This window comes from Bubalus bubalis, chromosome 19, assembly GCF_019923935.1.
Source record: "Bubalus bubalis isolate 160015118507 breed Murrah chromosome 19, NDDB_SH_1, whole genome shotgun sequence".
In the NCBI taxonomy this organism is placed as follows: Eukaryota; Metazoa; Chordata; class Mammalia; order Artiodactyla; family Bovidae; genus Bubalus; species Bubalus bubalis.
This window is the reverse complement of record NC_059175.1, coordinates 49382726-49454814: the sequence shown is the minus strand read 5'-3', so window position 1 is coordinate 49454814 and position 72089 is coordinate 49382726.

The following is a 72089-nucleotide window of genomic DNA, read 5'->3' as shown; positions in this document are numbered from 1 at the left end:
GGACAGAGGAGACTGGCAGGCTACAGTCTGTGGGGTCGCAAAGAGTTGGACAGGACTGAGTGATTAAGCACAGCATAGCACAGCTGATTCTGAATACACATTTAAGCTAGAGACATGATGTGACATACATCAAATGCTATTTCACTAGTAAAAGCCATCAATGATTTGAGATAACACCATAAAGCTCTAGATCACGTATACAAATGTAATTCTTTTAACGCAATTGGTATTATTTTTAGATCAAATTTAAATCCTACCTTATACTTGATTGCTAGTGATTTTGGAAGAAATAATGTACCTATCGACTGCAGAGAATAGTAGCTTACCAAGAATTCATGTACCCCTATTCTACCCTCTGCTCTCCAGAGGTATCTTTCCACCTTACTGCAAAGACCATGATGAGAGGACTATGTTCTAATGTGGTGGCTTTAGGTGGTTCTATGTGATGATCACAGTTGTACAACCAGAAATGAGTTTACAGAATTATTAACTTTACAGCATTTTTATAGAATTGCATGTTCAGTTCAGTTCAGTCACTCAGTCATGTCTGACTCTTTGTGACCCCATGGACTGCAGCACACCAGGCTTCCCTGTCCATCACCAACTCCTGGAGTGGCCAAAGTATTGGAGCTTCAGCTTTAGCATCAGTCTTTTCAGTGAATATTCAGGGTTGATTTTATTTAGGGTTGACTGGTTTGATCTCCTTGCTGTCCAAGGGACTCTCAAGAGTCTTCTCCAGCACCATAGTTTGAAGGCATAAATTCTTTAGCGCTCTGCCTTCTTTATTGTCCAGCTTTCACATCTGTCCATAATTACTGGCAAAACCATAGTTTTGACTATATGGACCTCATCAGTAGAGACTCTCTAACTACTAAATCACCATTTAAGGTCTTACCTAGTTAGGTGAGGCAACCTAGAGTAATTTTGCTTTTGATAAAGTGAATACAAGTAGTAGAGACCTTAAAAAAAATCCCCTCTCCACATGACAAGCCTTGTACATAATCAAAAGTATGTATTATATAAGGAGTATATCTTATTCAGAACAGATGCTGTGACAAAATACTATAATCTTGGTGACTTATAAGTAACAGACTTTTATTTCTCAGGTCTGGAGACTGCAAGTTTAATAGCAGTGCACCAGTGTGGTCAGTTCTGGTGAAAAGTCTATTCTGGGTTACAGACTGCCTATTTCTTATCGTATATTCACATGTCAGAGAGCAGAAAGATGAAGGAAATCCTCTTCTGACTCTTTTGAGGGCACAAATCCCACTCATTAGGGCTTCACACTCATGACCTCATCTAATGCTAAATATCTCCCAAAGGCACCACCTCTTATATCATCACATTAAGGGGTAGGATTTTCATATAAGAATTTGGGGAGACACAGATATTCAGTTTATGTTGCAGAGTTCATTCCAATAGCGTGGAGTCTAATCTTGGGGGCCACCTTACCATTCTGACTCCCACAGTCAATCTTCTCAACTCAATGTTTTATTCCCTCCCACTTTCAGAATATTTTATTCTCATAAAAGACTTCCAAGACTCTCATTGAATTAGATTATCAAAAAAAAAAAAAAAAGATTATCATCTAAAAGTGCAGAAATATCATTATCTACGTCATCTAAGGACAGGTGCACATTTTCTCCATTTTGGATAAATCTGAAGGCCCCATAACACTCCCAACATAATTAGTGGGTCAGGTGGGGCTATAACTGCTATTGTAGATATTTGGTTCAAACCAAAAAAGAGTGGAAGGTGAAAAGGTGTCACTGGACCCTAAGAGTCCTGAAATCCAGCAAGGTAAATGGTGTATTTTCCTTGATTAGGTTTCAAGGTCTGAAAATAACCCTCTATGACACTCGACTCTATGTCTGGGATCCTGGTTCTGTCCTCTGAGTCACTGTTCCTTTTTCATGAAAAATATTATGTGTTTGCAGCTGAATGGTTCTCTCATGTTCCTTCCTGCCAAAAAAAAAAAAAAAAAAAAATTGTGAGACTGACATCTTGATTTTGTTATCTGCTGTATCCTTTTCCTTCCAAGCTGACAGTAGTTCTCTTGAAACAGTTTTCTCAAGAACTGTCTGAACCTTGATGGATTTCAAGGGGATTAAATTCATTAGACAAAGGCCACAGCTACAGACATTTTTGAGATAGTATTTTCTGTATATTTGGCTCCTGCTGAGATGGCTGAGAGACAGTGTCCTTCCTAGGGGCCTTCTGGTTTATTTGAGAGGTTTTGAGAGGCACACTTAATCCCTTCAATAGATTCCTTGGGTTGCTTTTTATTCTGACCTTTTGATCTTTGTAAAGTTTTGTGTATGTGTGTGTGTTTTTCTTTGTCTTTGTGGAGTTTTAGCAAAAGGCTGTGTAGTCACATACTTAGCCTATTCTTTGCCATGCTTTCCTTAGCCAGTTCCAGATTTTAAGATCTTTTGCCTTTGTGAAAGGCTGAGACTTTTCAAAATCATCCCATCCTTGTTACTTATGTTTAATTGTTCTTCCCTCCATTATCGCTCTTTCCTCACATATTTCTGTAAGCTGCAACCGCTTCACCACTTGACTTGGCAGTCTCCTTTGGTCTATCCAAGTTAATGCCTTACACATTCTCTGTCCATGTAACTACAGGCCAGAATTTTGCTAAGTTTTCTGTTACTACATAACAATGGTCCTACATTCTCCACTGCCTCTATAACATGCTCCTGGATTCCTTCTGAGTCTTTAGCACCCTCAGTATGCAGGTTTCTACTAACACTATGTCAAACTGATTTTCGCTTTCTCCATCATGCATGCTCATGTTCTGTCAGAGCCCATTACCCAGTTTGAAAGCATCTCCCACGTTTAAGGTGTTACAGAACCATACTACTACTTATACTAGCATTAATGATATTTTCTATTTTTGTGTAACAAATTAAACCAGGTATCTTCCTAATAAAATATCTATTTTTTATCTCACAGTTTTATGTGTAAGAGGCAAGGCATATTTAGAGGAGGGCAGCAATCAAAGTTGACCAGGTTATATTTCCATTTGGATCTAAGGATCCTTTTTCAAGTTTAATCAGATTGTGGGCCAAATTTAGTTTCTTGCCATGTGTTTGAGGCCCTTAACTCTGAGAAGGTAACTTTTTCTGTTAAAAAAAAAAAAATTTGAGGACAAAATTGCCTTTCTAATAATTCTGTCTGTTTGACAGGGCTTAGCCAGCTAGATGAGACCTGTTTAGATTCTTCCTTTTTACGAATTCAGCATCAAGTTATCAGGGACCTTGCTAACATCTTTAAAATGTCTCTCATACTTTGCTACATAAGATAGCATAATCATGGGAATATTGTAGATTGTATTCAAAGTACCCATGATCACAGGTCTCATCACACTCAAGGGAAAGTGATTATACAGAGGGTGAAAATCTTGGGGGCCATTTTGGAATTCTGCCCACTACATCAGCTAAACCATTCTATGTCCTCTCAGAGTTCCCAGAACCCTTAACATATGTGACCCATGGGGACTATTTGGATATATTATGACTCTGCTTTTTTGTGTGATAACTTTCCATGTGTCCTTCAGTTCAGTTCAGTCACTCAGTCGTGTCCGACTCTTTGCGACCCCATGAACTGCAGCACTCCAGTCCTCCCTGTCCATCACCAACTCCTGGAGTTCACTCAGACTCATGTCCATCGAGTCAGTGATACCATCCAGCCATCTCATCCTCTGTCGTCCCCTTCTCCTCCTGTCCCCTATCCCTCCCAGCATCAGAGTCTTTTCCAATGAGTCAACACTTTGCATGAGGTGGCCAAAGTACTGTAATTTCAGATTTAGTATCATTCCTTCCAAAGAAATCCTAGGACTGATCTCCTTCAGAATGGACTGGTTCGATCTCCTTGCAGTCGAAGGGACTCTCAAGAGTCTTCTGCAACACCACAGTTCAAAAGCATCAATTCTTCAGTGCTCAGCCTTCTTCACAGTCAACTCTCACATCCATACATGACCACTGGAAAAACCATAGCCTTGACTAGACGGAGCTTTGTTGGCAAAGTAATGTCTCTGCTTTTTAATATGCTATCTAGATTGGTCATAACTTTTCTTCCAAGGAGTAAGCATCTTTTAATTTCATGACTGCAATCACTATCTGCAATGATTTTGGAGCCCAAAAAATAATGTCTGACGTGGTTTCCACTGTTTCCCCATGTATTTGCCATGAAGTGATGGGACCAGATGCCATGATCTTCGTTTTCTGAATGTTGAGCTTTAAGCCAACTTTTTCACTCTCCACTTTCACTTTCATCAAGAGGTTTTTTTAGTTCCTCTTCACTTTCTGCCATAAAGGTGGTGTCATGTGCATATCTGAAGTTATTGCAAGTTAATTAATACTCTTGATTCTCAGGTTCTTAATCTATCAGTTGAAGATAATGCAGACCCTCAACTCTAGAGAATAAGAAATGCTGTAGCTTCTTTGTAATTATAGGATGTTTTAAAACTCATGATGATGGCTCCAATAAAAATGCTCCCATATCTTCAGTAAAACAATGCTGATAATGTTAACTGTTCATAATAGACCCAAAATGGAAATGAGGCAAATGTCTAACAACAAAAGAGTAGACGAATACAATGTGGTATATTCACATTCAATGTCATGGTGTGATGGGATGAGAATAAATGAGCTAGAACTAAACTGAAAAATATAGAAGGATTTATTGCAGGAAAAACCAAGCATTTGTGTGTAAAAACAGTAGTATTACATTAGTGTAAAGTTCAAAAACAAGCTAAGCTAATTTAGAGTGTTCAAAATCAGTCTAACACAAGAGAGGAGTAATAATGTTTGGGAGGGAAATTCACTGGTGTGGTTAGATGTTCTATTTCTTGATTTGTGAATTTTTAATATGAATTATCTCAGGTAGTGAAAACTGATTAGACTGTATATTTTTAGATTATTTTTTTCTGCTCTATGTAATTTATATTTCAACAAAAAGTCCAAGAATGTATAAAATAAATGATAACCACAGTAATTTATGTGGAGGTAAAACATCCTCAAATGTATTTAAAAAATAGTATCATTCCTGTGAAGAAAAGGTTTGTGATAACATGTTCTCTGTATGTGCAATGCTGTGACTATTAAATAATTTTAGAAATGAAATCAGATTACAGAGAATTTAGAATTACCCATCAACTCCTACATATTGGAACATAAGCACATTTTCTGAGATAAATTTTTTACTTTTATTTGCCACAGATCTGGTAGAAGAGGTAGTTCTCCCTCAGGAATTTTGTGTTGTCACTTTGATTTTAATACAGAGTTTTGGGTTTATTACGGTAGAACTTCTATATGCTCTATAGCATATCAGTATATTTTAGTGGGTTTAGCATAGTTTTCTGTATATATAATTTTAAGTTACAAAATGTAAATAATTATGTAAAATTTATAACTTTACAGTTTATTTTAAAACACTGTATTTACACAGAACACAATAAATTATGGCATATCATATTTAAATGAAAAATTATCATCCTAATATATCTGTGAATGCCATCAACTTATGTTGAGTCAGTAGATATCATGAACATGAATACACAATTTGAATATTAATTGCAATGTATGGGCTTCCGATGTGGTGTCTATGGTAAAGAACCCACTTGCTAATGCAGGAGATATAAAAGACATGCGTTCAATCACTGGGTCAAGAAGATTCCCATGGTGGAGAACATGGCAAACCCCTCGAGTATTCTTGCCTGGGTAATCCCATGGACAGAAGAGCCTGGTAGTCCATGGAGTCAAAAAGAGCTGGACACATCTGAATTGATTTAACATGCACAACTTAGAATGACATCAATTTTGACATGAAATCTATATGGCACATTTAATTCTGAGAAATATAAATTGGCATAACATTTTCCTTATTTTGTGTATTATCAACTACTGGTGATATATTTCATAATTTCTATGATAGTTTTCTGTATTAAGATTAATAAATGTTAGATAGTTTAAACCTCTGAAGTCAGAGGTCTTTAATAGTTAACATATTCTCATTCTGTTCTTGTTGGTTCTGTCTTAGACATTGTGTCTTTTCATTTTATATGTGCCCCCTGGATGATTCAGTGTGGCTTCCCTGATAGCTCAGTTGGTAAAGAATCTGCCTGCAATGCAGGAGACCATGGTTGGATTCCAGGGTCGAGAAGATCCGCCAAAGAATGGACAGGCTACCCACTCCAGTATTCTTGGTCTTCCCTTGTGGTTCAACTGGTAAAGAATCTGCCTGCAATACGGGAGACCTGGGTTCAGTCCCTAGGTGGGAAGATCCCCTGGAAAAGAGAAGTCTATCCACTCCAGTATTCTGGCCTAGAGAATTCCATGGACTGTATAGTCCATGGGTCACGAAGAGTTGGATATGACTGAGCGACTTTCACTTTACTTTGGTGATTCAATTCATTGCTGTGTTCTACAAAATTTGTATCTATTCTTCTGGAAATTTATTATTATTTTTTAAATTTTAGAGCACTACAGTGCTAATGACCTACAATAGACTACCTGGATGCTCACAGGTACTTAGATGCAGCATATACGGAACTAACTAGCTCTAGCTGTGCCACACACTTTTACTGCTTCTATTTTTTTTTTTTTTTTGAATCTTTAATGATGTACATAACCTTTGTGTATTTGTAACAGATTTAATTACTGCATTAACTTAATTCAACACACTTAATACTGATTCAACATATTGTATTGGTATTTTCTTTATCAGTTGAGTTCAGTTCAGTTGCTCAGTTGTGTCCAGCTCTTTGTGACCCCACGGACTGCAGCACTCCTGGCCTCCCAGTCCATCACCAATTCCTGGAGTTTACTCAGACTCATGTCTGTTAAGTCGGTGATGCCATCCAACCATCTCATTCTCTGTCATCCCCTTCTCCCACTTTCAATCTTTCCCAGCAGTGGGGTCCTTTCAAATGAGTCAGCTCTTCACATCAGGTGGCCAAAGTATTGGAGTTTCAGCTTCAGCATCAGTCCTTCCAATGAATATTCAGGACAAATTTCCTTTAGGATGGACTGGTTGGATCTCCTTGCAGTCAAAGGGATTCTCAAGAGTCTTCTCCAACATAGTTCAAAAGCATCTTTTTTGGCTCTCAGCTTTCTTTATAGTCCAACTCTCACATCAATACATGACTACTAGAAAAAACCTAGCCTTGTCTAGACAGACCTTTGTTTGCAAAGTCATGTCTCTGCTTTTTAATATGCTATCTAGGTTGGTCATAGCTTTCCTTCTGAGGAGTAAGTGTCTTTTAATTTCATGGCTGTAATCACCATCTGCAGTGATTTTGGAGCCCAAAAATATAAAATCTGTCACTGTTTCCATTGCTTGCTCATCTATTTGCCATGAAGTGATGGGACTGGATGCCATGATCTTAGTTTTCTGAATGTTGAGCATTAAGCCAACTTTTTCACTCTCTACTTTCACTTTCATCAAAGGGCACTTTAGTTTTTCTTCACTTTCTGCCATAAGGGTGGTGTCATCTGCATATCTGAGGTTATTGATGTTTCTCCCGGAAATCTTGATTCCAGCTTGTGCTTCTTCCATCCCAGCGTTTCTCATGATGTACTCTGCATATAAGTTAAATAAACAGGGTGACAATATACAGCCTTGATGTACTCCTTTTCCTATTTGGAACCAGTCTGTTGTTCCATGTCCAGTTCTAACTTTTGCTTCATGACCTGCATATAGGTTTCTCAAGAGGCAGGTCAGGTGGTCTGGTATTTCCATCTCTTTCAGAATTTTCCACAGTTTATTGTGATCCACACAGTCAAAAGCTTAGGCATAGTCAATAAAGCAGAAATATATGTTTTTCTGGAACTCTCTTGCTTTTTCCATGATCCAGCAGATGTTGGCAATTTGATCTCTGGTTCCTCTGCCTTTTCTAAAACCAGCTTGAACATCTGGAAGTTCACGGTTCACATATTGGTGAAGCCTGGCTTGGAGAATTTTGAGCATTGCTTTACTAGCGTGTGAGATGAATGCCATTTTCTTTATAAAAGTTCTCTAATTCACCCAATTTTCACTATTCTGGTGATCATTTCTCTATCTGATGCCAGCATCTAACTCATGTATTGAAGCCACACTCAATTTATTCTCCTGAATGTTATTTTTTTATATTTTCAAATATGTTACCAGTGTATTTCAAAGATGCTTTTAAAAATGATTTGATCCCCGCCCCCCCCACACACACACTCTTTAGAGTTTTCCATATCTCTCAAATTTACTTATAATAAAATGGAAACTCTTTTTCAAGGGACACGGATACCATACTCCACTTGGCTCCTGAGTAGCAACAATCCTCACTTCTTACCCCTTCTTCTTTATAGAAACATTCCTCAAACTATAGGAGATTTCCATTTCTGTAAGTGTTCCATGCTCTTTCTTTTTCTCTGGGTCTTTATAAACAGTATATATCTTAGTAAATATTAGTGCCTGCCTAATTCCTACTCAGTTTTAAAATCTCAGGTTAGAAACTGGTGCATCACTAATTTCTAAGTGCTGTATCATAAAACTCTAAAATTTCATTCAGAGCACCATAGAATTATTCTGTTGCACTTTTCACCCTCTGTCAAGGGGAACTGTTGTATGGTTTAAATATTTAGACTGAGTGAATAAATGAATAAGCAAATGGTACTTTACAGACATACCCAGGTATAATTTAGACTTTCTTCCTTGCATAATATTGGGAAAAAGAAATTTAAGTATATATTTAAAAATATGTCCCCATGGAATGCAGCACACCAGGCTACCCTGTCCATCACCAACTCCTGGAACTTGCTCAAACTCATGTCCATAGAGTTGTTGATGCCATCCAACCATCTCATTCTCTGGCATCCCCTCCTCCTCCTGCCCTCATCTTTCCCAGCATCAGGGTCTTTTCCAGTGAGTCAGTTCTTTGCATCAGGTGGCCAAATTATTGGAGTTTCAGCATCCGTCATTCCAATGAATATTTAGGACTGATTTCCTTTAGGATAGGCTGGTTTTATCTCCTTGCAGTCCATGGAACTCTCAAGAATCTTCTCCAACACCACACTTCAAAAGCATTGATTCTTTGGTGCTCAACTTTCTTTATGGTCCCACTCTCACATCCTTACATGACTACTGGAAAAGCTGTAGCTTTGACTAGACAGACCTTTGTTGGTAAAGCAATGTCTCTGCTTTTTTAATGTGCTATCTATGTTGGTCATAACTTTTTTTTCAAGGAGCAAGCATCTTTTAATTTCATGGCTACAGTCACTGTCTGCAGTGATTTTGGAATCCAAGAAAATAGTTTCCATTGTTTCCCCATCTTGATGAGAATAACAAACTCAGAAAATGATTTAAGAACATTTAGCAGTTCCTGATGAGCTGTTGTTTCACTTTAGAAATTAACAAGATTTCTGAAGATCTATAAATATGGGTCTTCTTAAGTTTCTTCTTGAATGGGTTCCTTTTCAGTGTTATCAGAATAAGTTCTGATAACCTAGCCAAGTTGACACATAAACTAATCAGCATGAGGTTACTGTGAAAATTACATATAAAAAGTATGCAAAAATCCTTTGAAAATTATAATAATTATAGTGAAGGATAGAGAAGCCTAGGGCTTCCCTGGTAGCTCAGATGGTAAAGAATCCAGCTGCAATGCAGGAAACCCGGTTTCGATTGCTGTATTGGGAAAATCCACTGGAGAAGGGAACATCTACTACCCACTCCAGTAGTCTGGCTTAGAGAATTTCAGGGACTGTATAGTCCATGGGGTCACAAAGGTCTGGATATAATTGAGTGGCTTTCACTTTCACAGAGAAGCCTGGCACGCTCCAATTCATGAGGTTGCAAAGAGTCAGACATGAGTTAGTGACTGAACAACAGGTTTGTTGCACCTTTCCTTAAAAGGAAGCTATTACAATTTTTTAAGTTAATCATTTTTACAAAGATATTTTTACAAACTATAACTATTTAAAATAGCAGTTGGAGGCAAGACTAGTATTTTGATGTTCAGTTATAAGACTTCATGTGCAGCATTTAGGCTAAGTCATGAAATTTGGGCTTGCCAGGTGGGGGAGACATTTTTAAATGTAAAGTTAAAGGGTACAGATAATACTTGGTTAAGAACAAATTTTTAGTAGTTTTATTAAAGTTTTAGGAAAACTACATTTATGCATATATTTTGTAGTATTTGCTCCACAGTTTTTGTACATAAGTGACCATCTCCCCAAAGGAACTGTGTGTTCAAAAATGCAGGCATCAGGGGCTGCCTTTTTTGTTTTTAGAGATTAGCTAGGACTGTGAAGAAAACTATCAGTACATATTTGTTGAATTAAAAATACTGAGCTAATTATCCTTCAATTAGAAAATAAATAAATTTTAAAAAAGAATTAGGGAACATATGTCCCCTAACTCTCACACACACAATATTTGGCATTGCCTCATATTTATAATGTGATTATTTTAAACTATATTTGAAACACATACAAGCTTTATTATGCATCTAATCTGTATTGTGTTATGCTACAAGAGAGATAATCAAAAATTACCAAGATTGCACTTAAATAGGGCACATATGTTCACAATATACTTTTTAAGATCTAATTACATTTCTAGAACACACTCTTTCTGAGGTCTTTGTTGGGCTCCACAAACTCCGTCTGAGTCTAGCATTAAAATTTCTCTTTAACTGTGTTAACATCACTCCTAATTTATTCTCCAGAGCTGAAGAGGTCCCTTACCACTTGTCTGTTTTAGTGTTTAATTGCTTCACAGACTCCCAAATTGAATTCTGTAGCAATTTACTTTGCTCTCCTGGTGAAAGAGTGAGATTTTCAGCATGATTTACACAAAAATGAAAATCTTGACATAAAGAGAACACTATGCTAATAAGTAAAAAAGCAGGGATTCCTGAAATCCTCTATCCTTTTACCTGATTGGAGGCTAATAGTGAATTTGTTAATCTTACAGAATTTTATCAGTAGTTTTGCAGTTTTATTCCAAGGAGTTAATGACTGAAAGTCTCTAGGCCACCCCAATTCAGCATTTCCAAGACTATACTCTCTTACCTGAGATACATTGCTGCTACTGCTAAGTCACTTAAGTCATGTCCAACTCTGTGTGACCCCATAGACGTCAGCCCACCAGGCTCCGCGGTCGCTGGGATTCTCCAGGCAAGAACACTGGAGTGGGTTGCCATTTCCTTCTCCAATGCATGAAAGTGAAAAGGGAAAGTGAAGTCGCTTAGTTGTGTCTGACCCTCAGCGACCCCATGGACTGCAGCCTACCAGGCTCCTCCGTCCATGGGATTTTCCAGGCAGGAGTACTGGAGTGGGGTGCCATTGAGATACATTATGAGTGATTAAATCTGTATCATAAAGTTCCTCTTTATAATCCTCTAAACCCAAACTTGTTTTCACAGTTTTTTTTTTTTTCCCAAGATATTTAAACTAACCAATAAACATGCATTGCACTATGTTTAACTTCTGTTTAATAGTGTAACTTCTGAAGTTTGGGGTATCTTTATGTTATCAAATTAATGAGTTGACAAAAGTTGCAAAATAAAATGGTATTAATTTTGTATATAATAAAAGCCTCTGAATTCTAATTGCAAGGGCTCTCAAGTAATACTTGTTACACTGAGAAGATACTCAATTGAAGAATTTAAACTCATATTTAATATCCTTTATTGCTTCATAGTCTGAAACAGTCCTAAAATTTCACAGAACAAAGACACTCTAAGTTGGTTCCTGATTATCATGACTAATTAGAAGTGCACTTAATGTTACTAACCTAGAGCTGTATTTGCCAATCAGTTTTCAAGAATAACTTCTAACACTAAGATGGGCTTTCTTTTACCCTCTGGCAAGCGAGACCTGCCATCTACTGGGCAAGAGCCAACTAACTTAAAGTTTGGTTAGAGTGAGAGAAGTCTAACTGAATGATCTTCTAAATAAAACTTTCACATAAAAAATGCTGGTGCAATTTTAATCAGTAAAGCTCCACATGGAAAGAGAACATTGACTAATTTGTATGTATTGTGCAGATAATTTTGTAAATCAACACCTTATCACTGAATCTTTGTCCTTTCTAATTCAGCTCATTTTAATTCAGAATACAAAATTTTATATTTCAGAAACTTTAGGATAATGAACTCAATATAAAAAAAAAATGACTTGCAATTCTGTTAATTCTCTATGCCAGTTAAAAGTAAAGCCATAAGAAAAATGTTCTATTGTTTGCACTGTCCTATACTATAGTTGTGGAAAAGGCGATGGCACCCCACTCCAGTACTCTTGCCTGGAAAATCCCATGGATGAAGGAGCCTGGTAGCCTGCAGTCCATGGGGTCGCTAAGAGTCGGACACGACTGAGCGACTTCACTTTCCCTTTTCACTTTCATGCATTGGAGAAGGAAATGGCAACCCACTCCAGTGTTCTTGCCTGGAGAATCCCAGGGACGGGGCAGCCTGGTGGGCTGCCATCTATGGGGTCGCACAGAGTCGGACACGACTGAAGCGACTTAGCAGCATACTATAGTTGATGGCCACATGTGGCTGTGGGCATTTGGAATGTTCCTAGTCTGACTGGAAGTGAATTTTTAATTTTATTTAATTTTAAGTAAATTAAAATTCAGTAGGCTTATGTAGATTATGACCATTGTATCTATAGAATGACAGAGCTCTGTAGTATTTATTTATGGTAAATTATATAAAATAACGTTTCATGGTTTCTTTCACAGTGACCTTCAAAATTTGAAGTTATCTGTAAGGACTTAGGTCTTGCCAGGTGGTTCAGTGGGTAAAGAATCTGCCTGCAATGCAGAAAATATGGGTTTAACCCATGGGTCAGGAAGATCCTCTGGAGGAGAACATAGCAACCTACTATAGTATACTTTACAGGAAAATTCCATGGATAGGACAATCACAAAGTGTCCATAGGGTCACAAAGAGTCCTAAACGACTGAAAAACTAAGCATGCGTGTAAGGATTTAAGTTACTTATTTATGTTAAAAAAAAAAAGTTAAGGAAAAAGAAGCAAAAGCTATATTAATGTCAGAAACACATCATTATTGGAATTTGTATTGAGATATTTAAAAATATTCCCGATGTTGTTCTGTGTATTATGTAATGCATAAAATTTAAAGTTCAGTTCACTTCAGTTGCTGAGTCACGTCTGACTCTTTCTGACCCGATGGACTGCAGCACACCTGGCTTCCTTGTTCATAACCAATTGCCAAAGCTTGCTCAAACTCATGTCCACTGAGTGGGTGATGCCATCCAACCATCTCATCCTCTGTCGTTCCCTTCTTCTCCTGCCTTCAATCTTTCCCAGCATAAGGATCTTTTCCAATGAGTCAGTTCTTTGCATCAGGTGGACAAAGTATTGGCACTTCAGTTTCAGCATCAGTCCTTCCAATGAATATTCAGGACTGATTTCCTTTTGGATAGACCGGTTGAATCTCCTTGCTGTCCAAGGGACTCTCAAGAGTCTTCTCCAACACCACGATTCAAAATCATCAATTCTTTGGCACTCAGCCTTCTTTATGGTCCCACTCTCACTTTATGGTCCATCCTTCATATACCAGAGTTTGCTCAGACTCATGTCCATTGAGTTGGTGATGCCATCTAAGAACAAAAATAATAATTGACACTATTGAATTCTTCACAGAATATTTTTTAAAAATAACAATAGAGAACCTAATATATCGAAGTCTATAAATGAAAGGTAAATTACTACAGAAGTAATATCAAATATTTATATTAATTCTTGGAAAATTAGAAGGCAGAATTTAAGATATGTATCAAAAGTATTGGTTCCAACCTGGGAAAGGTGTATGACAAGACTGTATATTTAAGACTGTCACCCTGCTTATTTAACTTATATGCAGAGTACATCATGCAAAGTGCTAGGCTGGATGAAGCAGAAACTGGAAACAAGATTGCTGGGACAAATATTAATAACATCAGATATGCAGATGACACCACCCTTATGGCATAAAGTCATGAGGAACTAAAGGGCTTCTTGATGAAAGTAAAAGAGGAAAGTGAAAAAGCTGGCTTAAAGCTCAACATTCAAAAAAAACCAAAGATCATGGCATCCATGATCTATTTGCCATCACTTCATGGCAAAAGATGGTGAAACAATGGAAAGAATGACAGAATTTCTAGGGTTCCATATTCACTGCAGATGGTGACTGCACCCATGAAATTAAAAGACACTTTCTCCTTCGAAGAAAAATTATAATAAAACTAGACAGCATATTGAAAAGCAGAGACATTGCTTTGCCGACAAAGGTCCATATAGTCAAAAGTGTGGTTTTTTCCAGTGGTCATGTATGGATGTGAGAATTGGACCATAAAAAAAGCTGAGCACCAAAGAATTGATGCTTTTGAACTGTGGTGTTGGAGAAGACTCTTGAGAGTCCTTTGGACTACACAGAGATCAAATCAGTCAGTCCTAAAGAAAATCAGTCCTGAATATTCATTGGAAGGACTAATGCTGAAACTGAAGCTCCAATACTTTGGCCACCTGATGTGAAAAACTGACTCATTAGAAAAGACCCTGATGCTGGGAAAGATTGAAGGCAGGAGGAGAAGGGAACGACAGAGGATGAGATGGTTGGATGGCATCACTGATTCGATGGACATGAGTTTAAACAAACTCCGGAGTCCAAGGTGATGGACAAGAAGGCCTGATGTGCTGCAGTCCTTTGGTCCCAAATAATCAGATATGGCTGAGTGACAAAAAAAACTGAACTGATGAAAATTATTCAAATTTTTATACAGAAATTCACACACACACAAATCACCTTGGTCACAGAAGTTTCTTTAAAGATCCATACCTTATGCTCTCATTATTATAAAGTTATAAATGTATAAAAAGAGAGTCTTAGGATCTCTAAGAGGAAGTGTAAGATCCTGCTTACAAATATATTTGCAAAAAAAGAAAAACATAATGGAGAGTACTTTTAATATGAAAATTAATTCATCAATCATTATTAAATCATCTTCACATAAATATTTTCCAATAACATAAAAGAGCCAATTATGAGAAATTATATCAACAAAATTTTCCATATTAAGAGAAAACTCTCAATCATGAAATATTTTCAAAACCTGTGTCTGTGTATGTTTTCTATACCCTTGATTTGCATGTGAAAACTTGAAAAATAATTTTAGGCCTGTGATAATTGCATTTTCCTTCAGAAGAGAAGGAAAATCCAGTGACGTTTTTTATTATAATAATGGTGCATTGCTAAGTAATTAGCTTTGGGGTTGGTAACTTTTTTAACTTAATTACATATACATTGTTTTGAAGGCTAAGTTAAATTTCTTTGTAGTCTCATTAGAAGATTATAAGGTAGAAACATGTTCTTAAAAACTATGTATAACAGAATCAGTTTGGTGTTCACACAAGACATGAAAGAAGCTAGTGTCTGAATTTCAGCACCTGGACCCTACTTTAATCTGAAAAAAACTGACTTAAAATGTTGGGCACCCATTTCTGATTTATATGTTTATTATTTATGGTTGCATTTATATAATATAGATAGCATCACCAACTCAAAGGACATGAATTTGAGCAAACTCCCCAGAGAGAGTGGAGGACCAAGGTGCCTGGCCTGCTACAGTCCATGAGATTGCAAAGAGTCAGACTCAACTTAGTGACTGAACAACAACGCAACGACAACACCGTATCTATATAAATCAAGGACGTTCTTGTAAAATAGATAAATTAGCATTGAAACATGTATAATATCATATATGAAATGAGTTGCCAGTCCAGGTTCGATGCACAATACTGGATGCTTGGGGCTGGTGCACTGGGACGACCCAGAGGGATGGTACAGGGAGGGAGGAGGGAAGAGGTTTCAGGATGCGGAACACGTGTATGCCTGTGGCGGATTCATGTTGATATATGGCAAAACCAATACAATATTGTAAAGTTAAAAAATAAAATAAAAATAAATAAATAAAATACATTGTAAATATTCAAAAAATTTTGTTTTAAATATATAAAAACATAAGACATAATACCTGATATACTACTAAAAATTTTCTTAGATTCGAAAGTCAGTTAATTTGTCTCTGATTTGCCTAAGATCTTAAAAAATGGAAAATCCTGTCTGTACCTCTTCCCTAATTCCCACAGTGTGATTTGTGGAGCATTTTTGTCAGTATTTCCAGTTATGCTGAGGAGCAGATTGCTTGAATCAAGATAAGACATACTTTTTTTGATTCTCAGAGACTCAGGCCCCCAAATCTCCATTTTTCTTATAGCTTCTAATTGATACTTAACTACATTGAACATATATAAAACTAGAATTCATGAAATTATTACTGTTAGGAATGTAACCTTTGCAAAGTATTCAGCGTGTCCCTTTTCACATGTTTATCTTGCTTCATAAACACTCATTATTTAGGGATGGTAACTCAAAGAATGGGATTTTTTTTTTCTTTTCTTTAAAAATGAGGGTATGATTCTGAGAAAAGGTAAATTCTGAAGTATATTTTATCCCATAACATCTGTAAATAAATTTGTTTATTATTTGACATTAATAAAAGCAATATAAGATAAGCCTTATAGAAATAAACTTCAGTGATTTTCTTTTCCTGAAAAAGATAAGTTAAAGAAAATTATAAATTTAGAGATAATGTTTTTCAGCAAGTTAGTGTTGACTGTGACATAGAGAAAATATACCAAATAATTCAGTTAACATTTTTAAAAGGTAGGATAAAATGCATTAAAGTAGTATACCTAGAGTTTTGCAATATAAAATAACAAAATGATAAGTATTTTATGTAACATTTAAAATTGTATTTAATTACCTTTTAAGAATCCCTTGAAATTAAAAAGAAAGGTGTCTGGAAAGTGTTAAGCTACATTACACAGATCATTTGAATGGGTATTGTCTCCAGTTTTATGGAGTTTCATGAAACAACTGGGATGCTTTTTTACATGTATGATACTAGTCATGGAGAAGGAAATGGCAATCCGCTCCTGGAAAATCCCATGGACAGAGGAGCCTGGTGGGCTACATACAGTGCACGGGGTCACAAGAGTCAGACATGACTTAGCGAATAAACCACCATCACCACCATACTAGTCATCCAGAGTTTTATACTCACTATCCTGGAAAATGCCCCTGGCTTTCTTACTAATGAAACAAAGCTACATTTTACACTTTTATTTTACATAATTTGAAAAACATGAGAAAAAAATCATTTTTGGAACTGTTTTGATACGAACAGGTTAAGATGAAAAGTTTATAAATTTCACTGTTATACATATGCACAAGTGATGCAATAAATAACCAAAGAAAAGGAAGCACTTATAATGTGATTACAACAAACATAATACAGAGAAGACTAGATTTATGTTTTATCTACAGGTATGGGTTTCTGTCAACAAAATCACTGCAAAGGAAATTATATTTCTCTGTTGATATTTTTATTACAGTACAAATGTGTCATTAATAGCTGTGTTACCTTGTTCTAAGTAGTTAACTTCTAAGAATTTAATTTTCCTCAGTTGTGTTATTGAGTGGATTATTTTTAAAAAGTCCTATAATATTCCTTAGAGCCTACATATATGTGGATACAATAAACATAAGAAAAAATGTAGAACTTAAAAAATTCATCATTGCACCAAAATTGTTAAAAATGCAAACAAATAAAAAACTCTAGCTTATATTAAAATTTTAGGCTTTAGTTAAAATTAAAAGGGCTACTTAGGTGACCTAGAATTCTTTGAAGGATAGGAGAGCAAAGCTAAAAATGAACTTGAAGAAATAATGACTGAAATGTTTCCACATTTGGCAAGTGACAAACGAATTTGGCAAAATTCAAGAAGCTGAGAAAATCCAAACAGGATAAATCCAAAGAAAATCATAAGAAGAAACATCAGAGCCCAAGTTGGAGAAACAAGACAAAAAAAAAAAAACTTAAAAACTTTGAGAGAGAAATAGCCTTTTATGTGTAGAGAAAAATAACTCAAATAACAATGCATCTATCATTAGAAAATTCAGACCAGAAGGAAGTGGCAAGCATTTTTCAAATGCTGAAAATGAAGAACTTCTACCCCATAATTCTATAGCTAGTAAAATAATCTTTAGGAATAAAAGGGAAAATGGAGACGTTCTCAGATGAAGGAAACAAAGAAAAGTTGTCACTAGTTTTAAAAGAAAATAAGTCTTATTAGAATATTAGAAAAATATAGTAAAATGAGTAAAATTTGTAAACAAATGTTTATTTTTGAGTCTTCTAAATTATGTTTGATGATCAGAGTAAAAATTATAATAATGTCTAAAGTAATTCTCTATGTTTATATAGAAAATATTTGAGACAAGTTTACCATAAGTGAGAACAGGTGAAGGGACTTCAATTGAGGTAAATTCTTATATTTTATTTAAATTAGTAAAATCTGTTACCAGTATAATATGATAAATTATTCATAAACAGTGCAATACTTAGAGCAGCTTCTTTTTTTTTTTAGAATATTAGATGATATTTTTTCCTTTTTCCTTTTTTTATTTTAATTTTTTAACTTTACAATATTGTATTGGTTTTACAGCTTCTTAAAACCCTATTCAAAAATATAGGTGTTTCAAAATGGAATTATTAACAATGCTTATGTAAGCCACAGGAAGACAGGAGAGTGACAACAGAAGAGTAAAAACAGGAAAACAGAAAAAAAGCCAAGCATGATCTAATAAATGGTGAAATAGCCCACATTCATGGAATGGGAGACTCAACATAGTAAAAAAAACTGTGTTTTATTTCCAAGTGGTTTAACAATTTTAATGTATGAGGAAGTAGAAAAATTTGATCCTCATACATTGTTGGTGAGAATGTAAAATTAGACTGTCACCCTGAAAGGCATTTTTGTAGTTTCTTAAAAAAAAAAAAAAAAAAAAGAAACTAAACTAAATATACACTTAACATATAGTCTAGTATTTGGATTTCTGAAACTTTGCCATGTAGAAATGAAAAAAAAAATGCTTACAGAAAAATTGTAAACTATATTAATTGTTAGTAGCCACTTTATATATAATAGCCAAAACCTAAAAACAACCAAAATTCTCTATAGTATGAATAATTGAACACGATACAGATGACACCACTCTTAAGGCAGAAAGTGAAGAGGCACTAAAAAGCCTCTTGATGAAAGTGAAAGAGGAGAGTGAAAAAGTTGGCTTCAAGCTCAACATTCAGAAAACTAAGATCATGGCATCTGGTCCCATCACTTCATGGCAAATAGATGGGGAAACAGTGTCAGACTTTATTTTTCTGGGCTCCAAAATCACTGCAGATGGTGATGCAGCCATGAAATTAAAAGACGCTTACTCCTTGGAAGGAAAATTATGACCAACCTAGATAGCATATTGAAAAGCAGAGACATTACTTTGCCAACAAAGATCTGTCTAGTCAAGGCTATGGTTTTTCCAGTGGTCATGTATGGATGTGAGAGTTGGACTGTGAAGAAAGCTGAGCACTGAAGAATTGACGCTTTTGAACTCTGGTGTTGGAGAAGACTCTTGAGAGTGAGTCCCTTGGACTGCACGGAGATCCAACCAGTCCATTCTGAAGGAGATCAGCCCTGGGTTTTCTTTCAAAGGAATGATGCTAAAGCTGAAACTCCAGCACTTTGGCCATCTCATGCAAAGATCTGACTCATTGGAAAAGACTCTGATGCTAGGAGGGATTGGGGGAAGGAGGAGAAGGGGACAACAGAGGATGAGATGGCTGGATGGCATCACCGACTCGATGGACATGAGTTTGACTGAACTCTGGGAGTTGGTGATGGACATGGAGGCCTGGCGTGCTGCAATTCACGGGGTTGCAAAGAGTCGGACATGACTGAGCCACTGAATTGAATTGAACTGAATATTCCATTGTGTATATGTACCACAGCTTTCTTGTCCATTTGTCTGCTGATGGACATCTAGATTGCTTCCATGTCCTGGCTATGAAAACGTTGCTGCAATAAACACTGTGGTAAACATCTCTCTCGATTCTTGTTTCCTCAGTTTGTATGCCCAGCAGTTGGATTTCTGGGTTGTTTGGCAGTTCTATTTCCAGTTTTTTAAGGAATCTCCACACTTTTCTCTGTAGTGGCTGTACTAGGTTGCACTCCCACCAACAGTGTAAGAGGGTTCCCTTTTCTCCAAAGCCTCTCCAACATTTATTCTTTGTAGACTTTCTTCTTCTTTTTTTTTTTTTTTTTTTGCAGTTTTTTAAAAATATAAATTTATTTATTTTAATTGGAGGCTAATTACTTTACAATATTGTATTGGATTTGCCATATATCAACATGAATCCACCATGGGTGTACACGTGTTCCCCATCCTGAACCCCCTTCCACCTCCCTCCGCATACCATCCCTCTGGGTCATCCCAGTGCACCAGCCCGGAGCATCCTATACCATGCATCGACACCTGGACTGGTGATTCACATATGATATTATACATGTTTCAATGACATTCTCTCAAATCATCCCACGCTCACCCTCTCCCACAGACTCTCAAAGACTGTTCTATACATCTGTGTCTCTTTTGCTGTCTCACATACAGGGTTATTGTTATCATCTTTCTAGATTCCAGTATACTGTATTGGTGTGTTTCTTCCTGGCTTACTTCAATCTGTATAATAGGCTCCAGTTTCATCCACCTCATTAGAACTGATTCAAATGTATTCCTTTTAATGGCTGAGTAATACTCCATTGTGTATATGTACCACGGCTTTCTTATCCATTCATCTGCTGATGGACATCTAGGTTGCTTCCATGTCCTGGCTATTATAAACAGTGCTGCGATGAACACTGGGGTACACGTGTCTCTTTCAATTCTGGTTTCCTCAGTGTGTATGCCCAGCAGTGGGATTGCTGGGTCATAAGGCAGTTCTATTTCCACTTTTTTAAGGAATCTCCACACTGTTCTCCATTGTGGCTGTACTAGTTTGCATTCCCACCAACAGTGTATGAGGGTTCCCTTTTCTCCACACCCTCTCCAGAATTTATTGCCTGTAGACTTTTGGATCACAGCCGTTCTGACTGGCGTGCAGTGGTACCTCATTGTGGTTTTGATTTGCATTTCTCTGATAACGAGTGATGTTGAGCATTTTTTCACGTGTTTGTTAGCCATCTGTATGTCTTCTTTGGAGAAATGTCTGCTTAGTTTTTTGGCCCATTTTTTGATTGGGTGGTTTATGTTTCTGGAATTGAGCTGCAGGAATTGCTTGTATATTTTTGAGATTAATTATTTGTCAGTTGCTTAATTTGCTATTATTTTCTCCCATTCTGAATGCTGTCTTTTCTCCTTGCTTAGATTTTCCTTTGTTGTGCAGAAGCTTTTAATTTTAATTAGGTCCCATTTGTTTATTTTTGCTTTTATTTCCAGTATTCTGGGAAGTGGGTCATTAGAGGATCCTGCTGTGATGTATGTCAGAAAGTGTTTTGCCTATGTTCTCCTCTAGGAGTTTTATAGTTTCTGGTCTTACATTTAGATCTTTAATCCATTTTGAGTTTATTTTTGTGTATGGTGTTAGAAATTGTTCTAGTTTCATTCTTTTACAAGTGCTTGACCAGTATTCCCAGCACCACTTGTTAAAGAGATTGTCTTTTCTCCATTGTATATTTTTGCCTCCTTTGTCAAAGATAAGGTGTCCATAGGTCTGTGAATTTATCTCCAGGCTTTCTATTTTGTTCCATTGATCTATATTTCTGTCTTTATGCCAGTACCATACTGTCTTGATGACTGTGGCTTTGTAGTAGAGCCTGAAGTCAGGCAGGTTGATTCTTCCAGTTCCATTCTTCTTTCTCAAGGTTGCTTTTGCTATTTGAGGATTTTTTTGTATTTCCATACAAATTGTGAAATTATTTGTTCTAGTTCTGTGAAAAATACCATTGGTAGCTTGATAGGGATTGCATTGAATCTATAGATTGCTTTGTGTAGTATACTCATTTTCACTATATTGATTCTTCTGATCCATGAATACGGTATATTTCTCCATCTATTAGTGTGCTCTTTGTAGACTTTTTGATAGCAGCCGTTCTGACCGGCGTGAGATGGTAGCTCATTGTGGTTTTGATTTGCATTTCTTTGATAATGAGTGATGTTGAGCATCTTTTCATGTGTTTGTTAGCCATCTGTATGTCGTCTTTGGAGAAATGTCTGTTTAGATCTTTGGCCCAATTTTTGATTGGGTAGTTTATTCTTCTGGTAGTGAGATGCATGAGCTACTTGTATATTTTTGAGATTAATTCTTTGTCAGTTGCTTCATTTGCTATTATTTTCTCCCATTCTGAATGCTGTCTTTTCACCTTGCTTATAGTTTCCTTTGTTGTGCAAACACTTTTACATTTAATTAGATCCCATTTGTTTATTTTTTTGCTTTTATTTCCATTACTCTGGGAGGTGAGTCGTAGAGGATCCTGCTGTGATTTATGTTAGAGAGTCTTTTATGCAGCTCTCTTAAAAGGACAAAATTGTAGATATGAAATAGAGATTGGTGGTGACTAGGATTTAGGAATGGTGGAGGGTGGGATGGGCATGGTTTTAAAAGAGTAGAAAGGAGATTTGTGATAATTGAATAGGTATTGAATAGATATTTTGACTGTATAGATATTTTGACTGTAGTGAGGGTTCTACAATCTACACATAAGATAAAATGTGTACACACACATCAGTATTCAATTCCTATTTTGACATTTGTATTTTATCTAAGACCTTATGTAAATAGCTATGCAAAATGTAACCACTGGAAGAAATTGGATTGTATAAAAGTACTTTTTTTTGTTACATATGTAGCATACTGGGAACCTGTAATTATGTAAAAGTAAAAAAAAAAAATCATTTCTTTAGTACTGTTGTCACACGACTCTAAGCATTATGGAATATGGCAGATGGAATATGTTAATTTTTCAATAATCTTATTTCTGATGTAGAATGAGTGACTATAGCATAGTATTTGCTCAATAAATGATCAATTACATAAGTGAAATATTAAAACATGGTGTATTGAGCTACTATGTGGGAAAAACTGTATAGTAGATCAAAAAAGAATGAGTATACTGACAGAATGGAGATAAATGTGGACAAATATTTTCATGTGCTATGCTTAGTCGCTTAGTTGTGTCCGACTCTTGTGACCCAGTGGACTGTAGCCCACCAGGCTCCTCTGTCCATGGGTATTCTCCAGGCAAGAATACTGGTGTGGGTTGCCATATCCTTCTCCAGGGGATCTTTCCAACCCAGGGTCAAACCCAGGTTCCCATATTGCAGGCAGTTTCTTTACCATGAGTCACCAGGAAAACCCCTGGTAAAATTTTCATAGAAATTTGCAAAATAAAATTAGTCTTAAAAGATTAAGAGATCACAGTCTTTGCAAGTTATAGAGAAGGCATCTTAAGGAACTAAGTTTAAGTCAGATGACAATCTTGTGGGAAAGAAATGTATTATGAAAAATGAATTTGGATTTGGAGGATTTACAATGCTTTATTTCAGTAGAAAAAGTGAAGGAAGGGAAGAAGGAATGTAAGAAAGATGGAAGGAAGGAGGAAGAAAAGGATGATAGGGAGAAAGTAGAGGGGAAGGAGGGAGGAAGATAGGAAGGAAGAGACAGAAAAAGAGAGAGAAATGGAGAATGGTTTTTAACTGATAGAAAAGAAATCCAAGTTAATCAAATAAGAAAACTAATATAAAAATGGTACTTTAACAAGATATATATGGTGGGCTGCCATCCATGGGGTCGCTAAGAGTCGGGCATGACTGAGCGACTTCACTTTCACTATTCACTTTCATGCATTGGACAAGGAAATGGCAACCCACTCCAGTGTTCTTGCCTGGAGAATCCCAGGGACGGGGGAGCCTGGTGGGCTGCCGTCTATGGGGTCACACAGAGTCGGACATAACTGAAGCGTCTTAGCAGCAGCAGATAATTAGAAGGTTGTTAGAATAATCTGGGAGGGAGGTTGAGGTACCTGAACTGTAAAGGGAAAATGATGAAACTAACAGTTTTCCCAAACATGGTAATGAAAAAGATTCATAGCTAGAAGTTTTAAAGCACTTTGTGACCACCAGATACTTAGCATAAATTTTGGAATTACAAGAGAATATGTATTTCCTGAATCTAAAGCTTAATTCCATTTGCACAATTTATTTTAACTAAAATGTTTATGATATTCAATAGCAAAAAATCAAACAGTTCCATTAAATAATGGGTAGTGAAACTGAATGGGCATTTTTCTAAAGACAGACATGAGAATGGTTGACAGGTATATGAAAAGGTGTTCAGTATCACTAGTCCTCAGGGAAATACAAACCAAAACCAGATGAGCTATTCAGTTCAGTTCAGTTAAGTTGCTCAGTCATGTCCAACTCTTTGTGATGAACTATTACCTCACACCTATTGGGATATCTGTTCTCAAAAAACAAGAGATAACAAAGGTTGACAAGGAATTGGAGATAAGGGAACCATTGTGTACTGTTGGTGGGAATGTTTATTGGTGCAGCCAGTATGGAAAACAGTATGTCAGTCAGTCAGTCAGTTTAGTCACTCAGTCATGTCCGACTATTTGTGACCCCATAAATTGCAGCAAGCCAGGCCTCCCTGTCCATCACCAACTCCCGAAGTTCACTCAAACTCACGTCCATCGAGTCAGTGATGCCATCCAGCCATCTCATCCTCTGTCGTCCCCTTTTCCTCCTGCCCCCAATACCTCCCAGCATCAGACTCTTTTCCAATGAGTCAACTCTTCTCACGAGGTGGCCAAACTACTGGAGTTTCAGCTTTAATATCATTCCTTCCAAAGAAATCCCAGGGCTGATCTCCTTCAGAATCGACTGGTTGAATCTCCTCACAGTCCAAGGAACTCTCAAGAGTCTTCTGCAACACCACGGTTCAAAAGCATCAATTCTTCGGCGCTCAGCTTTCTTCACAGTCCAACTCTCACATCCATACATGATCACTGGAAAAACCAGAGCCTTGACTAGAAGGACCTTTGTTGGCAAAGTAATGTCTCTGCTTTTGAATATGCTATCTAGGTTGGTCAAAATTTCCTTCCAAGGAGTAAGCGTCTTTTATTTCATGGCTGCAGTCACCATCTGCAGTGACCCTGGAGCCTATAAAAATAAAGTCTGACACTGTTTCCACTGTTTCCCCATCTATTTCCCAGAAGTGATGGAACCAGATGCCATGATCTTCGTTTTCTGAATGTTGAGCTTTAAGCCAACTTTTTCACTCTCCTATTTCACTTTCATCAAGTGACTTTTTAGTTCCTCTTCACTTTCTGCCATAAGGGTGGTGTCATTTGCATATCTGATGTTATTGATATTTCTCCTGCCAATCTTGATTCTATCTTGTGCTTATTCCAGCCCCATGCAAAACAGTATGAATGTTCCTCAAAAAATTAAAAAACAGAAGTGCCATATTATCTATAAATTCTATTCTATATCCAAAAGAAATTAAAACAAAATATCAAAAAGATGTATGCATTCCCATGTTTATTGCTACACTGTTCCATATAGCCAAGATTTGGAAACAACCTAAGTCCCAGCCAATGGATGAATGGTTAAATAAGATATGATTATATACAGTAAAATATAGGAAATTCTTCCATTTGCAATGAAATAAATGGATCTCGAATATTATGCTAAATGATGAAGGTGAGAATATCGGGAGATTTGTTTAAAGGAAGAAACTTGCAAAGAGTAGATAAATAAGTCTTGGAGATCTAATACACTGCATAATGATTATAGGCTGCATTATAAATTTCAGAGTTGTTCAAGAGACTATGTCTTAAATTGTTTTCACCACAGAAAATAATTATGTGACATAACAGAGGCATTAGATAAAGATGTGGTGGCAATCATGTTGTGCTATACAAATGTATCAATTCAAAATAATTTATAGCTTAAACTTGCAAATTGTTATATGTTAATTATATCTCAAAAAGTAAAAACAAAGAAACAAACAACAACAACAACAACAAAAACCTGAAAATTTCCTTTTAAATGCTGTTTTTAGTAAGAAATCTGGTAAAAAAAATATGGGTGCATATTTACTGTTACTCTGAGATGCCACACAGATACTGAATAGTTCTTGTGCCTTGAGAGGTGGATAACTGGATTTTTTGTTGTGGATCCTGTGACTTTTACTGATAGACCTGAGGAGTGGCTATTATCCCATAAGAAAAATAAAATGTTTCTTCCCATGTCCCTTTGGGTTTGATCAATTTGAAAAGAAAAAAGAAACACTCAAGTTTTTCAAGACCACGTACCAAGTATCAGAAAAAAACGTGATTAGATATATGAATTTCCAGAAAACAGATTAATTTAGAGAAAGTTGTTTTCTGCAAGAGTGTAGAATTACATAAGCAATGGCCTTCAATTCTTAAAATACATATGCATAGTTATAAAGATATCTATTGATTAGAACAAATTCTGCCATAAACTCCATTGAAAAACAGGCATACAATGTTCTGGAATTTAATGAAAGTTTACTTGAAGAAGAATCACCTATTATTATTTGGTCTAAATGACAACCTTCTTGAATTCTTTCATTCTTTAAGAAGTGTGCTAAAATTTATCCTGGGTTATGAATTATATGTCTTTATTGGCACATTCCTACAAAATATAGACTGATTTTGCTTGAAATTTTTCATTTTTAATAGGCTTTTGAATAAGTTTTCTAATTCTATTATCAAAACAATAAAGCTTCTAAATCATTGAAATTACATGAATTATCAATTAGTAATGAATATGATACCAACAAAAGGCTTCTGTACAGCCAGGAGTGCCAAGAGCACATCAACAGATTTGCGTCTTAGTTTTTACAAATTTAACACAAATATGCAAAATACTGATTATATACTATTACATATCATTTATATATAACATATATGATATATAGTAAAAGCTTTTGTTGTTTAGTTGCTAATTTGTGTCCAATTCTGAGACCCCACGGGAGGGTAGCTCTTCAGGCTCCTCTGTCCATGGAATTTCCTGGCAAGAATACAGGAGCGGGTTGCATTTCCTTCTCCAAAATACACGTCTTCGTAGAATATACAATATATTTATATTATATAGTAATATTTTTTCTAATTATTCAATTTCACTTTTAGGAAATGTCAATATATTGCCTACTTACATCAAAACCAAAAATAAAGACACAGATTTTAATACTTAATTCAATCCTGAAAATGATGCTTTGAAAATATTAATGCTTTTTAATTTCACATAAATATTTAAGAGCCTTTTAAACCATCAGTTCAGTTCAGTCGCTCAGTCATGTCCGACTTTTTACAACCCCATGAATCGCACACGCCAGGCCTCCCTGTCTATCACCAACTCCCGGAGTTCACTCAGACTCACGTCCATCACTCATGTCCATTGAGTCAATGATGCCATCCAGCCATCTCATCCTCAGTCGTCCCCTTCTCCTCCTGTCCCCTATCCCTCCCAGCATCAGAGTCTTTTCCAATGAGTCAGCTCTTCCCATAAGGTGGCCAAAGTACTGGAGTTTCAGCTTTAGCATCATTCCTTCCAAAGAAATCCCAGGGCTGATCTCCTTCAGAATGGACTGGTTGGATCTCCTTGCAGTCCAAGGGACTCTCAAGAGTCTTCTCCAACACCACGGTTCAAAAGCATCAATTCTTCGGCGCTCAGCTTTCTTCACAGTCCAACTCTCACATCCATACATGACCACTAGAAAAATCATAGCCTTGAGTAGACCGACCTTTGTTGGTAAAGTAATGTCTCTGCTTTTGAATATGCTATCTAGGTTGGTCATAACTTTCCTTCCAAGGAGTAAGCATCTTTTAATTTCATGGCTGTAGTCACCATCTGCAGTGATTTTGGAGCCTCAAAAAATAAAGTCTGACACTGTTTCCACTGTTTCGCCATCTATTTGCCATGAAGTGATGGGACCAGATGCCATGATCTTCGTCTTCTGAATGATGAGCTTTCAGCCAACTTTTTCAGTCTCCTCTTTCACCTTCATCAAGAGGCTCTTTAGTTCCTCTTCACTTTCTGCCATAAGGGTGGTGTCATCTGCATATCTGAAGTTATTGATATTTCTCCGGGAAATCTTGATTCCAGCTTGTGCTTCTTCCAGCCCAGCATTTCTAATGATGTACTCTGCATAGAAGTTAAAAGAGCAGGGTGACAGTATACAGCCTTGATGGACTCCTTTTCCTATTTGGAACCAGTCTGTTGTTCCATGTCCAATTCTAACCATGGCTTCATGACCTGCATACAGGTTTCTCAAGAGGCAGGTCAGGTGGTCTGGTATTCCCAGCTCTTTCAGAATTTTCCACAGTTTGTTGTGATCCACACAGTCAAAGGCTTTGGCATCATCAATAAAACAGAAATCGATGTTTTTCTGGAACTCTCTTGCTTTTTCCATGATCGAGCAGATGTTGGCAATTTGATCTCTGGTTCCTTTGCCATTTCTAAAACCAGATGCTTGAACATCTGGAAGTTCAACCAGATACTTGAACATCTGGAAGTTCACGATTCACATATTGCTGAAGCCTGGCTTGGAGAATTTTGAGCATTACTTTACTTGCGTGTGAGATGAGTGAAATTGTGTGGTCATTTGAGCATTCTTTGGCACTGCCTTTCTTTGGGATTGGAATGAAAATTGACCTTTTCCAGTCCTGTGGCCACTGCTGAGTTTTCCAAATTTGCTGGCATATTGAGTGCAGCACTGTCACAATATCATCTTTCAGGATTCGAAATAGCTCAACTGGAATGCCATCACCTCCACTAGCTTTGTTTGTAGTGATGCTTTCTAAGGCCCACTTGACTTCACATTCCAGGATATCTGGCTCTAGGTGAGTGATCATACCATAGTGATTATCTTGGTCGTGAAGATATTTTTTGTACAGTACTTCTGTGTATTCCTGACACCTCTTTTAATATCCACTGCCTCTGTTAATAAACATAACATTTCTGTCCTTTATTGAGCCTGTCTTTGCATGAAATGTTCCCTTGGTATCTCTAATTTTCTTGAAGAGATCTCTAGTCTTTCCCATTCTCTTGTTTTCCTCTATTTCTTTGCATTGATCACTGAGGAAGGCTTTCTTATCTCTCCTTGATATTCTTTGAAACTCTGCATTCAGATGTTTATATCTTGCCTTTTCTCCTTTGCTTTTCACTTCTCTTCTTTTCACAGCTATTTGTAAGGCCTCCCCAGACAGCCATTTTGCTTTTTTGCATTTATTTTCCATGGGGATGGTCTTGATCCCTGTTTCCTGTACAGTGTCATGAACCTTCATCCATAGTTCACCAGGCACTCTATCTATCAAATCTAGTCCCTTAAATCTATTTCTCACTTCCACTGTATAATCATAAGGGATTTGATTTAGGTCATACCTGAATGGTCTAGTGGTTTTCCCTACTTTCTTCAATTTTTTCTTTAAACCATCAGTACTCCAAATTACAGGGCATAAGAAAATATAAGTGGATATTTTTGTATGTATGTGGAAGAGAGTGAGTTCATTTTTTTAATTCATGAATGAATTCATAATTGAAACATTATGAAACTCCAAAGGGCATTTAATAAATTATCTAGTGTCACCTAGTTGTCTAAAAACTTAATGAACTTTCCTAAGGTTAGAAATTTATTTCTTTATTTAAAAGATCATTTCCATGTTATTTAAATTACTCTTTAAAATGATGTTAATAATTCTCCATTTTAATTAAAATTATTGATCAAAATCTTTATATTACAGTGATATTAATGCTACAGGGGACATAATATCCATTTCCTTTTCTTTTGTACATAGTGGTAATGCTAAAACTTCAATATAATACCTCCAGTTTATAGTCTTTCTAAAATTCAGTTAGTATGAAAACTTATTTGAGAAATTTCAATACAATTTGTCATATTTATAATACCATCAGCCATATTGTTTTTTTGTTTCAAAATATTTATGTCTAAATTCTTAGGAAACTGAAAAACATACTTATAAAACAAATGTAATTGGTTTTTCAAGGCACACAGTTCTTAGAGAACCATCAAATACTCCAGTTGGGTGCTAAATAACATTCTGATAGCTCACAATTTCTCTACCTGATTCCATATGTTTGGATTTGCATATAATACTATTTCTGGGAAATTACAGAATACAGAGTGAACTGATATATAAAAGGAAAATATTGTGACTTAAAAGATCTCCAATAAGTTAAAATTTTCACTTACTTGACTTATGAACTTTTTCAGAATCCAAATCACTAGTCTGTATTTTAGAATCTGTAAATCTTAAAAGTTAAAAACGATTTGCAAGTCATTTGAAAGGGAAGTTAAATTATGCCTTTTTAAATAAAATGTATTTATCTATTTACTTTTGCCTTCTCTGGGTCCTTGTTGCTGCACACAGGCGTTCTATAGTTGTGGCAAGTAGGGGCTACTCTGTCATTGCAGTGTGCAGGCTTCTCCTTTCAGTGGCTGCTCGTGTTGCAGAGCACCAGCTCTAGAGGCATTGGCTTCAGTAGTTGCAGCGTACATGTTCAGTACTTGCGGCACGTGAGCCCTCAAGCATGAGGGCTTCAGTAGTTGTAATGCAAGGGCTTAGTTGTCCCGCAGTACATGAAATCTTCCTAGACCAGAGATCGAACTCATGTGACCTGCATTGGCAAGTGGATTCTTAACCACTGGACCACCAGAGAAGTCCAAAATTACATCCTTTTTGTAAAGTTGCAGGATATAAAATCAACACACAGAAATCCCTTGCATTCCTATACACTAATAATGAGAAAACAGAAAGAGAAATTAAGGAAACAATTCCATTCACCATTGCAACGGAAAGAATAAAATACTTAGGAATATATCTACCTAAAGAAACTAAAGACCTATATATAGAAAACTATAAAACACTGGTGAAAGAAATCAAAGAGGACACGAATAGATGGAGAAATATACCATGTTCATGGATTGGAAGAATCAATATAGTGAAAATGAGTATACTACCCAAAGCAATTTATAGATTCAATGCAATCCCTATCAAGCTACCAACAGTATTCTTCACAGAGCTAGAACAAATAATTTCACAATTTGTATGGAAATACAAAAAGCCTCGAATAGCCAAAGTGATCTTGAGAAAGAAGAATGGAACTGGAGGAATCAACCTACCTGACTTCAGGCTCTACTACAAAGCCACAGTTATCAAGACAGTATGGTACTGGCACAAAGACAGAAATATAGATCAATGGAACAAAATAGAAAGCCCAGAGATAAATCCATGCACATATGGACACCTTATCTTTGACAAAGGAGGCAAGGATATACAATGGATTAAAGACAATCTCTTTAACAAGTGGTGCTGGGAAATCTGGTCAACCACTTGTAAAAGAATGAAACTAGAGTACTTTCTAACACCATACACAAAAATAAACTCAAAATGGATTAAAGATCTAAATGTAAGACCAGAAACTATAAAACTCCTAGAGGAGAACATAGGCAAAACACTCTCTGACATGAATCACAGCAGGATCCTCTATGACCCACCTCCCAGAATATTGGAAATAAAAGCAAAAATAAACAAATGGGACCTAATTAAACTTAAAAGCTTCTGCACATCAAAGGAAACTATTAGCAAGGTGAAAAGGCAGCCTTCAGAATGGGAGAAAATAATAGCAAATGAAGCAACTGACAAACAACTAATCTCAAAAATATACAAGCAACTCCTATAGCTCAACTCCAGAAAAATAAATGACCCAATCAAAAAATGGGCCAAAGAACTAAATAGACATTTCTCCAAAGAAGACATACAGATGGCTAACAAACACATGAAAAGATGCTCAACATCACTCATTATCAGAGAAATGCAAATCAAAACCACTATGAGGTACCATTTCACACCAGTCAGAATGGCTGCGATCCAAAAGTCTACAAGCAATAAATGCTGGCAAGGGTGCGGAGAAAAAGGAACCCTCTTCCACTGTTGGTGGGAATGCAAACTAGTACAGCCACTATGGAGAACAGTGTGGAGATTCCTTAAAAAACTGGAAATAGAACTGCCTTATGATCCAGCAATCCCACTGCTGGGCATACACACTGAGGAAACCAGAAGGGAAAGAGACACATGTACCCCAATGTTCATCGCAGCACTGTTTATAATAGCCAGGACATGGAAGCAACCTAGATGTCCATCAGCAGATGAATGGATAAGAAAGCAGTGGTACATATACACAATGGAGTATTATTCAGCCAGTAAAAAGAATACATTTGAATCAGTTCTAATGAGGTGGATGAAACTGGAGCCTATTATACAGAGTGAAGTAAGCCAGAGAGAAAAACACCAATACAGTATACTAACACATATATATGGAATTTAGAAAGATGATAACAATAACCCTGTATGTGAGACAGCAAAAGAGACACTGATGTATAGAACAGTCTTATGGACTCTGTGGGAGAGGGAGAGGGTGGGGAGATTTGGGAGAATGGCATTGAAACATGTGTAATATCATGTATGAAATGAGTTGCCAGTCCAGGTTCAATGCACGATACTGGATGCTTGGGGCTGGTGCACTGGGACGACCCAGAGGGATGGTGTGGGGAGGAAGAGGGAGGAGGGTTCAGGATGGGGAGCACATGTATACCTGTGGCGGATTCGTTTTGATGTTTGGCAAAACTAATACAGTGTTTCAGGTTTAAAAATAAAATAAAATAAAAAATATTAAAAGAAAATAAAAAAGGAGTCACTTTTACCTATGTTTATAAAGTTCCTGTAATGTAAAAGACCTTCATGTTTTTCTAATTTCTTTAGTGATCTCAGTGCTGACTTTGGAAAGCACTTTCACTAAGGTTTCCTTGATCCATAAAGATTTAATTGCTCCATATGCTGCATATTCACTGTTAACTGTGGTGTAATCAGTAGTTTGCATTTTTCTAATTACCATATTTCTTTGGGAATATTTCATTAATGTTTTAAAACTGTTGAAAACTGTTTTTTAATTTATAATGATTTCCTTTATTATTATTTTTTTATTATTTCATGGTCAACACTCCCCAGTGTCACTATATATTATTACTGCCAACCTCATGGAGCATTTAACTAAAATGTTTCTTTAAAAGCTTTATTTGCTTAAATCCAGTGAATTCCATTTAGATTTTTCTAACTAAACTAAAATAACAAAAGGATCCTTATGAGTATAACATCTCACTGACATGATTGTTCACCCTCTTTAATGAGAGAATTAACATTATACTGCTGGTAAGGCAAATTTAACTGTCACTGTATTTGCAGTACCCGATGAGGCTTATGACTCTAGCTTTACATATAATGTAGACTACCATATTGCAAAAATATTCTGGCATGGATTATATTACCTTTATGTTAACCCCAAGGAGATTTACCCCAAAGGATTTCTGTGCATAACTAGAGGTCATAAAAATGCACTTTAAAAGATTTTATGGTTTGGCTCACTAGGATGGTCCCTCAACTCACCAGTGCTTATAGCTGTTGAGGATGTGAACAGTACAGCCTGCCAACAACTGAGACAAACACTAAGAGCCCAAGATCTGTTGAGAGGACCAATTGGCCATTTGATGACAAGTGAATCATACTAAACCCTTTCTACTGAGGAAGGAGTATGGTTGGTTTTCATCATCATTGATGCATGCTGTGAGTTTGACTTTGCAATCAAAGAGGCTCAGCTAGCTCCACTTTTTGAAGACTTAGATAGTTTTTGATCCATTGACAGTGTGTGCATGCATGCTAGGTCATTCAGTCATGTCTGATTCTTTGTGACCCGAGGGATTGCAGCCCACCAATCTCCTCTGTCCATGGAATTTTCTAGGCAAGAATTCTGGAGTGGATTGCCATTTCCTCCTCCAGGGGATCTTCCAGACCCAGTGATCAAACCTGCTTTCCTGCATCTCCTACATAGGAAGGCAAATTCTTTATCAGTGGGCCACCTGATACATTGGCAGAAGATTTCAAAAAGTGTCATATTCAGAGAACTAACCTCATAGCAGAATAGTTTGGAAAGCATGCATATAACCATTATGCCCATTGTTCACATCATATGTCACACCACCCATAAGCTGCCAGTATTCCAGAATGACAGAGTGACTTTTGAAGACATAGCTGATGCAATGACTTGGAGATAAGGTTCTCCGAGAATGGTTCTGTAGCCATTAGGATGCAATGTAAATGAGACTTTGTCTCCTGTTCACTTCAGTTCAGTCACTCAGTCACATCTGACTCTTTGCAACCCCATGGACTGCAGTACACCAGGCTTCCCTGCCCATCAACAACTCCCAGAGCTTGCTCAAACTCATGTCCATTGAATCAGTGATGCCATCAAACCATCTCATCCTCTGTTGTCCCCTTCTTCTCCTGCCTTCAATTTTTCACCAACATCAGAGTCATTTCCAGTGGGTCAGTTCTTCTCATCAGGTGGCCAAAGTATTGGAGCTTTAGCTTCAGCATCAATCCTCCCAATGAATATTCAGGACTGATATCCTTTAGAACTGACTGATTTGATCTCCTTGTAGTCCAAGGGACCCTCAAGAGTCTTCTTCAACACCACAGTTCAAAACCATCAATACTTTGATGCTCAGCTTTCTTTATGGTCCAACTCTCACTTGTCTCCTGTAGGCAGTATGTTGTAGTCTGGGAAAGAAAGAGTGGAACTAAGAATGGCTTCTTTTGCCATAACTCTACGTAACTCACTTAGGAACATGAACATTGTTTCCACACAAATTGCAGCTCTATAAATCTATAGGTTCTGGTTTCCAGAATGGTAAATGCTTACTTAAGGAGCTTTAGTGTTAAATTTTGAAGACACTTACTGCACTGACATTGTTAACCTCTTGAGCCAAAAGACAAACTACAAAAGAAAGGAGTTATTATCTGTTATGGTTATCTATTGCTGTATAAATATTTGCCCCACAACTTCACAACATATAATAAAATCCGTACTGTGGTCATGAATCCTGTGGGTCATCAGTCTGGATAAGGTATAGTGGGGATACCTATTTCTATGCTTCTCTCTCCTTCCTGAAACCAGGATTCTCAACAGGAAGACCGAAAGTCTCAGGCCAGAATTCTTTGAAAGATTGTACTCTTTCATGTCTGGTGATGGATGTAGGCTGAAGTCTGGGGTTCTCAGGTTTTCTATCATAGTAAGATCCCGTAGTATACTGTTTAGACCCCCTAAAGGGTGGAGGCACTCATTTCTCCTACTTCTGGGGCTAAAGACTCTCAGCTGAATCTGTCTCTGGCTTTTCAAGTAAAAAGACCTCCGTCACCCAAGAGCATAGCTCCTCTCCAGGTGCATCTTGGACACAATGACTAGGTAACACTGAATGTATATGGTTCTTCCCATGTGCATCAGATTGGGAAAACAGAGGCAGAGATCCCTTTTGTGATGGCGTTACTTTTCATCTTTTCTCTGCACATGGCCCTGCTTCTCTGACATTTCCAAGATATGTTCAGCAGAGTACCACAATATTTCTCCTGCATGTAAACCTCATTATCTATTTTCTGTGGGAGCTGAAGATTGATCTATCATGTAATACAAAGACATAAGACATTTGATAAAGTTAAATAAGAAAATTGTGCAAAGATGCTACTAATATTGATATTTAATAAGGATTAAGAAAGAAAGTTTGTCTTAAAATTCTATAAACAGTATGATCACAAAAAAATAAAGTGTGAAGTCATTTGCCAGAGAGTGTTTGTTATGCAAATATATGGAAATTTATGACATTGCATACAAATTCTTGATAGATTACTCACCACTCATCAACAAAGGGAATGAGCCTAAGAGATAGTTTTTTTTTTTTTTTTTTTTTTTTTAATTTTTTTCATTAAAAAAGAAAGTTGTTTATTTGGGTTCATCAACCATCTGTCCCAGTAATCTGCAGTTCTTGTTCCCAATGGTAGCTTGTTGTGCTCTAGGATTTTTCCATAAGTATAGTTGCTGAAATCGGTGTGATCTTAGTGAATCTTTGATTCATGATATCTGGGTCTCTTGCTGTAGATGTAGGGAAAAACCAAATTTTTAGTTTTTGGTTTTTATAAAGTCATCCAAATGGAATATTTACTGCAGCAGATTCAGATTTTTAGCAGAGCTTCATTTCTTTTTTTTTGTTTCTTTTCGGTCATCTTTTCTGTTATCATTTCTTTTTTTTTTAAATTTTATTTTATTTTTAAACTTTACATAATTGTATTTGTTTTGCCAAATATCAAAATGAATCCGCCACAGGTATACATGTGTTCCCCATCCTGAACCCTCCTCCCTCCTCCCTCCCCTTTCCATCCCTCTGGGTCGTCCCAGTGCACCAGCCCCAAGCATCCAGTATCATGCATTGAACCTGGACTGGCAACTCGTTTCATACATGATATTTTACATGTTTCAATGCCATTCTCCCAAATCTTCCCACCCTCTCCCTCTCTCACAGAGTCCATAAGCTAATGAGGTGGATGAAACTGGAGCCTATTATACAGAGTGAAGTAAGCCAGAAAGAAAAACACCAATACAGTATACTAATGCATATATATGGAATTTAGAAAGATGGTAACAATAACCCTGTGTACCGGACAGCAAAAGAGACACTGATGTAAGAGATAGTTTTAAAAAGAAGCTTTTGCCATTATGAGTATCCAAGTTTTCCAATTTGCTAGATTTTTAAATATGGCAACATGTTTTTCATTTTTAAAATAAAAGGAAGAAGAAAGAATCAACAGTTAATAGCCATTTAATGATGTAATCTGTCCTAAGTCAAGAAAAGCTTTCATTTTGCTTTAGTTTTCATGTGTGATATATATTTTTCCTTAGTAACATCTACTGCAGTTACAAAGTAGGAAGGAATATTATCCCTTTCCTCATAGAGAATTGTTGTTATTGTTGTTCAGTCACGAAGTCATGTCTGACTCTTTACAACCCCAGGGACTGCAGCACTTCAGGCTCCCCTGTCTTTCACTATCTCCCGGAGGTTGCTCAAACTCATGTCTATTGAGTCAGTGATGCCATCAAACCATCTCATCCTCTCCCCCACGTCTCCTTATGCCCTCAATCTTTCCCAGCATCAGAGTCTTTTCCAATGAGTTGGCTCTTCACATCAGGTGGCCAAAGTATGGGAGCTTCAGCATCAGTTCTTCCAATAAATATTCAGGGTTGATTTCCTTTAGTTTTGACTGCCTCCAGAGATGCTAGGGTAAAGAACCTGCCTACCAATACAGGAGAGAGACGTGAGTTCCATTTCCTGGTTGGAAAGATCACCTGGAAGAGAGCATGGCTACTATTCCAATATTCTTGCCTGGAGAAGCCCATGGACAGAGGAGCCTGGGAGGCTGTGGTTCATAGAGTTGCAGAGTGTTGGACATGACTAAAGAGACTTAGCACTCACTCATAGAAAATGCAGTCAATTATATCTTCAGCAGAAAGTCATTTAAAAATACTATTGTAGTGATTTAAATAAAAGTGTGCATCATTTATTGTACATAAGTCTTTGGATTTTAATATCTGCCACATAATCTATACCAAGCTTTTCAACTTGTTTTCTGAAGATTATTGTGATAGAAATAAGTTCAAATGATTATATTAGTAGAAAAAATGTTACTTTCAAGCAAGAATTACTGCATCAAGTTATTAATAAATGGAGATGGCAGTAACAAACCATTTTTCCACATCTTCTTTGCACTATTGCTCTACAATTTAAAAACTGAGTTCTTTCTCTCTCACACACACACCTGTGAGTGCTTTCTATCTCTCTCACACATACACCTTTATTTACTATTTTTAGATTTTATGTGCTCTTCCAGAACTACCAATGAGAGTTGATTATATGTAAGTTAACAGGATGTTATTCTCAATGTAAAGTGTTCAGTATTCGTAATCACTACCTTCTCTACATGAATGTGCAGTACCCTGATTTTATAGCCTGTGTCACAGTTAGGAAAATGACAGGTGGTACCGTGCTCTCTGCTCCACTTGAATAACTAATCTGCATACACACAGTAAGAAAGCTCATTATCCAACAACATATGTGGACACATCCTTTCAGGGTGCCATATGTTTCCAAGGCACATATAAAATAATTATCACAGCTAGCCCGAGTTCAAGTCATGTGTGTTTCATTGAGCTCTAGCTAGGAGGCTTAATTATGCCATCATCTCTCCATGATGGTATAATCTTTTTATGTTCCTTTTCTCTCAGTTCACTCTGCTCTCGTTATCACTGGTAGTTTTATTTTCTACCAGTAGTCTCTTCTCTTTGTCCCTGGCTGTGGAGAATTGAACTAAATTGTAATTAGCTTTAAACCGGTGGCCCCCAACGTTTTGGGCACCAGGAACCGGTTTTATGGAAGAGAATTTTGCCATAGACTGCAGGTGAGGGGTATGGTTTCAGGATGACTCAAGCACATTAGATATGTTATGTACTTTATTATTATTATAGCAGCTCCACCTCCGGTGGTCAGGCATTAATCCCAGAGGTTGAGGACCCCTGCTTTAAACTATAACATTAATTTATTGCTGTCTTATTTTTTTTATCAGAAATTTTATCTTTTTATATCTTGTTTGTAGAATTTCTTCTTTTCCTAATTTTCTTTAAGTAATGTTCTTTTTAATGGTTTTCACCAACCTCATTTGTTTTAAAAATCTATAAATATACCCAAGGTTTATTTGAACTATGGGTTTTAAAATTTTATTAGAAAAACAAACTAATTTTGTCTTTAAATGAAAAAAGACAAGGAGGATCTTAGTGTAGCAAAAACATAAAATCTAGAATTTATCCCAAACTCCAAGTATAAATTTCTCCTGGATTTGCATTTGAATTCAGTTCAAGGATTTTAGCATTTCAATTGCCAACCAAACTCTGGTCATCTAGGACCAAACTACCTTATTCAGAATTCTGAAAGTGCCAGAAGACTTCCTTTATGTTACATGCAGAGAGATCCTTTTAATCAAATTTATCTTCAACTCACAAAGTCTGCTATATGTAGTATGAAAACATGACTGCCCCCAAAAGAGTTTACACAGCTTCAACTAGTCCATTCTGAAGGAGATCAGCCCTGGGATTTCTTTGGAAGGAATGATGCTAAAGCTGAAACTCCAGTACTTTGGCCACCTCATGTGAAGAGTTGACTCATTGGAAAAGACTCTGATGCTGGGAGGCACTGGGAGCAAGAGGAGAAGGGGACAACAGAGGATCAGATGGCTGGATGGTATCACTGACTCGATGGACGTGAGTCTCACTGAACTCCAGGAGTTGGTGATGGACAGGGAGGCCTGGCGTGCTGCAATTCATGGGGTCCCAAAGAGCCAGACACAACTGAGCGACTGATCTGATCTGATCTGATCTGATCCCAGTATTAGTGGGTTTTCTTATTTTCACAAAAAAAAATGAGAATTTCTAATTTTTCCTAAGCATAGTTGTGCTACAGCTCACTCTTATCCCCAGGTAAAAACTTCTGGTACTTGAATTAAAGAAATAAATGATTGGATAGAAATATCCTTTTTAATACCTGTTGATTTCTGATACTTTTCTGTCAAGAAGTAAAAACTCTCTAAGTGTGCTTTCAATGATCAGAACATTTATTATAATTCTGATAATCAGTATTGATTTGGGCATATAATTTTTTTAACTAATTGAAAGCAATTAATTAGCATACTGTGGAAAATTCTGAAAGAGATGGGAATACCAGACCACCTGAGCTTCCTCTTGAGAAACCTATATGCAGGTCACGAAGCAACAGTTAGAACTGGACATGGAAAAATAGACTGGATCCAAATAGGAAAAGGAGTACGTCAAGGCTGTATATTGTCACCCTGCTTATTTAACTTATATGAAGTGTACATCATGAGAAACCCTGAACTGGAGGAAGCACAAGCTGGAATCAAGATTGCTGGGAGAAATATCAATAACCTCAGATATGCAGATGACACCACCCTTAGGGCAGAAAGTGAAGAAAAACTAAAGAACCCCTTGATGAAAGTGAAAGAGGAGAGTGAAAAAGTTGTCTTAAAGTTCAACATTTAGAAAACTAAGACCATGGCATCTGGTCCCATCACTTCATGGCAAATACATGGGGGAACAGTGGAAACAATGGCTGACTTTATTTTTGGGGGCTCCAAAATCACTGCAGATGGTGATTGCAGTGATGAAATTCAAACACGCTTACTCCTTGGAAGGAAAGTTATGACCAACCTAGACGGCATATTAAGAAGCAGAGATATTACTTTGCCAACAAAGGTCCGTCTAGTCAAGGCTATGGTTTTTCCAGTAGTCATGTATGGATATGAGAGTTGGATTATAAAGAAAACTCAGTGCTGAATTGATGTTTTTGAACTGTGGTGTTGGAGAAGACTCTTGAAATTCCCTTGAACTGCAAGGAGATCCAAACAGTCCAAACTAAAGGAAATCAGTCTTGGGCATTCATCGGAAGGACTGGTGCTGAGGCTGAAACTCCAATACTTTGGCCACCTGATGCGAAGAGCTGAGTCATTTGAAAAGACCCCGATGCTGGGAAATATTGAGGACAGGAAGAGAAGGGGACGACAGAGGATGAGATGATTGGATGGCATCACCAACTCAATGGACATGAATTTGGGTAGGCTCTGGAAGTTGGTGATGGACAGGGAAGCCTGGCATGTTGCAGTTCATGGGATTACAGAGTCAGATGTGACTGAGTGACTGAACTGAACTGAACTGAGTTAGCAGAACTCCTTTTTATTGCTATTTAAATCTCAGTGTCAGGTGATCACCGGGAATACATTGTAATCAAACAAATTTAGCTTTCTTGACTTGCTTATAAAAATGAGAAAAGCACTACCACCACTATGGATTATCTCAAAGAGGTGTAATTAATATTCATAAAGGATTCAGTGACTGGAGTTAGTCATATGGTGGTCTTGGCAGGGATTGATCAGAATGTTTAAACTAAGGAGTTATTGGAAAGTTTAGTAGTTTTCTACTTAAAACACACAAGTCCATGCAGAATTAGAGTTTGGTTTGATCTTACGTTGGAATATATGGATCTGAATGAGTGAGTGTTGAGTCAAGTGTATCATGATTTTGTATGGCACAGTTTATCATTTTAATGTGTAATTGAGCAACAATCTATTCATAAAAATTTGATTTCAAATCTCAGTACTGCTTCAGTGAAGCAGTACGATTATTTTCAGCACCCCTCTTCTTCCAGTTAAATTTCATCTTAAAGTAAAGGATTATACTTTACCTTTTATGGGCATGGATAATTTTAATCTGAACCATACCACTCATCAGAATATTGTTCAAAGAATATTATCTGTTGCTAAACAAAAATAGCTTTGCAGATTTCTTTGCTGCAGGTTGATGTGAAAAGGGTTGTCCTGTAGCATGTAAGTCTCCAATAGTCACATTTTGACAAATTCAACAAATAGAAAATTAACTTCAGATTTTTTTTTTTTAGTTTGAAACGTGTTCCATATATCGTTTAATTTATTTGGATATTCTTACATAACCAGGCGTTACAATGCCTTAGTTTGGATATGCATGCTCCAATTCTTTAATGTCTGAGAAAAGGACCCAATTGTCAAGGATAAGAGAATATCAGGAGCATATCTTGCCTAAAGAACATGTGAGAGTACTAACAATCAGACCTTGCACAAGCTGTGAGGAAAGACAATAACAAAAAGAATGAAGAACAAAAGAAATGAAAAGAAGAGTATGACAATCAGTCATATCCATTATCTACGTGCTTTTATTTCTGTGATACAATCATCTTGGGCAGAAACAACCACATGTATGCATATGTATGCATTTTTATGTATGCATTAAAATATGCTATTTTTTTAATTAAAAATCTATGGTAACATTAACTTCCTAACAAAAAAGTTAACATCTTAATCAGTACTATCTGTGTAAATTTTTCTTTAATCCAATTAAATATGCCTCTATTTCAAGTATGTTGTCACTATTATAAGTCAGTCATTAGTAATGCTATACATGTACATAATTAGTTGAGATAAAATCCCAAAAGTAGAACCTGAGAATCATAGGAAGATGTATTTGACAGCATTTAATAAATAATCACAAAAGTGATATTCAGAAAGGTTATTCCAATTTACACTCCCACCAGCGATATTTACACAAACTGTCACAAACTGCAAGTGTTGTTAATTAATCTTTGCCGATATGTTAGGAGAAATTATTTGTTTTCATTTTAATTTCATCGTATAGCTAATTTTTAGGAGACTGAAGTTATATTATCATTTTAATTTATATCACCAGTATACAGAGTTTTATAGTCTGGATTCTATTTCATATAATTTTGTTATGAGAATTTTATCATTGTGTTAATTTTCAAAAACTGTACAATGTTAATAATATTCATTTTGAGAGGAGTTATTTCTGTATGTTCCCAATTTGACATTTGTTTGTATTTGACAGTTGATTATTTCTTTTTATTCCTGTATGGAAAACAAATTTTAAAATATTGACATTTATTAAAAAAATATTGACATTTATTATTTTTCTTAAAAGTTACTGATTATGGATTACTTTTAGAAAAGGTCTCTTGTCTCTAAGAATCTAGTTATTCACCTATTTTTATAAGGTAGAATAGTATATCATCATGTAATTTTAAAGATCCATATTTTCTACAGTGAAAACGATTACTAAGCAGTAAATAGAATTATATGCTACATATATTTAGAAATAAAATTGTAGAATAACTAAATAGAAATAAAATTGAAAAAAAAATTCTTCAGTGGAAAAATAGACATCAGTAGTGACCATTTCTGGTTTCTAGATCAATATTGATTTTTTTTATCTTTACAGTTTTATATTTAATACATTGTTATAAAAGTGCTATTTAAAAATAACAAAATTGTAATACCATTATTATAATATTATGACAGACTTTAAGACATATGAAGTCCCTTTACTGTATCAGGTATTATTTCAGGAAATAAAAGTATAGTGGCAAATTTTAATGACAAACTTCCTATAATATGTATTTATATTGTATAGGGAAAATGATCAGAAATATGTGCTATAGAAAGTAAAACATTAAATATCTGGTTATGATAAATTTTTCAAATGTGGTGACTTGAAAGGACTTTCTGAAAGTTGACATTTAAGTCCAGGTTTGAGTGAGGTAATGGTCCCCTTGTGGAAGATTTGCAAAGCACTTTCCATTTTATATAAACAAAATCTAATATTGTATTTATGATACAATATCAAATATCAAAATCAAATTGATAAAATGATTTCAATGTGTGTTTCTTTGTGTGATAGGAAATTTACATGGTAGTCAATCAAAAAAAAATAAAAATTAAAACTTCTGCCCCACATATATAAAGTTAGCATTAATAATGTACATTTTATGTAACTTTAATTAAAATTTCTGCCCCACATATCCAAAGTTAGCATTAATAATGTACATTTTTATTTAACTTTAACTATGGCTCTACTGCATTAGTTAATAATATCACAAGGCAAGATATGGTTTTTGGTATATAACCTTCTGATAGGTACTGAATTGTGTTCCCCTAAATTTCATACATTGAAGTCCTAATTGCCAAAGTGACTGTTTTTGAAGATAAGGTCTGTAAGAATGAAATTAAGGTTGAATGAGGTTATGATAGTGAGGCCCTGGCCCATATAGCTGGTATTCTCATAACTAGATGAGAAGAATCAAGAGTGGGCACCCACAGAGAAAGGTACACTGGACTCAGCAAGAAGGCAGCCATCTGCAAGCCAAGAAGAGAGGTCTCACCAGAACCAACTCTGCCAACATTTAATCTTGGAATTTTGGACTCCAGATTTGAAAAATAATTTCTGTTGTTGAAGAAGCCACCCAATCTGTATTATAGTGATATGGCACCCCAAGCAGTCTTATACAAAGTTTCTTTTTTCTTTTTTTAATTGCCTTACATTATATTAACTATAGTCATATAAGTGCTAAGTTCAACAGTTCCTTACTTTTCATTTTCATCAATATTAATTCCTGCAAAGATTAAGTCACCATTCCTTTCTTGGTACAATTTTATAAAGACAGTATTTTAATGTATTGTACCTTTAAGCTTATTTTGTATAAACTTATAAAGTATCTTTCTCATCTTGTGGACAGAGCCAGAAAGGGGGGAAATGTAATAAACCTCTTTATTTTTTCAGAAGACTGCAAAAATTTGCTCAGAAATTTTAGAGTATTTATTAAAAATAAATGATTTTTTTTTACTTAGTTCTACTATTATTAAGAAACAAGCTTTATTTTCATATCCTTTGCATTTTTTGAGACTTACCTTATGGCCCATAAACCAGTGAATACGTCTCATGTGTGTATGTAGAATATGGCTGTTTGTGTTTGGGTGCAATATTGTATATATGTTTATTGGGCTAAGTTCTTTCATTGCTTATTCAGATATTTCACATGCTTTCTAATGTTGTTGTTTGCTTGTCTTATTAGCGATATATGCACATTTAAATCTCCCACTGTGTTTTTTATGTTGCACATTGATTTCTTTTTCTGGGGCTTCCCCACTGGCAAATGTAGGAGACCCAAGAGATATAAGTTCAATCCCAGATCAGGAAGATACCCTGGAGAAGGAAATGGCAAACCAGTCCAGTATTCTTGCCTGGAAAATCACATGAACAGAGGATCTTTGTAGGCCACAGTCCCATGGAGTCATGAAGAGTTGGACATAACTGAGTGACCAAGCAACATTTTGATTCCTTTTTCTAGTTCCCATACATTTTGCTTCAGTATTTAAGTCTATATTATTATGTACATATACATTTAGAACTGTTAAATCTTCTTGGTTGATGGAATGCTTTATCAATTTGAAATATCTATTAATCTTTAACAATAATCCATGTGTTGTGGTCTGTAGTCTATATTGCAGTGACAACTTCTTTCTCTAGGTTTGTCAGTGATTTATGAACCACTGTGTGTGTGTGTGTTAGTTGCTCAGTCTTGTCCAACCCTATGGATCGTAGCCCACCAGACTCCTCTGTCCATGGAATTCTCCAGGCCATAATACTGGACTGGGTAGCCTTTCCCTTCTCAAGGGGATCTTCCCAACACAGGGATTGAACCCAGGTCTCCCTCATTGCAGGTGGATTCTTTCAGCTGAGCCACCAGGGAAGCCTATAAAAATATATAGATTAAGCCTTTATAAGGGTTTCATAAAATCTGTATAAAATAATTTACCTTTGGCATCTATTAATTCATGGAAAATACTGTTTTAATTTTTACCCTTATTAATTTCCTTCTTTCATATCACTATTGTTTTGTATTTATTGACATAAAACATATACACATGTGATACATATACATGTTAAGTGTCCCTGTCATGGATCACAGCCTTTTCATGACCAAGGGGCTTGTGCAATTCAGTGAACCTATGAGCCATGCCATGCAGTCACCCAAGATGGACAGGTCATAGTGAAAAAATCTGACAAAAAGTAGTCCACTGGAGAAGGAAATGGCAACCTACTCCTGTATTCTTGCTGCAAGAACCTCACAAACAATATGAAAAGGTAAAAAGATACACCACCAGAAGATGAACCCCCTGGGTCAGAAGGATCCCAGTATGGTACTGGAGAAGAGTGGAGGGCAATTACTAATAGCTCCAGAAAGAAGTGGCTGGGCCAAAGTAGAAAGACACACAGTTGTAGATGTCTCTGCTGGTAAAAGTAAAGTCCAGTGCTGTAAAAATTACTATTGCATCAGTTCAGTTCAGCATGACGTGGCCAAAGTATTGGAGTTTCATCCTCAGCATCAGTCCTTCCAATGAACACCCAGCACTGGTCTACTTTAGGATGGACTGGTTGGATCTCCTTGCAGTACAAGGGACATGCAAGAGTCTTCTCCAGCACCACAATTCAAAAGCATCAATTCTTCGGCGCTCAACTTTCTTCATAGTCCAACTCTCACATCCATACATGACCACAGGAAAAACCATAGCCTTGACTAGAAGGACCTTTGTTGCCAAAATAGTATCTCTGCTATCTAAGTTGGTTACAACTTTCCTTCCAAGGAGTAAGCGTCTTTTAATTTCATGGCTGCAATCACCATCTGCAGTGATTTTGGAGCCCAAAAAACAGTTTCCACTGTGTCCCCATCTATTTCCCATGAAGTGATGGGACCAGATGCCATAATCTTAGTTTTCTGAATGTTGAGCTTTAAGACAGCTTTTTCACTCTTCTCTTTTACTTTCATCAAGAGGCTTTTTAGTTCCTCTTCACTTTCTGCCATGAGGGTGGTGTCATCTGCATATCTGAGGTTATTGATATTTTTCCCGGGAATCTTGATTCCAGCTTGTGCTTCTTACAGCCCAGTGTTTCTCATGATGTACTCAGCATATAAATTAAATAAGCAGGGTGACAATATATAGCCTCGATGCACTCCTTTTCCTATTTGGAACTAGTCTGTTGTTCCATGTCCAGTTCTGACTGTTGCTTCCTGATCTGCATATAGGTTTCTCAAGAGGCAGGTCAGGTGGTCTGGTATTCCCATCTCTTTCAGAATCTTCCACTGTTTATTGTGATCCACACAGTCAAAGGCTTTGGCATAGTCAATAAAGCAGAAATAAATATTTTTCTGAAACTCTCTTGCTTTTTCGATGATCCAGCAGATGTTGGCAATTTGATCTCTGGTTCCTCTGTCTTTCCTAAAACCAGCTTAAACATCAGAAAGTTCATGGTTCATGTATTGCTGAAGCCTGGCTTGGAGAATTTTGAGCATTACTTTACTAGCATGTGAGATGAGTGCAACTGTGCAGTAGTTTGAACATTCTTTGGCATTGCCTTTCTTTGGGATTGGAATGAAAACTGACATTTACAGTCCTGTGGCCACTGCTGAGTTTTCCAAATTTGCTGGCATATTGAGTGCAGCACTTTCCTAACATCATCTTTCAGAATTTGAAATAGCTTAACTGGAATTCCATCACCTCCACTAGCTTTGTTCGTAGTGATGGTTTCTAAGCCCCACCTGACTTCACATTCCAGGTTGTCTGGCTCTAGGTCAGTGATCATACCATCGTGCTTATCTTGGTTGTGAAGCTTTTCTTTGTACAGTTCTTCTGTGTATTCTTGCCATCTCTTCTTAATATCTTCTGCTTCTGTTAGGTCCCTACCATTTCTGTCCTTTATAGAGCCCATCTTTGCATGAAATGTTCCCTTGGTATCTCTAATTTTTTTTTTAGGGTTTTATATGCTGTTTTATTTATTTTTTATTTATTTTAATTAGAGGCTAATTACTTTACAATATTATATTGGTTTTGCCATACATCAACATGAATCCACCACAGGTGTACACGTGTTCCCAATCCTGAACCCCCCTCCCACCTTCCTCCCCATACCATCTCTCTGGGTCATCCTAGTGCCCCAGCCCCAAGAGGTCTCTAATCTTTCCGATTCTGTTGTTTTCCTCTATTTCTTTGCATTGATCTCTGAGGAAGGCTTTCTTATCTCTCCTTGCTATTCTTTTGAACTCTGCATTCAAATGTTTGTATCTCTCCTTTTCTCCTTTGCTTTTCGCTTCTCTTCTTTTCACAGCTATTTGTAAGGCCTCCTCCCACAGAAATTTTGCTTTTTTGCATGTCAAATCCCTTACGATTATACAATGGAGGTGACAAATAGATTCATGGAATTAGATCTGGTAGACAGACTGTCTGAAGAACTATGGACTCAGGTTCAGTAGCCTGTATAGGAGGCAGAGATCAAAATTGTCCCAAAGAAAAGGAAATGCAAGAAAGTAAAGTGAAGTCTTTGCAAATAGCTGAGAAAAGAGGATAAGCAAAAAGCAAGGGAGAAAGGGAAGGATATACCCAACTGAATGCAGAGTTCCAGAGGGTTGCCAGGAGAGATAAGAAGGCCTTCTTAAATGAACAATGCAAAGAAATAAGGGAAAACAATAGATTGAGAAAGACTAGAGAGCTTTTCAAGAAAATTAGAGATATGAATGGAAAGTTTCATGCAAGGATGGGCAAGATAAATGACAGAAGCAATAAGAACCTAACAGAAGGAGACAAGATTAAGAATAGGTGGCAAGAATACACAGAAGCACTGTACAAAATAGGTTTTAATGACCCAGATAGCACAATGGTGTCACTCAACTAGAGCCATGCATTCTGGAGTGTGAAGTCAAGTGGGCCTTAGGAACCATTACTATGAGTAAAGCTATTGGAGGTGATGGATTTCCAGCTGAGCTATTTAAAGCTGGTGCTGTTAAAAATGTCAGCAAATTTGAAAAACTCAGCAGTGGCCACAGGACAGTAAAAGATCAGTTTTCAATCCGATCCCAAAGAAGGGCAATGCCAAACAATGTTCAAACAACTCTACATTTGTGCTTGTTTCACATGCTAGCTAGGTTCTTCTCAGAAGTCTTCAAGCTAGGCTTCAGTTGTATGTGATCAGAGGATTTCCATGTGTACAAGCTGGATTTAGAAAAGGCAGAGAAACCAGATCTCAAATTGCCAATATTCATTAGATCACAGAGAAATGAAGAGAATTCCAAAACATCTACTTCTGCTTCACTGACTATGCTAAAGTATTTGACTGTATGGACCACAACAAGCTGTGGAAAATTCTTTAAGAGATGGGAATACCATACCACCTTACCTGCCTCCTGAGAAACCTGTATGCAGGTCAAGAAGCAACAGTTAGAACTGGTCATGGAACAAAAGACTGATTCAAAATTGGGAAAGGAGTATATCAAGGCTTTATATTGTCACTCTGCTTATTTTATTTATATGCAGAGTGCATCATGAGAAATGCCTCGCTGAATGAAGCTCAAGCAGGAATCAAGATTGCTGGGAGAAATATGTAACCTTAGATGTGCAGATGACACTGCCCTTGTGGAAGAAAGTTAAGAGGAACTAGAGATCCTCTTGATGAAGGTGGAAGAGGAGAGTGAAAAAGCTGGCTTAAAAGTCAATATTCAAATAATGAAGATAATGGCATCTAGTCCCATCACTTCACATAGATGGGAAAACAATGGAAGCAGTGAAAGACTTTAATTTCTTGGGCCCCAAAATCACTGGGAAGGGTGATTGCAGCTGTGAAATTAGATGCATGCTTCTATGAGTAAAAGCTATGACAAAACTAGAGAGCATATTAAAAAGAAAAGACATCGTTTTGCTGACAGGGGTCTATCTTGTCAGAGCTCTGGTTTTTCTAGTAGTTATGTACAGATATGAGAGCTAGACCTTGAAGAAGGCTGAGTGCTGAAGAATTGATGCTTTTGAACTGTGGTGCTGGATAAGACTCTTGAGAGTCCCTTGAAAAGCAAGGAGATCAAACCAGTCAATCCTAAAGGAGATCAGTCCTGAATATTCATTGGTAGGACTGATGCTGAAGAAGAAGCTCCATTATTTTGGCCATCTGAAGTGAAGAGCTGACTCATTAGAAAAGACCCTAATGCTGGGAAAGACTGGGTGAAGGAGGAGAAAGGGGCAACAGAGGATGAGATGGTTGGATTGCATCATCCACTCAATGGACAGGAGTTAGGGCATCTCTGGGAGATATTGAAGGACTGGGCAGCTTGGCATGCTATATTCATGGGGTCACAAAGAGTCGGACACAAGTAAGGGACTGAGCAACAACTAAAAAAAAACCATAGCTTTGATAATATGGAGAACCCTGTGAACCAATTATCTACTGCTACTTAATACCTTACAGAGACACAGCATTTAAAATAACACATCTTTGTTATCTCCAGTTTTCTAAGGTCAGAGATTTATACATAATTTCACTGTGTCTACTACTTAGTGACAGATTTCCTCTTCTTGGGCTCCAAAATCACTGCAGATGTTGACTGAAGCCATGAAATCAGAAGATTACTGATTTCAGTTACTTTTTAGCAGGAAAGGGATGAAAAACCTAGACAGAATGTTGGAAAGCAGAGACCTTACTCTGCCAACAAAGATCTGTATTGTCAAGGCTATCATCTTCCCACTTGTCACAGACAGTTGTGAGAGCTGGACCGTAAAGAAGGAAGAACACCAAAGAATTTATACCTTCGAACTGTGCTGCTGGAGATGACTCCTAAAAGTCCCTTGGACACCAAGGAGATCAAACCAAGTCAATCTTAGGGGAGATCAACCCTGAATACTCATTGGAAGGACTGATGCCAAAGCTGAAGCTCCAGTATTTTGGTCATGATGCCAGCAGACGAGTCATTGGGAAAATCCCTGATGCTGGGAAAGATTGAGGGCAAAAGGAGAAGAGAGCATCAGAGAATGAGATGGCTGGATGGTATCACCAATGCAATGAACATGAACTTAGGCAAACTCTGGGAGATAGGGAGGGACAGGAAGGCCTGGAGTGCTGTAGTCCAAGGGATCGTGAAGAGTTGGACATGACTGGTTACTGAACAACAACAGCTGCTAGTGTCTCCCCAGGCTGTAATCTAGGTATCTGTCAGGGATGGTGTATCTTTTGAGCTCCTGGATCCTCTTCCAAGCTCAGATAGTTGTTGTAGCATTAATTTCTGTAAGTCTGTAGAACAGTGTTGTCTGATTCCTCAAGAACATTAGGAGAGAAAGTCTCTGAACCTGTAGGACTGCAGTCCCTCTTTTAAGTTTTCACTTGATTAAATTAAACCCATTCAGGATAATCTCTCTACTTAGTAGTAAGTTGAAGTCAACTCTGTTGACACAAATCACTTCTGAAGAATCCTGTTACCTTTTCCTGTCTCTGTTTACTAGAAGAAAGTCACAGTATCTATCCACATTGAAGCAAGGAAATTGTAAAATGGCATGACCTAGATACAGGCTTTCCAGATGGCGCTAGGAGAAGGAAATGGCAACCCATTCCAGTACACTTGCCTAGAGAATTCTGTGGACAGGGGAGCCTGGTGGGCTGCTGTCCATGTGGTCGCACAGAGTCGGACACCACTGAAGCGACTTAGCAGCAGCAGCAGCAGATGGCGCTAGTTGTAAAGAAAGAAAGAAAAGAAAGAACGTGAAGTCGCTCAGTCGTGTCCGACTCTTTGCGACCCCGTGGACTGTAGCCCACCAGACTCCTCCGTCCATGGGATTCTCCAGGCAAGAATACTGGAATGGGTTGCCATTTCCTTCTCCAGGGGATCTTCCTGACCCAGGGATTGAACCCAGGTCTCCCGCATTGCGGGCAGACATTTTAACCTCTGGGCCACCAGGGAAGCCCAGGAAGTTGTAAAGAGCCCACCTGCTAATTCAGGAGTTGTAAAAGATGTGGGTTTGATACTTAGTTGGCAAGATCCACTGAAGTAGGGCATGGCAGCCCACTTCAATATTCTTGACTGGAGAATCCCATGGACAGAAGAGCCTGGCAGGCTACAGTCCATAGGCTCGCACAGAGTTGGACACGACTCAAACGACTTAGCACACATGCACGTAGACATCCAAATTAGGTTAAATTCAACCTATTTTGTTTCCACTGGTTTACCTTGTGGCACAGTAGTAAAGAATCTGCCTGCCAATGCAGGAAATGCAGGTTCGATCCCTGGGTCAGGGAGATCCTCTGGAGAAGGAAATGGTAATGTATTTCAATGTTCTTGCCTGGGAAATCCCATGGATAGAGGAGTCTGGCAGCCTATAGGCCGTGAGGTCTCAAAAGAGTGAAATGTGATGTAGTAAGACTAAACAACAACTTTGTTTCCATTCTTTTTCAAGTCCAGACCAAACTGGTATTTGATGCAACTTTCCTCTCTTCTTCATCACAGGATTATTCTGCAATGCACATGTCACCTCCCTTTACTTTCATCGTTTTTTTTTGTCCAGGGGGGGCCCCAACCCTTAGTGCCAAATTGCTGGATTATTTGAGGAACATATGGGACCTTCTTTCTTTATAGTTTTCTGGACCAAACTTGACCTTTTTACCCGTGATGGCTTCTGTCATCATGCTTGCATGCGTCTCCACAGAACAATTGCTATTAAATGTGGTCCCTAAAGCTAGTTTTAGTTCAGCATTCCACATTGTTCACCTTCAATTCAGTTCAGTTCAGTTGCTCAGTTGCCTAAAACTCTTTCCGACCCCATGAATTGCAGCATGCCAGGCTTCCCTGTCCACCACCAACTCCCAGAGCTTGCTCAAATTCATGTCAGTCAAGTTGGTGATGCCATCCAACAGTGGTATGGTTGCCCCTTCTCCTTCTGCCTTCAATCTTTCCCAGCATCAGGGTCCTTTCCAATGAGTCAGTTCTTCGCATCAGGTGGCCAAAGTATTGGAGCTTCGCTTCGGTATCAGTCCTTCCAATGAATATTCAGGACTGGTGTCCTTTAGGATGGACTGGTTGGATCTCCTTGATGTCCAAGGGACTCTCGAGTGTCTTCTCCAACACCACAATTCAAAAGCATCAATTCTTCGGCATTCAGCTTTCTTTATGGTCCAACTCTCACATCCATACAAAACTACTGGAAAAAAAAACATAGCTTTGATTAGATGTCAGCAAAGTAATGTCTCTGCTTTTTAATAGGCTGTGTAGGTTGGCTTTGCTGATAGCTCAGTTGGTAAATAATCCGCCTGCAATGCAGGAGACCCCTGTTCAATTCATGACTTAGGAAGATCCACTGGAGAAGGGATAGGCTACCCACTCCAGTATTCTGGCCTAGAGAATTCCATGGATTGTATAGTCCATGGGGTCGCAAAAAGTTGCACAGGACTGAACAACTTTCACTTTCTCTTTCTGGGTTAGTCATAGCTTTTCTTCCAAGGAGGAAGTGTCTTTTAAATTCATGGCTGCAGTTACCAACTGCAGCGATTTTGGAACCCCAAAAAATAAAGTCTCTCCCTGTTTCCATTGTTCCCCCATCTATTTGTCATGAAATGATGGGACCAGATGACATGATCTTCATTTTTTTAATGTTGAGTTTTAAGCCAACTTTTTCACTTTCCTCTTTCACTTTCATCAAGAGGCTCTTTAGTTCTTCTTTGCTTTCTGCCATAAGGGTGGTGTCATCTGCATATCTGAGAGTATTGATATTTCATCTGGCAATCTTGATTCCAGTTTGTGCTTCATCCAGCCTTACATTTCACATGATGTATTATGCATGTAAGTTGGGTGACAATATTCAGCCTTATCAAACTCCTTTCCCAATTTGGAACGAATCCTTTGTTCCATGTTCAGTTCTAACTGTTGCTTTTTGACCTGCATACAGATTTCTCAGGAGGCAGATAAGGTGGTCTGGTATTCCCACCTCTTCAAGAATTTTCCACAGTTTATTGTGATCCACACAGTCAAAGGCTTTGGTGTAGTCAATAAAGCAGAAGTTGATACTTCTCTGGAATTCTTTCGCTTTTTCTATGACACAACAGATGTTGGCAATTTGAGATATGGTTCATCTGCCTTTTCTAAATCCAGAATATCTGGAAGTTCTCAGTTCATGTACTGTTGAAGCTTTGCTTGGAGAATTTTGAACATTACTTTGCTAGTGTGTGAGATGAGTACAATTGTGCAGTAGTTTGAACATTCTTTGGCATTGCCTTTCTTTGGGATTGGAATGAAAACTGATCCTTTCCAGTCCTGTGGTCACGGCTGAGATGTCCACCTTACCAACAGAAAATCCACACAGTGTTGACAAACAGATGCCAGTACAGCCCAGCACACCGCACTTTTGTCTTTTCTCTTTAACCTGACAATTCTCCAGAGTATGCTGGAGTTCTCATAGTGCCATAGGTTTATATCAGTGAGTCTGTTGCCCAGTTCTGTACTAACAGGGTAATGGGATTTCAATCCGATTACAGTTGATCTAATTTTTGTGTGTGATTCTCTTTGAACTCTACCATGATGAGCAAGGAAGAGACATACTTCTCAACATAAATCCAGCAATATCATGTCCAAAATTCCTATACAGATAGAAAAGAAGTAATGTCATGAAAATACAATGTCAATCACAATAGACTGCTAAATGACTATGAGGCATTTTAATGAACATTGAGGGAAGTTCTTGGGATTCAGTGGATTTTTTTTTTTTTTTTTACACGGAACATGAGATTTCAGTGTATCTTTAACTGTGGGTTCCAAGCCAATACCAGGACCAAAGCACTTCTTACTAAATTTCCTTTTACAAGTATTTGTATGAAACCAATCTAAAAGCTGAATCACCAATAGTTTGGCCACTTGATGTGAAGAGTTGACTCAATGGAAAAGACCCTGATGCTGGGGAAGATTGAAGGTGGGAAGAGAAGGGGACAACAGAGGATGAGATGTTGGATGACATCACCAACTTGATGGACGTGAGTTTGAGTAAGCTCCAGGAGTTGGTGATGGACAGGGAAGCCTGGTGTGCTGCAGTCCATGGGGTAACGAAGAGTTGGACAAGACTGAGTGACTGAACTGAATCTAAAAGGTTGATAAATTACACTAGGAAAATATATGCATATTATTTTAAAGAATGATACATTTCTTTTTAAAGAATGACAAGTGCAGAGTATCATCATAATCTTCTTATATGAACCTTCCTCAATTTTTAGGGTTTCACACCTTCCTAATCAATGCTTATGTTAAACACTGTAGTCATGGCATACCTGTAAATTCATTTTCCACTATATTGAGGCCATATGTTAACCTTTGGGTTTGCTTTTTAGAAATATCAGTCCTGTGGCTATAGTAGATAAGATTTTCTCTTCAGGCAGTCAATAACTTTCTTGTCTCTAATGTAGGTTTGACCTGAGAATTAGCCATGACCTGATGAATTTCTTTCTCTAAGTTGCTTAGTGTTCCTAGAAGCACCCCTTCCCTAACTCCTTGATTCTTCTTATTTTCACTAATATGTTTCCTTCTTCCAGGACCTACTTGATAAATAAAACTTTACTTTCAGTGAGCACTTTGTTACAGGTGTCTAGAAATGATTGTGTAAGTAGTTGTTTTCCCACTGTGACATCGACGTCCAAAGCCCCTGTTAAACACTTGTCATAGAGGCATTAGCACTGTTAAGCCAAATCAGTGTACCACTTATAATCTAATAGTTTTTATTTTGTCTGAAATTATTTCTGGTATCAATAACTTTTTAAGTCAGGGCCAAATCAAGAAAATAGTATGACTTTGTTTCTATGTCTGGTGGTGGGAGTGAAGATGCAGAGTGGATAAGAGCACAAATAGGAGCTTGTAGGCATCTATTTGTTATCCCTCACACAAAGTGGAAGAAAGATAAGCGGAAAGCCTGTCACACCAATGAATTTCTCTTTTGGCTCATCTAACCGATGACTTTCTGAGCCTAGTGAACGCTGCTTACTTCTCTCTAAACTGTATTCAATTCTCTGTCTCTGCCTCTGCCTCTCTCTCTCACCCTCCATCTTTAAAATTCTAAATTGGAAACATGAAGGGAAGGAAATTTCTGAGAGAGTAGTTTAAGATTATCCAAATTGAGATAGTGTAAAAATACGACAGCTAAACAAAATTTATAACAATAATGTTTGTAAATATTCAATAATACCCTCATATATTAGTAATTAATCTCACTGGATTATAAGAACATGCAAATTTTCCTGGTTTCTATGATGTCTGCATATTTTGGTTACTGATTCCTAAAGAACAGGATGCATAGTTGTTCGGTTTGGGATTAGGTGATGCATAGGAAAATGAGACTTAAATTTGAGATCAGATTGAAATAAGAAATTCTATAAGAAAATATGTATGAACAAAAATAATCTTGTTAATATGATGAGGTCAACTACAGGCATAAGAAGAAATTATGGTTTAGAATATTTACCTAATAAAAGACGGAAGAAAGCTGAACTTTGATGTTAGCTTAGCAGATCTAATATGTTTGCTTTTTCAACAAATGCTGACATCTAATCAGAAACTTTAAGAATGATTATGTTTAGCAAAAATATGTTTACACAACACATAGTCTTCTTTTTTATAACTAAAATTTTTGCATGAACTTATCTTTGTATCTGTATCTCTAATCTTTTGATCAATCATAAAATAAATTTCCCAGCAAGGAATTATGTCAAAGTCACTTTTCAATTTGTATTGGTTGAGAAATATATATTTAAATGTTTCCCAGGAAACCAAGTTTCTTATTTTAAGTTGAATTTTTTCTGAATTGTTCTATAGTGCATTCTATGACAGTAGAATTAGTTTTCAATTCCTAAGGAAACATCTTAAATAAAGAAGTGTAGAATATTCATTGGAAGGACTTTTGCTAAAGCTGAAGCTCCAATATTTTGACCACATTATGTGAAGAGCAGATTCACTGGAAAACACCCTGATGTTGGGGAAAGATTGAGGGCAAGAGGAGAAGGGGATGACAGAGGACAAGACTGACTCAATAGACATGAGTTTGAGCAAACTCAGGGAGATAGTGAAGGACAGGTAAGCCTGCTGCTGCTGCTGCTGCTGCTAAGTCGCTTCAGTCGTGTCCAACTCTGTGCGACCCCATAGATGGCAGCCCACCAGGCTCCCCCATCCCTGGGATTCTCCAGGCAAGAGCACTGGAGTGGGTTGCCATTTCCTTCTCCAATGCATGAAAGTGAAAAGTGAAAGTGAAGTCGCTCAGTCATGTCCGACTCTTAGCAACCTCATGGACTGCACCCTACCAGGCTCCTCCGTCCATGGGATTTTCCAGGCAAGAGTACTGGAGTGGGTTGCCATTGCCTTCTCCTAGCATGCTGCAATTCACTGCATCCCGGAGAGTTGGACAGAACAATAGAGTTGGCAACTGAACAATAGAGTTAATTGCCTCTCTGTGTAGTGGGGAGGGATTCGCCTTATCTTTCAAATAACTGTATGCCTTATAGGAAGTAAATCAAATTTTCAAAATACTCTAATCAAAAAATTTCTAAATGTACTCTACTAGAAAAAAATATATTTTATCAAATTATTCTTACTTCATGTTATATATTTTTAAAAAGCTTAGGACCTTCCAAAATAAGGTAGTTATTATTATAGTCATAATCCTTTTGTAATCAGTTAAGGTTGTATGAACATAGGACTCCTAGATCTGATATTTTCAGGACCTAGTTAGTAAAATAAAATTACAATGGATTTGTATTTTCTCAGGTATGTCCCATTCTGGATTTTTTATCTCGGCCCAGATGGCCTCTGCCTTTTCAAAAATTGGCTTTTATTTTTCTAACTAGAACACTGGTTGGCACATTTGAAATGCTCAATTAATATTTGATGAATTAATGAATTAACAAATGAGTGAATGACTACTATTTTCTATAACATCTCATTAAGTTTTAAAATGCTGAAACCTATAGAACTATTGCCAAGCAAGAGCCTTTTATTATCTAGTCTTAAAATAAAATCCTGTGGTCTTATTTTGTTTTTGTTTCATCCTTATAAATTTTCTATCCATAGTTATCTTTAGACCCTGGGATTTATTTCTTACATGGACTTATAAGTAACTCTACTTGTTAAATAGATAATAATGTACCTATGACAAATTAATTTTTTCTTGACCTTTTGTTAACAACAACGTCATGCTGGAAAAGGAATTTAAAAATTGCCCAACTCAATCCTATCATATTTCTGTGATTTTTGTCATCTGAGCTATCTAATGTTTGAAGTTCTGTATTTCTTCTATTTAAGCATGCATTTCAGTGTCCAATGTCCTTTTGACACAAAGCTGCTGGTTAATACACAAATGTTAATATAATAGATTTAATAATTTGAATATTACCATACTTAAACATCAATCAACCTTGTGTGATTTATGAACTTTTCAATCTATAATTCAGTAAGTTCTCTTCAAAGAATGCAATATCAAAGTTTTCACACATGCAGAGGACAAAGTATACCTTTACCCCTATATTATAATCTTGCCCCTGTATTTTAATAAGTAATAAACACTTTCTCCTTATATCAAAAAATCAATACCCATTGCAAAGTTTCAGTTTCTGTATACTCTGAATTCCTGATTAGCATAAAAACCTGTTAGTCGCTGTTTGTAATTTCATGGACTGTAGCCCACCAGGCTCTTCTGCCTATGGAATTCTAAAGGCAAGAATTCTGGAATGTGTTGCCATTCCCTTCTCCAGGGGATCTTTCTGACCTAGGGATTGAACAGGACTCTTGCACTGCAGGTAGGCTCTTTACCATCTGAGCCACCAGGGAAGTCCTAGCTAGCATACTTTTCTATAATTTGAGTGTGTTCCACACCCTTAGGGTTACAGTACCTGTGCAATTTCTGATTTCAAAATGAGCAGCTAGTATTATTAAGTCATTAATTGCCTTTCTGTAATATAGTCACCCATTATAAAGAACAGTATATTTTTATATGAATTCCAACATTTTAAGGCTTTGTTGATCATTTAAATGCTCATTCATTTTCTTAGTCAAAGGAATTTTATGATAAGCAACATAATTTTACTGCTACTGGTTCAATGAATTATCTATCATACCATTTGATAAAAATATTATTTTACTTTATGTGTGTTATTCTCTCTTTCTTTCCCAAACTAAATAGCAGGGAATTATATCTTCTTGGGGAGAGATATATAAAGCCAATCTGACTCAGGTTTGTTAAACACTGAAACTGATTCAGTTTAGTTCAGTTGCTTAATCGTGTCTGACTCTGCAACCCCATGGACTGCAACCCGTCAGGACTCCTTGTCCATCACCAACTCCCAGAGTTTATTCAAACTCATGTCCATTGAATCAGTGATGCCATCTAACCATCTCATCCTGTCATCCCCTTCTCCTCCCGCCTTCAATCTTTCCCAGCATCAGGGTTTTTTCAAATGAGCCAGTTCTTCACAACAGGCGGTCAAAATGTTGGAGCTTCAGCTTCAGCATCAGTCCTTCCAGTGAATATTTAGGACTGATTTCCTTTAGGATGGACTGGTTGGATATCCTTGTAGTACAAGGGACTCTCAGGAGTCTTCTCCAACACCACAGTTCAAAAGCATCAATTCTTCAGTGCTCAGCTTTCTTTATAGTCCAACTCTCACATCCATACGTGACTATTGGAAAAACCATAACCTTAATTAGACGGACCTTTGTTGGTAAAGTATACCTCTGCTTTTTATTAGGCTGTGTAGGTTGTTCATAACTTTTCTTCCAAGGATCAAGCATCTTTTAATTTCATGGCTGCAGTCACCATCTCCAAAGATTTTGGAGCCCCAAAAAATAAAATCTGTCACTGTTTCCCCATCTACTTGCAATGAAATGATGGGACCAGATGCCATGATCTTAGTTTTCTGAATGTTGAGCTTTAAGACAACTTTTTTGCTCTCATCTTTCACTTTCATCAAGAGGCTCTTTAGTTCATTTTCACTTTCTGCCATAAGGGTGGTGTCATCTGCATATCTGAGGTTATTGATATTTCTCCTGCAATCTTGATTCCAGCTTGTGCTTCATCCAGTCCAGCATTTCTCATGATGTACTCTTCATATAAGTTGAATAAGCAGGGTGACAATATACAGCCTTGACGTACTCCTTTTCCTATTTGGAACCAGTCTGTTGTTCCATGTCCAGTTCTAACTGTTGCTTCCTGACCTGCATACAGATTTCTCAGGAAGCAGGTCAGGTGGTCCGGTATTCCCATCTCTTGAATTTTCCACAGTTTGTTGTGATCCACACAGTCAAAGGCTTTGGCATAGTCAATAAAGCAGAAATAGATGTTTTTTTCTGGAACTCTCACTTTTTCATTGATCCAACGGATGTTGGCAATTTGATCTCTTGTTCCTCTGCCCTTTCTAAATCCTGCTTGAACATCTGGAAGTTAACGGTTCACATACTGTTGAATCCTGGCTTGAAGAATTTTGAGCATTACTTTACTAGCATGTGAGATAAGTGCAATTCTGTGGTAGTTTGAGCATTCTTTGGTATTGCCTTTCTTTGGGATTGGAATGAAAACTGACCTTTTCCAGTCCGGTGGCCACAGCTGAGTTTTCCAAATTTGCTGGCATATTGAGTGCAGCTGAAACTGATTAGTGATTGTTAAAAAATCCTTTATGCTTGCTATAAGTTAAGTAAATCTTGTAGCTTACATGGTACATGTGGTTGGATATTATATGGAAATTAGTAAGATCAAATACTGTTCCTCCCAGTTCAAGAATTTAACAGTTATTTTTATTTATCCCTTATTAATCTGCATAATGCTTAATCTACTTCATTGAGAAAAATGAGGATAGAATTCACATGGGAAGCATTAAATACATGATGTTTATTTTTTGTAATTAAGGCATTTATGAAATATCTAAATTTTAATAACATTAACTGATGTAACTATAATCCATCTTATATATATGATATATATATATATATGTATATATATATACACCCCATGTACATATATATATACACATTACCCCATATGCATATATACATATGTATTACCTCATAGATACTATGGTTTTATAGTGCATATCAATCCCATTTATATGTTTACGATCAATAAATACTTTTTAGTTGACCAATTTGTGCCAGGGAGTATTTTAGATGCTAAGGGAATGGCAACCCATTCCAGTGTTCTTTCCTGGAGAATCCCATGGACAGAGGAGGCTGGCAGGCTACAGTCCATGGGGTCACAGAGTCGGACACAACTGAGTGACTATCACACACACAAGAACACTGCAGTGTATTAGTTATCTTTTGCTGTTCTAACAAATTACCAAAAGGCTGGTGCCTTAAAATAAGAAGGAAATAGTCATCTTACAGGGTTTGGGGGTTATAAGTCTGATATGGTTTCACTGGTGTAAAATCAAGGAGCCTTCTGGAAACTTTCATAGAGAGTCCATACCCTTTTCTTTCCCAGCTTCTAAAGTTGATCCTGAAGCTGAAACGCCGATACTTTGGTCACATGATGTGAAGGACTGTCTCATTGGAAAAGACCCTGATGCTGGGAAAGATTGAAGGCGGGAGGAGAAGGGGATGACAGAGGATGAGATGGTTGGATGGCATTGCCGACGTGACAAACATGAGTTTGAGTAGGCTCCAGGAGTTGGTGATGGACAGGGAAGCCTGGTGTGCTGCAGTCCAGTCGTAACTTATTAGCCTTTCTTTTTATCTAGATAAGCATTTAATGTTAATATTTTGCCCCATCAGTACATAATTTGATAGTATGTTATCATTTCATTGAGATCAAACAGTTGTTTAATTGTTTTTTGAACCGTTTGAATATGCAATTTCTGACTGTTGGCATATTTTAAACACTCTATATTACAGTAAAAATGTATAACTATTTTTTATTTCTACATGAAATATTCTGTGGCATTAAGGTTCAATATATTTAAAATGTTGTCCAGCCACTACCATTATCTATTTCTGGAACTTTTTCATCAACCCAACAGATTTCTGTAACTATTAAATAAGTCTTCCTCATTCCCTGACCCCAAGCCTATGGTAGCTTTCATTATAGTTTCTCTCTCTATGAATTTGCCTAGTCTAGGTATCTAATGTAACTGAAATCATACAATATTTGTCTTTTTGTGTCTGACTTCTTTCTCATAGCATAATGTTTTAATGTTTAAAAAGATAAACTGAGCTAAAATAACCCTGATTTGTTACACTACCATATATAAAATATATTAAGCTGTACCTTTGCTTTGCACATGTCATTTTTTGCATGTAATTCCTATATGCTCGTGACAAATGTATTTATTTCCAATATGATGTTAGATCAAAATTATAATTGTGCCTTTCAAATATTCTATTACATTTTGGCCTTCAGAAAAACAAATGTAGCACGTGCACTGTTACAAAGCTATAAAGTATAAATCGAACCACTTCATGACATCAAGAAGAGTAAGGAAGAAAAACAAAGGATTCACTATGATAATCAAGCTGCCTTTCATTTTTCAGGGACTCTTCTCAGATTAGTCTCCCCAGACCTTTATATTTTAATTGGATGTGTCTTAATAACTGCACGCATGTGTACACACACACACTTTAGATGGTATAAATCTCGTCACTACCTTTATCCCAAATCCTACATATGTAATCTATGTCTATAGATATGTATGTAAATACATATAAATATGTATTGATACTTGTCTCATGAAAATCACTTCATTTGTTGATCTATTTTCAAATATAAATTGGAATTCTAATACTCTAGTCATAATTGACTATGCGATTGAATATCTTTGTATCTTTTTAAATACACAAGCTTTGTTTTACTAACTGAGTGTTGAGAAAAACTAGGAGTTCTGTTTGGGTGTATTTGAAATAGCCCTGCAGTTAATTTTTTTTTTTTCAGTTAAATTTTGATTCTAGTGCTTCTTACCTTTATGACATTGAAGGACTTTATTACTGTGGTAGGCAGAATAATATTCTATCAAATGTGCCATTGCATTACCTCCAAGAAATTGTAATGTGTTATATTATATAGCATAAATGATATTCAGATGCAATTAAACTCATGGACCTTAAAATAGGGAGCTTATCCTGCATTATCTAACTGGGCCCATCTAATGAAATTAGCCCTTAAATGCAGAGAATTTTCTCTGGCAAGAGAAATGTGGCAGAAGGTGAGTCAGAGACTGAAAGTATGACGACTCAAAGCACCATGGCTGGCTCTGGGATATAGAGTCCCATGTGCAGACTCTGGCCAAAAAACCTCTAGGAATTAAGGGTGTCTGCCAGTTGACAGGCAGCAGGAAATGGAATCTCAGTCCTGTGACTAAAAGGATCTGGATTCTGCCAACAGCTTGAATGAACTTGGAAGCAGAATCTTCCCAGATTCTCCTGAGAAGAGTCCAGTTGGCTGAAACCTTGTGTTTGGCTTTGTGAAATCTAGAGCAGAGCAACAGCGGAGCCAAATAGAACTTCTGACCTATAAAACTGTGCAATACTAAGTTTGTATTGTTTTAAACCACTTAGTTTGTGGTTATTTGTTACAGCAGCAGGAGAAAATGAATGCCAGTATCCTCTTCAACTCAGGTACCAGTCCCTAAAAAGCAGTAGAAAGTGATATTATGTTACAAGTGTCTGTATGTCTTCGGTATACAGAATGCTTGATAAATTATACTTGTCATACATTAAAAAAATTTTTTTATTAAAGATTTAAATGTAGATTATACAAACCACTTTTTCCCCTTTGTATGCATGTATGGGTGTTTAAGATTTTTATCACATTTAATTGTCCTATGGAAAAATCTACTATCTGATAACTGAATATTTTCATTGATGTATCCAAATCTAATATGGTGATATGTCACAGTGGAAAGTTCCTGAAATGAATGGCACCAATGGTGAGGATGACATTCATGGCCTAATTGCAGGAAACAGAAATACACTGTTTTGAAGACAAAAATGCTGTAAAATTATACATATTTCATTAAAATAGTTTACACTAACTTATATTCACCCAAGTTTTTACATCTTGCAAAATGCTTAAGAATGTTCTTAAATACTAATTAAATGATGAGTTTGCCACAGTTTAAAAAAAAAAAAAAGCTTCTTTGGAAACTGCTTGACTTCTGATATTTAAAACGTACTCTTGTTAATAAAATATAATTTATACTGTCCTTATGACTTTAAAATAGATATAAAATGTATACTCAATTTAAAATTATGATTGAATAACTCTGTGTTTCTGCAGAAAATGTGCCAGAAGATAGATCATGTGGCTTATAATAGATTTTCAGTGATCCCTGTGATTCAATTTTATTTTCGCTGCTGGATTTGTTTTTAAAGCAAGAATAAACATGGTTTTCATTTTTAATAGATAATTCTATTTCTTCTTTGGAACTTAAACTGATTTGAGAATGTTATAGCAAGCACATCAGAAACAGTATTGCATATGATAATGCCTTTCAGTCATATAATGGTTTTATCAGTTTGATTCAGTTCAGTCGCTCAACCATGTCCTACTCTTTGCAACCCCATGAACTGCAGCATGCTAGGCCTCCCTGTCCATCACCAATTCCCAGAGTCCACCCAAACCCATGTCCATTGAGTCAGTGATGCTATACAACCATCTCATCCTCTGTCGTCCCCTTCTCCTCCTGCCCTCAATCTTTCCCAGCATCAGGGTCTTTTCCAATGAGTGAGCTCTTCGCATCAGATGGCCAAAGTATTGGAGTTTCAGCTTCAACATCAGTCCTACCAATGAACACCCAGGACTGATCTCCTTTAGTATGGACTGGTTGGATCTCCTTGCAATCCAAGGGACTCTCAAGAGTCTTCTCCAATATCACAGTTCAAAAGCATCAATTCTTTGGTGCTCAGCTTTCTTTATAGTCCAACTCTCACATCCATACACAAATTTTTTATTAATTAAAGAATATTATATATTATTTGATAGTATTATATTTTCAATTTTTGTTACTGAATAGGTATATTAATGAAGAAATATTTATCTGAGACTTTCCATTAGTCTCCCACTTTCAAAATAACATATATAACATTCTTAAACATTATAAACTTTATTTTGCCATTTCAAAAAAAAAATCATTTGTAAACATTTCATGAAAATATTTTGATATAAAGTTTTCAGTAATGTAACTTCTAAAATCAATAATATAGTCTTGAACATGAGCCTAGAGGAAAATGTTCATAGAAATCTGCCTGTAGCGTATGCTTAAGAATGAGCAGCAGTCTTTGTAGGTTATTGACCTTCCATTTCAGCTTCCTTCACCCATGCATTCAACATTCTTAAACCTCTTATGATGGGCTGTTGAATTATTGAGGATCTGGAGGCATATGCATCTGTTTTAATAATTCACTGCATCTTTGCTAAAGTTGTACTAGCAATTATAAAGATAAGTTGATGATTGAAGATAATCAATGAAGTAAATTACACACACATGCATACATACTATTTACATGAAAATTGTATTCAAAAAGAAAGTTAAGTAATCTATTGTTTAAATATTTTGAGTACTCAGTTGATAATGCATCTTCTGCCTTTTCATAAGGAAAGTCTTAGATATATAAGAATCGAATACTGAGTACAAAATACGGATGTGAAGATCTAAATTAAGGTATTAAAATTCACATAGAGTAATCAGTTCTGACAGTATAAATGAGAAAATAAGAAGGTAGATCAAACAGACCATCAGATCAGATCAGATCAGATCAGTCGCTCAGTCGTGTGTGAGTCATTGTGACCCTGTGAATCGCAACAAAGCTAGTGGAGGTGATAGAATTCCAGTTGAGCTATTCCAAATCCTGAAAGATGATGCTGTGAAAGTCCTGCACTCAATATGCCAGCAAATTTGGAAAACTCAGCAGTGGCCACAGGACTGGAAAAGGTCAGTTTTTCATTCCAATCCCAAAGAAAGGCAATGCCAAAGAATGCTCAAACTACCACACAATGGCACTCATCTCACACGCTAGTAAAGTAATGCTCAAAATTCTCCAAGCCAGGCTTCAGTAATATATGAACCATGAACTTACTGATGTTCAAGCTGGTTTTAGAAAAGGCAGAGGAACCAGAGATCAAATTGCCAACATCCGCTGGATCATGGAAAAAGCAATAGAGTTTCAGAAAAACTTCTATTTCTGCTTTATTGACTATGCCAAAGCCTTTGACTGTGTGGATTACAATAAACTGTGGAAAATTCTGAAAGAGATGGGAATACCAGACCACCTGATCTGCCTCTTGAGAAATTTGTATGCAGGTCATGAAGCAACAGTCAGAACTGGACATGAAACAACAGACTGGTTCCAAATAGGAAAAGGAGTTCGTCAAGGCTGTATATTGTCACCCTGTTTATTTAACTTATATGCAGAGTACATCATGAGAAACACTGGACTGGAAGAAACACGAGCTGGAATCAAGATTGCTGGGAGAAATATCAATAACCTCAGATATGCAGATGACACCACCCTTATGGCAGAAAGTCAAGAGGAACTCACTAGCCTCTTGATGAAAGTGAAAGTGAAGAGTGAAAAAGTTGGCTTAAAGCTCAACATTCCGAAAACGAAGATCATGGCATCCGGTCCCATCACTTCATGGGAAATACATGGGGAAACAGTGGACACAATGTCAGACTTTATTTTTCTGGGCTCCAAAATCACTGCAGATGGTGACCGCAGCCATGAAATTAAAGGACGCTTACTTCTTAGAAGGAAAGTTATGACCAACCTAGATAGCATATTCAAAAACAGAGACATTACTTTGCCAACAAAACTGAAACTCCAGTACTTTGGCCACCTCATGTGAAGAGTTGACTCATTGGAAAAGACTCTGTTGCTGGGAGGGATTGGGGGCAAGAGGAGAAGGGGACGACAGAGTATGAGATGGCTGGATGGCATCACTGACTTGGTGGACGTGAGTCTCAGTGAACTCCAGGAGTTGGTGATGGACAGGGAGGCCTGGCATAGGAAGAAAAAATAGAACGTTTGACAAATTTATTATTTTAATAGCATATTTTGAATGAAATATTAAGAAAGAATTTCATATTTTTAATATAAAGCAAACATTTTTTTTTTTTTTGGTTGGGTTTTGTGTTTTTGTTTTGGTTTGGAGTTTTTGTTTGTTTGTTCTGGGGAAAAGGCAGATAGTACCTATTTTAGGCTTTGCTGATGACATGACCTCTGTCTTCACTACTCAATTACAGTTCTGCTGTTAAAACACAAAATGATGCATAGAAAATCAATCAATGCATAGTCATGAGTCTGTTTCAGTAAAGCTTTATTTGTGGCTCAGCTGGTAAAGAATCTTCCTGCAAAGCAGTAGACCTGGGTTCAATCTTTATTGAAGATTGGGTTGGGAAGATCCCTTAGAGAAGGGAAATGCTACCCACGCCAGTATTCTGGCCTGGAGAATTCCAAAGACGGTCCATGGGATTGCAAAGAGTCAGACATGACTAAGCGACTTGCACTTGCACTTCCACTAAAACCTAGGCCTGTGGTATTTGGATGTATACTTTGTTAATTGTGATCTACAGCAGCTATTCTTAGTGTATTGTCTTCAGGTCAGCACCATCCATAACACCTAGGAACCTGATAGGAATGCAAACTTATACACTCTTCCCCAGATCTACTGAGGCAGATATTTTAGAGGAAATGCTTAACAATGTCTGTCATGTAAACTCCAGGTGATTCTGTGCAGGTTAAAGTCTGAGAACCACTAATCTTGAATATGGGTTTCAACCAAACAAAGGTTGACTGAAGAAATATCAGAAAAATGATAGTTAATGAGCTTTGGGATATATTTAATGTATATTTGTACTAAAGCAAAAGTAGATATGAGGATACACTCTGCAATGATTCTAGGCACAGACTGGGCTTCCTTGGGGGAGGGACAGGAGAACCAACTACACTGCACCTTCCACTCACAGAAGGAAAAAGTGATCTGCCATTAGACCAGAAACTTTCTATGATATGAGGTAGAGACTGCAGTACTAGGGACAGGTCGGGAAGCTACCTGTGCTCTGACCACCACACTGAGGAGGGAGAAGGTGTTTCCTGTTGGAAAAGTACAGGAACGTTAAGAGTGTCCAGTCTGAGACTCAGACAGTCTGCCTCGTGGGAGGAGGACTGTGGGGTAAGACATCCTCTGTTAGAAAAGTGTGCAGGACCTGTTATCTGAAATCTGATGGTAAGGAGAGATTCTCTGGCATTCCATACCTCACACTCAAAATGTGACTGTAAAATCAACCACCAGAGTAATTTCAAGACTTTACTACATGATGGTAAATTAAAGAAAAAAAAAACAAAAAACAAAGGGGCACACCCAGCACAACTATAGACAAATTGTCTCAATTCTCCCATGAATAGGATGCCAAAAGAATGGGCATGCTTACTTTTGGGTATAGATATTATTTACCTTAGCCTTTCCTGCTGCTGCTAAGTCACTTCAGTCGTGTCCAACTCTGTGCGACCCCACAGACGGTAGCCCATCAGGCTCCCCCGTCCCCGGGATTCTCCAGGCAAGAACACTGGAGTGGGCTTGCCATTTCCTTCTCCAATGCATGAAAGTAAAAAGTGAAAGTGAAGTCGCTCAGTCATGTCCGACTCCTCGAGACCCCATGGACTGCAGCCTACCAGGCTCCTCTGTCCATGGGATTTTCCAGGCAAGAGTACTGGAGTGGGGTGCCATTGCCTTCTCCGTAGCCTCTACTATTCTGTTACACACAATGTCTGACATTAATATATATAACAAAAATCATAAAACAATGTTAATAGATATAATAGAAAAGTAGATGTGTTTGTACAGTTGGAAAAAACAGCAGAAAAAATGGAAATTATGTGAAAGAGTCAAATGGAAATGTATGTCTGGGGCTTTTCCTTTCATATAGACCAAATAAATTTCTAATGTAGTTGCAATTTACATTTTCAGAAGAATGTCTGAGTTTCAGTTGTTTCACATTCTTGTAAATAGTTGATATTATCATTGCTGTTGTTGCTTAGTTGTTAAGTTGTGTCCCATTCTTTTGAGATCTCATGGACTGTAGCCTGCCATGCTTTTCTGTCCATGGGATTTTCCAGCAAGAATACTGAAGTGGGTTGCTATTTCCTTCTCCAGGCAATCTTCCCAACCCAGGGATCGAATCCACGTCTCCTGCATTGGCAGGTGGATCCTTTACCACTGAGCCACATGGGAATAAAAGTCGCTCAGTTGTGTCCAATGTCCGACTCTCTGCGACTGCATGGACTGTAGCACACCAGGTTTCCCTGTCCATCACCAACTCCAGGAGCTTGCTCAGACTCATGTCCATCGAGTTGGAAGAATACATAGTAGAAAATTAAAGTAGTTCCTGGAAGTTTCAAATTTAAAGTTTAAATTTTAAGTCAAGATTTCTGGTTACACCTACTTGCTGGCTAGAAAAAAAATTTAAACAACTGTGTAATAGGCCTTACAATATGGTATAGGTTATGGCTATGTGTTACGGCTGCTGGAGGTATTATCAACTATTAGTAAAATCTCCTACAGGGATATTGATAATTACATTAAGAAAGCTGCAGGGAACAACTTTAATTTAGAGGGGGAAAAAAACGCAGAGTTCCCTGGTGGCCCAGACGGTAAAGCGTCTGCCTACAATGCGGGAGACCCGGGCTTGATCCCTGGGTCGAGAAGATCCCCTGGAGAAAGAAATGGCAACCCACTCCAGTACTCTTGCCTGGAAAATTCCATGGATGGAGGAGCCTGGTAAGCTACAGTTCACAGGGTCACAAAGAGTCAGATATAACTGAGCAACTTCACTTTCTTTCTTCTGCTTTCTCTAGTCTCCAAAAGTATCTGTCTCAGTCAGACTAATTTATTAAATTTAATGATGAAAATCTGAGTATGGCCAGAAAAAAGCAGTAAAGATAGTTTTTGTGCTTTAATTTATTAATAGAAAGATAAAGAATCCTAACTATAATGCTGTGACAAAGAAGCACACAGATAGCTATTTCTTCAGTCTTCTCCAGTAGCATATTGGACATCTACTAACCTGGGTAGTTCATCTTTCAGTGTCATATCTTTTTGCCTTTTCATACTGTTCATGGGGTTTTTCAGAATAATGTAAATATCATTTCAAGGATTTCGGCATCTGTGTTTGAGGGGTATTGGATTGTCTTAATCTACTTCTGCAATTTTTTTGGTCTGGCTTTGGTTTTAAGATAATTCTGGCCCATAAAGTTATTTATAAAGTGTTCATTTATCAATTATTTTCAGAAGGAATTTGCGTAGAAACATTTTTATTTCCTCCTTAAATGTTTGAAACAAATAAAAGAAAATAATAAACCCTTTGTGTCAGATAGAATAGTAGCCCTCTTAATCCTCAGAAGCTGTGAATATGTATATTACATGACAAAGGAATTTTGAAGGTATGATTAAGGATGTGGACCTTGAATTAGAGAGATTTCCTCAGTTATCCAATTAGGCCCAATCTAATTATGAATCCTTAAATGTAGAAATCCAGCGAGTTTTTCTCAGTCTGTGGTTACAGAAGAAATTGATGACAGAGAGAAGAAAGGTCATAGAGGTGGCAAATTGCTAACTTTTAAGATGGAGGAAGAGGATATGAAACACTGTAGATTCAAAGATCTTCTAGAAGCTGTAAAAAGCAAAATAACAGATTGTTCTCTAGAGGTACCAGATAGCATCGCAGGCATTCTGTATATTTCTTGCCCTTCAAATATAAGGAATAATTTCTCATGTCTGTAGTTAAAATGGTATCCCATGATAAAGGCTAGAAAATAAGATTAGACCCAGAATTTTCCAGACCAACAACCATTGGTAGAAGAAACAGAAGTAGAATAACAAAATTCTCAAGGAAGGGACCTAGTACATAAATGGATAGACCAGAATGAATAGCTGGTTCAGTTGTAAGAGGTCATCTCATAATTTCAGGTTTATTTATTCTTGTAGTTCTATTGTACCTTATTGATTTACATGGTCAAAACTAAAGCACCCATAATATGTCACTCCTGCAGCTTGCAAGAGGAAGGAAATAGTAAATAGAGGGCAACCAGCTTCCTTATTTTGATATACTGAACAAAAGTTGCCTGTCTCATTTCTGTATCCCAGTGACCAGAACACTGCCATATAAATACTGTTGTTAGCTGCAAAGCGAATTTAAGTTGGACAAATGCTGTGGAGCCATGCACTCCTTTGAAATTTGTGGATCCTATTACTAAAAGCAAGGCATCAGTCAAGAAAATGGGAATCCATTAAAAGTACCTGCTTCAGTATGCTCAAGTTTCTATACATGTGATTGTCCATCAGTCTTAAGAGAACTTCTTAGTAGTCACCAAATGGAGCCCACCCTGCAGGTTTTTGGGGAAATCACTGTACTTTGGAGCCAGTAAGAGACGGCTTTTCATTTTCTGGTGATCTATACATAAAAGAGACATTTTCTGATGCATCCAATATAAACTGGTGAAGAATGAGCAAGATAACTGCAAAGGAAGAGGGTGGAGTGTGGAATGCATACTGCAGTCAGTATTTTCTGGCAGTTATTAACGTCTGTTGGTGGTAATTGTGAGAAATTTCCATGATTATCCATCTGGCAACCCTAGTTCTAGCCTGTAGATATTCTCTTTTTCATTATCCTCAGTGGAGCCTGACTTTTCCCTGATGAAGGATCTTTCTAGCCAGTTATCCTCTGGCCCCATCTAAAGTGGGCACTGCAGTCTATGGACCGAAGCGACTTCTCAGCCTTATATTTCCCTGGGTATAGGGATCCCCTTAAAGGCTTTGGTTTATCTGCTTCCCATGATTTCAATAGTCGCAGAACACATCTGGTCACAAATCTTGAGAGGCCAGCTGAAACAGCAGGCTTGGCGTGAGTTGGGAAGAGAACTACGATTAATCTCTTCTTTGCAGCTGAACTGGCTCCCTGCTTCTGGCACTTAACTGGCTCTAGAAAAAGACACCAAATGACAATCCTATCTCCTGCTGCTTGGGCTTCAGAAGCCTTTGGCTTTACACCTCTGAGGCCCAACATTATCGAAATTCCAGTCAATTTAAATTGTAGGCCATATGCATAGAAATTTTCCTGGAGCAGAGCTCAGTTCCCTTCCATGTCTGATTGCAAATTAACTGATTGTTCCCTGAATCAATCCCACTCTTATATCTGCCAGAAGCATTAAGAAGCACAGATAATTTTAGGTTTTTAAATCACTGTAATTTCAATATGCACATGCTCTGTGTTCTACATATGCTCCATGTCCATATATGGGGGACAGTTTTACCACCTGTATTGCCAATATAATGATAAACTATCTACCCTGCCTTATATATTGCCAGCATGCCAACTGATAAGCCAAGGCCATATACTATAGGTTTTGCTTTTTTGGTTATGAGAGCACCATGTTTTCAAGTATCAAATTTGTGTATTCATGGAGTATAAGTGATGCCTCTGTAACAGAGTTCTTACAAAAAAATAATATTTTTTTTTCCTTATGTAGTATTGCAGGGGACATTTGATGGTCCAGAGAGGGTAGAAAACTCTGTTCCACAAGGACATTAAAGATCTTGGTATATCTGTCTTGTAAAACTCCCCCTTAGGTGATAACTTAGTCTGCACTGCCAAATATCTCACTATTTCTATCTTGCACCATGTAGGATACAGAAATTGAAGGCCAGTCCTCTTTTTAAGGAGGTGACATATAATTTGTGCATATCATTGCCTCAGAAACCCAGTGGCCATTGTCAGTCATAAAACAATACCTATTTACAAACCAAGCTAAGAAATATACTTGCAAGAACTCTGTAGTTCTATTATAATAAGGAAGAAGACTCTTGTGGAAAAATTAGCAGTCTCTGCCATATATCAAAACTAACAGAATTACAAATTTTTACTGTGTTCTGGGAACTGTGTTAAATCAACATCTACTGTTTATGATT